General features: G+C 31.0%; 6 protein-coding genes and 1 long non-coding RNA gene across 12 annotated transcripts; 4 read left to right on the top strand and 3 right to left on the bottom strand.

The window, feature by feature from the left end:
- Positions 9,352-17,301, top strand: LOC109356860 (cullin-3A-like). 2 transcript variants are annotated; one of them, XM_019600453.1, is made up of 3 exons: positions 9,352-9,893; positions 11,824-12,666; positions 15,969-17,301. In XM_019600453.1, exons 1-3 carry the CDS (start codon positions 9,733-9,735, stop codon positions 17,161-17,163), a joined length of 2,199 nt encoding a protein of 732 aa, XP_019455998.1. In that variant the 5' UTR covers positions 9,352-9,732; the 3' UTR covers positions 17,164-17,301. The 2 variants fall into 2 exon arrangements, with proteins under 2 accessions (XP_019455998.1, XP_019455997.1); XM_019600452.1 differs by lacking the exon at positions 15,969-17,301 and having other exon boundaries at positions 11,824-13,999.
- LOC109356081 (origin of replication complex subunit 6-like) lies at positions 19,133-22,137 on the top strand. The gene is made up of 10 exons (XM_019599417.1): positions 19,133-19,414; positions 19,572-19,618; positions 19,785-19,889; positions 20,004-20,084; positions 20,379-20,490; positions 20,588-20,650; positions 20,768-20,855; positions 20,986-21,056; positions 21,808-21,904; positions 21,989-22,137. The coding sequence occupies exons 1-10, from the start codon at positions 19,295-19,297 to the stop codon at positions 21,997-21,999; spliced, it is 795 nt and encodes a 264-aa protein (XP_019454962.1). The 5' UTR covers positions 19,133-19,294; the 3' UTR covers positions 22,000-22,137.
- Positions 23,011-30,157, top strand: LOC109356668. Its single transcript, XR_002108769.1, has 3 exons — positions 23,011-23,025; positions 25,635-25,638; positions 29,763-30,157. It is a non-coding gene; the product is annotated as an uncharacterized LOC109356668 (long non-coding RNA).
- Positions 27,061-29,955, top strand: LOC109356666 (sphinganine C4-monooxygenase 1-like). Its single transcript, XM_019600116.1, has 2 exons — positions 27,061-27,540; positions 29,194-29,955. Exons 1-2 carry the CDS (start codon positions 27,316-27,318, stop codon positions 29,743-29,745), a joined length of 777 nt encoding a protein of 258 aa, XP_019455661.1. The 5' UTR covers positions 27,061-27,315; the 3' UTR covers positions 29,746-29,955.
- LOC109356665 (protein PHYTOCHROME KINASE SUBSTRATE 1-like) lies at positions 35,730-37,635 on the bottom strand. 3 transcript variants are annotated; one of them, XM_019600113.1, is made up of 2 exons: positions 37,158-37,635; positions 35,730-37,127 (listed from the first exon to the last, which is right to left on the bottom strand). In XM_019600113.1, exons 1-2 carry the CDS (start codon positions 37,318-37,320, stop codon positions 35,854-35,856), a joined length of 1,437 nt encoding a protein of 478 aa, XP_019455658.1. In that variant the 5' UTR covers positions 37,321-37,635; the 3' UTR covers positions 35,730-35,853. The 3 variants fall into 3 exon arrangements, with proteins under 3 accessions (XP_019455658.1, XP_019455660.1, XP_019455657.1); XM_019600115.1 differs by having other exon boundaries at positions 35,730-36,653; positions 36,687-37,635; XM_019600112.1 differs by having other exon boundaries at positions 35,730-37,635.
- LOC109356667 (60S ribosomal protein L34) lies at positions 44,007-45,536 on the bottom strand. Its single transcript, XM_019600117.1, has 4 exons — positions 45,399-45,536; positions 45,229-45,308; positions 44,430-44,539; positions 44,007-44,331 (listed from the first exon to the last, which is right to left on the bottom strand). The coding sequence occupies exons 1-4, from the start codon at positions 45,475-45,477 to the stop codon at positions 44,238-44,240; spliced, it is 363 nt and encodes a 120-aa protein (XP_019455662.1). The 5' UTR covers positions 45,478-45,536; the 3' UTR covers positions 44,007-44,237.
- Positions 47,197-52,101, bottom strand: LOC109356663 (putative DNA helicase INO80). Of its 3 annotated transcripts, XM_019600110.1 has the most exons (6): positions 51,750-52,100; positions 50,302-51,650; positions 49,954-50,271; positions 48,840-49,253; positions 48,084-48,307; positions 47,197-47,497 (listed from the first exon to the last, which is right to left on the bottom strand). In XM_019600110.1, the coding sequence occupies exons 1-6, from the start codon at positions 51,875-51,877 to the stop codon at positions 47,243-47,245; spliced, it is 2,688 nt and encodes an 895-aa protein (XP_019455655.1). In that variant the 5' UTR covers positions 51,878-52,100; the 3' UTR covers positions 47,197-47,242. The 3 variants fall into 3 exon arrangements, with proteins under 3 accessions (XP_019455655.1, XP_019455656.1, XP_019455654.1); XM_019600111.1 differs by having other exon boundaries at positions 49,954-51,650; positions 51,985-52,101; XM_019600109.1 differs by having other exon boundaries at positions 49,954-51,650.

Raw genomic sequence — 72,089 nt, forward strand, 5'->3', positions numbered from 1 at the left:
TCATTGTGAAGTATGTGATTTTCTTAGGTTTCTAGTTTTTGTGATCTTCTTGCATGACTCACTTTGGTGCATATTGGTTAGCATAGCCTTATTTCTTGATTTTGCCTAGGAGTGCAAAAGGTTAAGTGTTGGAGTATTTGATGAGCAATATATTACACACTTTTCATAACCTTAATGTAGAATGATTGATTATTCTTGGTGCCTAATTGACTTTTTTTCACATGGTTTAGTGTTTTAGACTTTATTGGACTAATATTCCTAAAATGAGTTAATTTGGGATTATTTGGCCTGATTAAATCTATTATCATTTTCATATCACATTTGGCACCAATCGCATTTTGGGCATTATGGAAAGTCGAGGATATGTGCTGAAGTGAAGATTATATTTTTATTTTAGGAGTTGTTTTTATTGTAATTTAGCTTTAGGCTCATTGTTTAGGCCCCATTCGGTTTTATGTGTGTTGGAGGGGTTAAATTCGGATTCCCTACTCCAAACACACACTTCTTCATTTTTTCCCTCATTTTGAAACACATATTTTTGTTTTCCCCTCTTTTTGCTCTACTAGGGTTTCACTTCTTCTTCATTTTTCATTTTCGGTTTGTTCTTCCATTGTCATGCAAGGCTAAATTTTTGGACTAAGTTCCTTTGATAATGTATCACGACTCTTGAGGTTTTGTTATTAATGCATTTTTAGTTTCTTTATTGTTTGTTTCTTCTATCTTATTTATGAATATGGTTTGCTTAATTCCATTGCTTAGAAAATGGTTGGTTGAGTTTATCTTCACTTATTTGATTTACTCTCTCTAGTGCATGAATGCTTAGTTCGTGTGAATTTGTTAACCGTTTCATACTTTTACTGATTTCGCTTAGTTTGATGTTTAGGTTCTGGAACTTTGAATTGATTATCGCTTAGTTAATTGATTCTCAAAAAATTCGGAAGTTAATGGTTGGAATATAAAAATAATCTTTTGAAACTGAGGATTGAGTTCTGAACAAACGAACCAAAGGGATTTAGCCGTATTATTACATTTATTGCTATTTATTGTTTATGAATTTGCTTATTGTTCATACTAATCCAACAACAACAAAAACTCTTTGTGTGTGAGTATAAGGTGTTTGAATCTTTGCTTGTAAGATAATCCTTGGGAAACAACCTAGGAGTCACTTCCTAGTACTACAGTTCTTAATTGTTATATTATTTGCATAAAGTACGGCCTCGATCATGGATATCGAATCTAGATCATCTTCCTTCATACATCATTGCTCTAAGAATGGACAATGATACATGAGTTGCTTTTACATGGAACTTAATGCTAGTTAATCTGTCAAATATCCAAGGAATTGGTATTTGAGTGATTATCTAAGGATTTTACACTCAAGAAATTGATGTAAATGATTTGAAGAAAATGTGCATCTGAATCAGTAACTTCACATATTACTTGGAATTGAATTCATGATGTCAATGGGAATGAACGATGCATTTCGATCCTAGTTTATTTTAAATCTTTTTAGTTCAATTTATGATTTTCCAAAATCATTTATAAAATTTCACAAACCAATTCTTGTAAATATATATTCAATTCATTGTTGTAGGAATTAGTGTAAATCCACTCTGCTCCTTGAGGACGATATCCCGGTATTTTGCCGGACTTTATTACTTGGATGATACGGTGCGTTTGTCGTTCCATAAATATCTAACACTGGACAATCTAGTACTGGATTATAAGGGAAAATATGAATTATAATTTATTTTATTAAAAAATTGTTAAAATCAAGATTTTTGAATTTTTTTTTGTCACATATCATAATCTCAGTGTTATGGTAATTTTAATCAAATGTTATCAATTTGATCCTCAGAAATAGAACTATATTAAATAGAGAAAGGTTGTCAAATTTTAGTTGGGCTGACAACACTGCACATTCACAAATGATTACATTAATTCTTCAAGAAAAAAAATAGACAAGGGACAATTCGAACCTCAAAGGCTGAAAAGTAGCATTTTCATGAGATTATGATACTCAAAACTACTTAACAATTTTTGGTTATTGACCACTTACTGAGCATGAGAGTATTACTCACGTCAGTGGTAGTTAAGTAAAGTCTTTTTTGGATTGGTGACTTCAAGAGTCAAATCCTAACACAAGTGAAGTTTGTGGATGAGGATTAAATGTCCTCATTCATATCTCACTTAGTGTATCAAACCAATCGCAAAGCTTCATTCATTTAAAAAGAAAAATTATAAAAACAGAAATTAATATTTTAATATTATTTTTTGATGTTTGATTGGTCTGGGACATGGAGACCGAAAAATTATGGGACAGGTGATCCTTATCCGAAGTTTGTTGGGATCATATTTAGTCCCCATCCAATCAAAAAATCTTATTTGATTAAAAATAAAAATTATAATAATATAAATTAATATTTATACTATGAAATTTGATTGGTTTAATTATTAACAAACATAGAAGGACTGTCTTAAAATGTACAACAAATTTGAGGCTTTGGTCCCTTGTTCTGCAGTCATAGTGCTTTCACTTCACTACTTCAGGAAGTAATGTATATGTCCCAAATTGTTGGATATAAAGAAGCATATAATAAATGTGAAACTAAAAGCATACATATCATAAACTGTAACAGTGACTTGGGGTGTGTAGAATTATTTATCAAACAGGGTGGCCAGACAGCACATGTCTTCCCGGTCTAAAAGTTAGAATATAGTATTTATACACTATTAGTCTAAGATTTATATACAATCAGTATATTATTCATTATTTATTAATATTATTTTTTTGAAGAGTTAATAATGATTGAAATAATTGATTGATAGTGTATCATATTTCACATATAAATCATTTTTCTTTAGTCAAGGTAATCATTTGTCTTTTTATTATTATTAGGTTGTTTCCATCCTGTTTTGCACCTTAAAAAACAAACTGTAATCCACCACCTCCAAAGAAGAAAAAGTCACTGTCCCACTGACATTTCTAAACATTATTTTTCCTGTTACTACTAGCTCACAACCCTACCATGTTATCATCATCTCTAAGTGCATGTGTGGAATGCCAGATATTTCAACACCTTTTTTTTACCAAAAGGTGAAAAAGCAAATGTAGCAAAACTCAAATATTGTGTTCTTAGATTATTGTTTCAAATTAATTTAATTGCTCCCATACAAACAATTTTATTCCAGACAAACAACTCTACCACTTTTTTTGTTAATTTACTATGTGACTGACTTTTTTTACACAATATCCAAAGGAAGAGTATCTTAAAATCACTTTTAAGAAAATATACCAAGAATTAATAATAAGGGAGGGATACATTTACTCGAAGAATAAGTTAAAAAAATCTATTACTTTACATTATAGTCATTCATTCTATGAAAATCTAATGATTTACGTGATTTAAATTAGTCATTAAATCTGAACCATTAAATTTATATTAAATACATAACTAAGAGGTGGAATATATTTTTTTGAGTTACTCATGAGGTGCTATGAATAAAGTACTAGTAAAATAAGCAGTTCTGGCTCAAAGAAAAACCTATGAGGGATCTACAGTGATCAAAATAGGAATACCACTGTATGTACTAAACTTCACCTAAAGAACAATGCATGAAGTCCAAATCCATTATAGCCAAGCATCATGTTGCTTCTAGCACAGCCAGCAGTGAGGGTGCCACATTAATGGGAGGGTACTGATTTTTTTTAAATGATATATATATAATCTTAATATTATAATTTATAAATTATTAATCATATGAATTTAAAAAAATATTACCTATGTAGGAAAAACTACCTAGAAAAACAAAGATTTATTCAAATTAGAAGTTGAAACTTTAAATAACACATAAATGTAGGAGTTTCTATTTTATACAGAGATCAATCCTTACTTTCAAACGTTGTTCTATTGTCCTCAAACATTGTTTCTAATTAACTAATTGGTTTTTTATATAGAGTTTTACTATTTTCCATTTCATTGTTACTATTATCTTTTTCATTTTTCCATCATCTGAATATTGTTTCCATTTCATTGTTTCTATTCATTACCTTCAAATAAAAACTATTTGATTTTTTATTTGTTTTATTACTTCTGTTTCGTTGTTTTCGTTATATGTTTAACATTTTTTTCATTTTAATGTTTTTATTCATTGCCTTCTAAGTTGTTTCATTCCCTTTATTCTTTGTTTGTTTCAATGTTTCTATTCTCTCTTTCAATCTTTATAATTTTATTATTTTTATTTTAGGTTTCTATTATATTCTACTTTATTTGCAATGATTTTGTTGCCACAATTATCATTGAAAGGAATTTTTAGCTATAATTTATATGCGGTGCATAATTTATTTGATTAACTATATTTAAATTTTGTAATTTTGATATTAATATTTTTATCTTTATATATAGTTATATTTATTTTTTAAATTTTTTATCATTGTTGCACACCCTGCTCTCAGGTCCTATATATATTATTTACAGTCAGGATCTTGCATAAAAAAAGACTCCGGTCATAAACCTTGAAGCTTGTGCAGCAGGAATAGCAGCACCAGCACCTGGTTGCTAGTGGTTGTGCCTTTTCACCATCAGTTATTGAGTTTCAATCTCCACCTAGTAGGACAAGACTTGATTATTATTTTTGTTGGTCGCATTTTATTATATATACAAGGAATTGAAACAGAGCCCAAATGCATGATAATTTAAGGAAGTGCTTATTGTCATGAGAAAGAAATGCTTTATATCAATGGGCTCACACACATATTACATATAAAGAACCCTCTTATAAAAGGGCCATAAGAAAGAGACATCATATTTATAGTATAGAACAAAACAAACTGATAGCTATTGATCAACAAGTACTACAAACACAGATATATACATATATTAACATCTGAAATGCAAACAGACAAATAACATTGAATTTAACTAGTACAAGAAAACCATTATAAGAATCAACTGCCCTACACATAAGAACAGAAATGTGTTCTTTTGCTTGGGTACCTTCAAGAAGAATGTCAGATGGATAATATCAATATTAATAAATAATGGACAAGAAGGTAGAGTAAGTCAAATAAATTTTGCAGACATAACAATTTATTTTCATTTCCTTCTCTTAGAGAATGCTGAACAGTAGTAAACAACAAGGCATGCAATGGATTGCCATATATAATTGGCAATCCAGTGAAGCATAAGAATAAAATATGAGCGATAAGTGACTCGCTTAGATGAGACAAGGATCTACTGTCCTAGACCTATCAAAGTTTCGGGACATGATTTAGGATATATTTTAGAACAATAGATTTTTTCCCGCTAAAACGACTTGGAAGTATCAAAGTCAAAACAAGAATATAAATTTTGCCATTTGGCGGACCTAGCTATCCTCTCTTATCAAACATCCTTTTCCCCAGTGCTGTGACATAATGCATGCTCACCAATAAAGAAATTAAAGTGGTGTTATACATCTTTTATATCAAATCACTCAAGAATTGTATACCAAAAAATAAAGAAACACTTGGGCATGGTTATACTAAGCTGAAAGGGGTAATGAGTTTACCATCAATGACAGCTAAATCTCCTAATACACATTGACACAAAGTTAAAGATCATAATACCCAACTACGGTAGACAAATCACAGCAAGTTAAACATTTAAATTAAGCCATGTGACTACTGCCATCACCCAAAAAACTTTTACATGGAAGCTTTCATAAAGAGAAAATATTATATTTATATCATTCCTTATTCATATTTGAACGACTTAAAAATAAAAAAAAGTAAGTAATACAAATGAATGATGAATGATGTAACGCTTAATGATCATGTATAAATCTTTATACTGACAACACATAAATATTATACTATAATAGAATGACAGTGCCCTTAATGTAACGACCAACCGAGCCACATAGGCACTTTTTGTTGGACTCAATAGTGAGTCAAATAATATTCAATATACATGCCTACTCTTAGTACCACCTAAACATCCAACTATCCAAGGAATATTCATTGCCCGAAGAACATAACAGAATACAGTTTCTACCAATGCCACAAATTAACCCTATAACTTAAGAAACTGAAATGAAACAATGATATACCACACATTCTTCAGCATCCTTCTCCCTGGCAAGGTCTTGAAGAAACCATGTTGCACTTCAATTATCAGCAACATCGGGCTTATATTCCGAAAGCTCAAAAAGATCAAGCTTTCAACGTTATTTAATAACTAACACCCAAAAATAAGTTATTAAAAGGATTAGAACACATAATAATCAATGAGAAAGTATGCGATAATGCTACTACCATTAATTCTAAAGTTTGCAAATTTCGGATATTAAATGTCTGCCACCTTGTATATATAGATTTGAAGAAAAAATGCTTATTTTTAAAGCAGAAGAATGCTTATTTTTTAAGTGGTAAATAAACTGCTTTAAAAATAAGCTTACTGTTAGGATGATTATGCTACTCTCCTATAGAATCAGCTAAAGAACTAGAATTTGCTAGGAGTGTAGTTACTTCAATTCCTCATACTCCATTTATTATTTGTGTCCTTAATAAAGTAAAAGTTCAAAAATGATAAATAATTTAGACGGCACATATGATAGATCTTATAATAACAATAATTGGAAAAAAAGAATAAATAATGCAAGTAACACTTACTTTTTAACATTTTGTAATTTATTTATTTTTTAACCATGGATAAAATTGTGATGAAGTAACGGCAGGTAATATCTGGGCATGTTTACTGATTTCCAGTGTTCCTGGTAAACCAGTTTTCTATTATTTATTAGATAGTCCCTTAGATTTTTAACTTTTCAAAATAACCCTCCTCTCAAGCCCAAGCCCAAGCCCAAGCCCATCCTGCGTGCAACCAGATAGCAGGAAAATGAAAAACAATAAACAAAAGAATAATAATTTTACTAGAAAAAGGGGGAAGACGTAGAAGGAGCATGTTGTATAACCCACTTAAAACAGGGGACCAAAAACCCAAAATAAAATATGGTGATTAAACTCTTACCAAAATATAGTGCAGGAACTAAGCAAGGATGGACCATTATTAAAAATATTAAACCATGGCCATGTGGGCATTTTAGCAAAATCTACCAAGTCTACAACATTTGTAAGGACCATTATTAAAAATAACACCATGTATATCTCTCTATGCGCTTAATTGAGCCAGCATCACTAGGTGATTTACCAAGCCAAATATTAATTTGTGCCAAACTTCTTGTCAGTTTAAAAGCATTTGCACTAAGATGATAACAAATTATTTCTTCATGAAAATATTTTAAAAAAAATTGTGTTATCATATCTTATATATTTTATTGTATATGGAAACAATTATGATGGTAAAATTCTAGACACACATGGGAAATAAGGAAAATTTGATGTAATTATTTTTTTTTTTACAGTTATTAAAAACAAATTCATTAATCCTTTTTTAGGTGCCATACTTTTTTTTTACTAATTTCAAATTTATGGTGATTTCAAAGTAAATGAGATTTTATGATTAGATATTTTGATTCATAAAAATCAATACTGAAATTAAATGATAATCTAAATTCATTATTGAAAGTTAAGACAATTTCGATTACATATGTGATATGTTGGAACAATGCTTTGAATTGATTAAAAGTATTGGACATTGTCAAGCTTTGGAAGTCGATAAGCATTAGATGTGATCAAGCTTTTGACTTAGCCAAACTTTGGATACGAACAATATTGGACATAGTGAAACTTTGGATGCAGTTAAGCTTTGGACGTGAAGAAGCATTGGACATAATCAAGCTTTAAACACATACATGTTTTGGATGTTAACGACATTGGACACAAATTCATTGGATGCGTCTGTAAAGATCTAATGACTTCAAATTTTGAATCAAGATTAATATCAAATAATCTATCTGATTTTCCACATAAGTCATAATTACATATCTCTTATTACTTTAAACTCCATTTTTTTCTAACACATGAGAAAGAGAATTATTTCCTCCCCTTCTATCATTGGTTATTCCTAGGCATGAACTTCATTCCCTACCATATAATGTGTCCTTTATATTTATCAAGTAACTAATCAACACAATTGATCTTTAAATTTGTAAGGGTTCGTTTGAGAGCTAAGTTTTAGATGTGAATTAATGAAAATGAAAGATTTCAAAGTTATATTTACTTATGTATTTCATGACTTTCAAAATTTTCTCTTATGTTCCAAAAGTTCAATTCACAATTAGATTTCAACGATCTTCGACTTGTCTAAAATAACTTAACTATTAGGCTTAGTGTATCTTCAAATTTGGGCTTACTAGCTCCAACCCATGTAGGAACAACTTCCATTGTCACATGCCCTTCATCTTTAATCCAAACCATTATTTTTGACGTAACCAATTATATTTAAGCTTCTTAGATCTTAGGTCATTTTCTTTTGGCCTTTATCTTAATATCAACTTTTCAGTATTATATTTGACATTAGATTTATTTAGCTGTTTTTCTCACTTAGTTTTTTTAATCTTCTTTGTAAATACACACTAAAAATACATTAAAAAAATCAAATGAACACGATATGGCGTCTGTATTTTAATTCATAACAAACTTTAAAAATGTTTGATTCCTTTTCAAATCCATTAAGGCAGAGAAAGTGTGTTAACACAAGCTGAAGATACCATACCTCAAATTGTGGGAATGTTATGATTTATCAATAGCAGGTTATCAAGAACCTCTTATCTTTGGTTTTCCTTTTGCTTTAATTTCTTTGATTTTTCTTTTCCCTATTAACTGAATTAATATGAGGGGGCTAAATCAAGAATTTAGTATCACTTTTAATTAATCCTTCAATTTGTTGTGGGATGATTATCTTATCATATTTATTAAAGTGTGATTTGTTTATCAATGCAGATATGCGATCAATAATGATTCTTCCATCAACTTGTATTATTTACCTTGTCTTATTACCAAAAAGTATCTGGTTTTATAATTATTAGTTGTTTATTCAATTATTTCAAAATAGCTTTTTTAAGCTATTATTTCAGTTTAATATCAATATCAACGGTAAAACATTTTACATAATTATTTATACAATAATTATTATTAACTTTTAAATAAAAATAATATTTATTATTGTTAACTTTTAAATAAAAAATAATATAAATAAGTTAATTATTGTTGACTTTTAAAATAAAGAATATATGTATTGGCAATATAAAAATTTATTATATCCTCATTGAATTATTTATAATTCATTTTTAATCATCATTAAATCTTGATTCTTAATAAAATTAATACAAATGAGTAATAAATAATAATTAGTATAAATTTTTACAATAGACTTATCTTTCTAATATATTATCCTAATGGTCCAATGATTGAATCTTGCATTGCAAACTAAACATAAAAATAGAGCGCTTAAAACATTCAACTGCGAAACGTGACAGAGAAAAAAACGGAGAGAAAGAAAGAAACGTTTCGCATAGTCTCATCATCTCCGTCTTCAAATGGAACTCGGAAACCAGACACTGCTCCTATCAAATCCCAACTGTTTTCATTTAAACCTTCGTTTTTCACTCAACCACTTCAAACCCCTCCAATAATTCATCACCCTTCACTTTTTCTGCAAAAAAAATTAAAATCCATCTTTTTCATTTTATTCCACTTTCCTTCAAATTGAAGAGGTTTTGGATTCTGGGTTAGAAGAAAGTTTGGTTTTTGGAATCTGGGTATTGGGGTTTAGGTGAAAAAGGTGAAATATGAGTAACCAAAGGAAGAGAAATTTTCAGATTGAGGCGTTCAAGCATCGAGTGGTGATGGATCCGAAGTATGCTGACAAGACATGGAACATTCTAGAACATGCGATTCATGAGATTTACAACCATAATGCTAGTGGTCTCAGCTTTGAAGAGCTTTACAGGTTCCACCCCTTTCCTTTCTCATGATTTTTATTGTTATCGGTTGTTGCTTGATGAAAAAATAACATTTTTTTTCTCACATGATATGCTTTTGTTTGATTTTGAGGTGTACAAATTGTATGTGTTATTTGTTTTGTTTGATAAGATATTGGTTTAGTGTTCATTGGATGTGGAGGGTTCGGAATGTTCAAATTTGAGCTTAGAAAAAGGCATAGGCTACCAGTTTTGGGGTCTGCTTACACACACATAAACGGAACATGCCGCCTTGACCTCTCGTCTTGAACCAAAACCTTAAGGCATTAGGTCTATGGGTCCATCCACTTATATGCTCTTTAACTCATCCATTTTTTCCCAATGTGAGACTTCTTCATTCACACTTGGAATACCCAACAATTACTCAGTATCTTAATAGTTTTAGATCTGTTTTTTGATTGAGCCAATCTTGTTTTATGCATAACTACATTTTAATTGTTCCACATAGATGTGGGATATTAGCATATTGTTGTTGAATTAAGGGTTTTCTCACTGGTTGGTGTTGCACATGTATGTGAGGCATGTTTGTTGATTTTATGATGGCGCTGTTATTGTGTTGGGGATCAGGTACAATGCATGATGTTGCATTTCTTGATTGTGGAACTAGTTCATGACTTATTTAAACCTCATATCTCTCATAAGTGTTTTATTTGTTTCTTATACTTCACTCTTTATGGACTTATTTGTTCTTCTATTGTCCATGTTGTTAGACTCATGCCGTTGTCTTCTTTTTCTTTGTGTTAGTATTCTCGTTATTATAGAATTGTACTTTGTGTTAGTATTCTCTTCTGTTGTCCATGTGATGGTTTGCTGAACATTTTTCTTGGATATTGTTGATGTTTGAGGTGTGTCACATGAATGGAATCTTGTTAGGATATAATGAGTTGTGTCATATAAATACTTGAGAAACAGTGAACATGTGTGTTTATGATACGTATATTGTTAATGTTTGGCATTGTATCCTACATTAAAGTGAATTAACTGGTTAGCTGCTTGGAGGGTTGGAGCTATCCCTATCCCTTTTGTAGTAAGTCATGTGGCTAAATGATGTTAACAGATCCTTGTGTGAAGTAAATTACATGGGCGGTTCTTGTTCTCTCCTGCATCTCTCTCGCTTGGCTGCCTGGTTCTGGTCCTTTTTTGGTATGATCATAAGTATCTTTTTGTAAATTGTGATCATCATGGTTAGGTAATATGAGAAATGATCAATGTATCCGTGTCATGTCGTACTAGGTGCCTAGACCGTATTGTATCTTGAATTTTTTTTGAAGTTCCTTGTATCCATGTCGTGCCGTACCAAGAGCCTGGGTTTGTTACGTGAACCTGAAAAACATATAATACTTCCTTTTTTTAAGTAATTATAAGGATTATTAGGATGATCACATAGGAGGATGTAGAATTGTTCATTAGAACTTACATCAATGTATGAAACTTACCCTTTGTACGTCATGGAATTTATCAGTGTTGAACAAGTTGCAAATTATGTGGTGCTTCCAGTTGTAAATGTAATGAATTAATGTCATAACATGCAGCTGCACGTAAATAAGGATGAAAGTAATAATAGAAATAACCTTGTGGAAGACAATAGTATTCAGCCAGTTCTTATATGCAATTTAATTTCCTGTTCTAGTGTTATCTATTCACACATTAGTAGATGCACAAGCTGTAGTTGAGCAAATAATCTAGTTGAAGTTTGTTGCCCATTATCCTTGACCGATTACTGTATACAGACTGAACCAATGAATTATTTTCGCATACTAGCTGAATTTGGCATGTGAATTTTGTGATGAGTATGTGTATATATCATAAGGATTTTGTTTCTTATTTATTTTTCCTTTACATGAGGGAAGAAGATTTAGTACTCCTAACATTTTTTGCCTTCGTTATGTGTGGATTTAGAAATGCATACAATATGGTTCTGCACAAATTTGGTGAGAAGCTGTACAAGGGGCTGGTTGCCACCATGACTGGACATCTCAAAGATATAGCTAGATCTGTTGAAGCCACTCAAGGAGGTTCCTTTCTGGAGGAGATGAACAGGAAATGGAATGATCATAATAAGGCATTACAAATGATTAGAGACATTCTTATGTACATGGATAGGACTTACGTCCCGAATGCCCAGAAGACCCCTGTTCATGAACTTGGCCTGAACCTGTGGAGAGAAAATGTTATTTATTCAAACCAGATAAGGACTCGGCTGTTGACTACACTTTTGGAATTAGTACAGGGCGAACGTGCTGGTGAAGTTGTTGACCGAGGACTGATGAGAAATATAACAAAGATGCTAATGGATTTAGGTCCTTCTGTTTATGGGCAAGAATTCGAAAGTCATTTTCTGCAGGTCTCTGCTGAGTTCTACAGTGTAGAATCCCAAAAGTTCATTGAGTGTTGTGATTGTGGCGATTATCTAAAGAAGGCTGAGAGGCGTCTGAATGAGGAAATGGATAGAGTGAGCCATTACTTGGATCCGAGGACTGAAAAGAAGATTACTAATGTGGTGGAGAAGGAGATGATTGAAAATCACATTCCTAGATTAATCCATATGGAGAATTCTGGATTAGTGAACATGCTTTGTGATGATAAATATGATGATTTGGGTAGAATGTTTAACTTGTTCGGTCGTGTTACTGATGGTCTCTCAAAAATACGTGAAGTGATGACGTCACACATCAGAGAGTCTGGTAAACAGCTTGTTACTGATCCTGAAAGGTTGAAGGATGCTGTTGAATTTGTTCAGAGGCTCTTAGATGAGAAAGATAAATATGACAAGATTATAAGCTTGGCATTTAACAATAACAAGTTGTTCCAGAATGCTTTGAATTCTTCATTTGAATACTTCATTAACCTGAACCCTCGTTCTCCAGAGTTCATTTCACTATTTGTAGATGATAAGCTTCGAAAAGGTCTGAAGGGAGTTAGTGAGGATGATGTAGAGATTACTCTTGACAAGGTGATGATGCTATTTCGATACTTGCAAGAAAAGGATGTGTTCGAGAAGTATTACAAACAGCATCTGGCAAAGCGGCTTTTGTCTGGAAAGACAGTTTCTGATGATGCTGAGAGAAGTCTCATAGTTAAGCTTAAGACAGAATGTGGTTACCAATTTACCTCTAAACTAGAGGGCATGTTTACGGACATGAAAACCTCTCTAGACACAATGCAGGGATTTTATGCCAGTCACCCTGAGCTCGGTGATGGTCCTACACTTACTGTGCAGGTTCTGACAACAGGGTCTTGGCCAACTCAATCTAGTGTAACATGCAACCTGCCAGCTGAAGTATCTGCACTTTGCGAGAAGTTTCGGTCATATTACCTTGGAACCCATACTGGCAGGAGATTGTCCTGGCAAACTAATATGGGCACAGCAGACTTAAAAGCTACATTTGGGAAAGGTCAGAAGCATGAGTTAAATGTTTCAACTTACCAAATGTGTGTCATCATGCTGTTTAATAATGCTGATAGGATAAGCTACAAGGAAATTGAGCAAGCAACTGAGATTCCGGCTTCAGATCTGAAGAGGTGTCTGCAATCGTTGGCTTTAGTTAAGGGAAGAAATGTCCTTAGGAAGGAGCCCATGAGTAAAGATGTTGGTGAGGATGACGCGTTCTTTGTTAATGACAAGTTCAGTAGCAAACTATACAAGGTGAAAATAGGAACCGTAGTTGCACAAAAGGAGACAGAACCTGAGAAACAGGAAACTCGACAGAGAGTGGAGGAGGACCGGAAGCCCCAGATTGAGGCAGCAATAGTGAGGATCATGAAATCACGGAAGCAACTTGATCATAACAATCTTATAGCAGAGGTCACCAAGCAGTTGCAGTCACGATTCCTCGCTAATCCAACTGAGGTAAAGAAACGGATCGAGTCTCTCATCGAGCGGGACTTTTTGGAGAGAGATGATAGCGACAGAAAATTGTATCGATATCTTGCCTAGAATTGGTAAACTTTTTATTCCAGTGATACAAATGTTGTGTGTTTATGAACTGGGTGAAGAACGACCGTTTTAATAGGTCAGTTGATTCTTAATGTACATCAATTTGTTCTTTCTATTGGTCATGCTATTTTATCTCATTATTAAGGAATCTATTGATCATGCATTCTTTGTCTTATACCATGTCTTTGCCTTCACCACACTCCATTCTACATATTAAGGAATTCAACATGTGTAGTTTTAATATAGGTTATGTGTGAAAGGTTTCACTTAAGTCTCATTGAATTCAAATAAAAAGCATGTTGTGCTTATACTTGATGGTTAAAATCATACAATTGAATGTAATGATTAATTGTTTAGTACTAGTAACTAGTAAGGCTTCAGTTAGATGAATTTCCTAAGTCAGAATGTAAATTACAGGTTTGCCTATATCAACTTCATTATTTTGATGATAGCATAAAGATGTAGTTTAACGCTCTTAGTATACATTACAGATAACATATTGTTGGAGAACCAGTGCAGGAAATAAAATAAAAAAATTATATAGGGGTGGTACATTTAATATATTGAAAATTTAAACACTTCAATATAAACTTTCCTAATGCTGAGATGCTCAAAATTTTCATATCATATTTTATTTAATGTATACTTGTTTTCCAAAGAAATGCCCTTTTCCACACCTCGTGTATTTGATGTGTGTATAAAATGGAAAAAAGTTCATCCGTTAAATTATACGCCTTTCCAAAACAAAAATTATATACCTTTTGCTAACAAACAACCCTCAACTACTCTTTTATCCCAAATAGTACTTAAACTCTGTTCATGAAATTAATTCTTCCATAAACTTTAACAAAGCTGAAAGCAACTAAAATGTTCATGTGGTTTCAATCACTTATCTTTGGCAACAAAAAAAACAGCCAAAGATTATACCGCTTTATTTTATTTTAAATTCAATATTTTAAAATTTAGTATTTTTTTATTGTTTAGTTTATCTTTTAAAGTTTGATTTGATTTAAATATATTTATTATTTTTACCTGTATATGACAATATTAACCAAACATTTAAAAAAGAGTAAATTACACTGACACCCCCTTGAGTTTTAGTGAAATTATACAAATCACCCATACTTTTCTACACCTACACAAACCCCCTATTTTTTATACTTTCATTATACTAATCACCCTACTGAGAAATAAGTGTAATTTTTTGAACAAAAAATGTGATAAATGCAATTAAGTTAAACAAAACATTGTATATTGTGGAAACAAGTCCAAATAATATATAAGCCGGTACGTCTTTATTATTTTTGGTTCGTTACGATATGTTATAAGAACGATTTAAACAATATCTCTTTATAATTATTGATGCATTTTGTAACAAAAAATAATAAAGATACTTGATTTGTATATTATTTAGATTTTTTCTCACAATAATAAAAACTATGGGAGGTTTGTGTAGGTGTAGAAAAATGATAGATGATTTGTGTAATTTCACTAGGTGTCAGTGTAATTAACTCTTTTAAAAATATATATTTCTTCTAGCTACATAAATTCTTAGAAAGAATTAACCGTAACACAAATAATTCTATACATAAGCAAATGTTATAGAATGAGAAGAAACCAGACCATGGAACCAGAAAAACAAAAAATAAAATAAATAGATGTCTTCTGTCCTGCAGGAAGCTTCAAATATTCTTCAAAAGTAACAACCATAATAAAAACAAATTTGCATATAAAAACAAAAAAAAAATGGACGGGACAAAAGGCAAGAACGGAATCTTTTACATTCTAAGAATTCTCTAAAAGGAAGATTATTACATACATGAGAATATTATTTATGAATAATTTATATATAGTATAGATATGTAAGTTCCCATAAAGTAATGAGATTGGGCTTATAAGCTCACAGAGCCCAATTAACCGAACTCTATCAATTTAACTCAATACAAATGTTTCACGAAACTGTTGGCGCCATAATCTTAAAACATGAAGAAGAAAAAAAGCATAAGTTCCTCTTCTTCCCGCCCATTTATCCCACCATATTTAATTCCCATTTTTATTCCCTTAATATCCAAATCTGAACTCAGGATGCTGTTGAATTTGTTCAGAGGCTCTTAGATGAGAAAGATAAATATGACAAGATTATAAGCTTGGCATTTAACAATAACAAGTTGTTCCAGAATGCTTTGAATTCTTCATTTGAATACTTCATTAACCTGAACCCTCGTTCTCCAGAGTTCATTTCACTATTTGTAGATGATAAGCTTCGAAAAGGTCTGAAGGGAGTTAGTGAGGATGATGTAGAGATTACTCTTGACAAGGTGATGATGCTATTTCGATACTTGCAAGAAAAGGATGTGTTCGAGAAGTATTACAAACAGCATCTGGCAAAGCGGCTTTTGTCTGGAAAGACAGTTTCTGATGATGCTGAGAGAAGTCTCATAGTTAAGCTTAAGACAGAATGTGGTTACCAATTTACCTCTAAACTAGAGGGCATGTTTACGGACATGAAAACCTCTCTAGACACAATGCAGGGATTTTATGCCAGTCACCCTGAGCTCGGTGATGGTCCTACACTTACTGTGCAGGTTCTGACAACAGGGTCTTGGCCAACTCAATCTAGTGTAACATGCAACCTGCCAGCTGAAGTATCTGCACTTTGCGAGAAGTTTCGGTCATATTACCTTGGAACCCATACTGGCAGGAGATTGTCCTGGCAAACTAATATGGGCACAGCAGACTTAAAAGCTACATTTGGGAAAGGTCAGAAGCATGAGTTAAATGTTTCAACTTACCAAATGTGTGTCATCATGCTGTTTAATAATGCTGATAGGATAAGCTACAAGGAAATTGAGCAAGCAACTGAGATTCCGGCTTCAGATCTGAAGAGGTGTCTGCAATCGTTGGCTTTAGTTAAGGGAAGAAATGTCCTTAGGAAGGAGCCCATGAGTAAAGATGTTGGTGAGGATGACGCGTTCTTTGTTAATGACAAGTTCAGTAGCAAACTATACAAGGTGAAAATAGGAACCGTAGTTGCACAAAAGGAGACAGAACCTGAGAAACAGGAAACTCGACAGAGAGTGGAGGAGGACCGGAAGCCCCAGATTGAGGCAGCAATAGTGAGGATCATGAAATCACGGAAGCAACTTGATCATAACAATCTTATAGCAGAGGTCACCAAGCAGTTGCAGTCACGATTCCTCGCTAATCCAACTGAGGTAAAGAAACGGATCGAGTCTCTCATCGAGCGGGACTTTTTGGAGAGAGATGATAGCGACAGAAAATTGTATCGATATCTTGCCTAGAATTGGTAAACTTTTTATTCCAGTGATACAAATGTTGTGTGTTTATGAACTGGGTGAAGAACGACCGTTTTAATAGGTCAGTTGATTCTTAATGTACATCAATTTGTTCTTTCTATTGGTCATGCTATTTTATCTCATTATTAAGGAATCTATTGATCATGCATTCTTTGTCTTATACCATGTCTTTGCCTTCACCACACTCCATTCTACATATTAAGGAATTCAACATGTGTAGTTTTAATATAGGTTATGTGTGAAAGGTTTCACTTAAGTCTCATTGAATTCAAATAAAAAGCATGTTGTGCTTATACTTGATGGTTAAAATCATACAATTGAATGTAATGATTAATTGTTTAGTACTAGTAACTAGTAAGGCTTCAGTTAGATGAATTTCCTAAGTCAGAATGTAAATTACAGGTTTGCCTATATCAACTTCATTATTTTGATGATAGCATAAAGATGTAGTTTAACGCTCTTAGTATACATTACAGATAACATATTGTTGGAGAACCAGTGCAGGAAATAAAATAAAAAAATTATATAGGGGTGGTACATTTAATATATTGAAAATTTAAACACTTCAATATAAACTTTCCTAATGCTGAGATGCTCAAAATTTTCATATCATATTTTATTTAATGTATACTTGTTTTCCAAAGAAATGCCCTTTTCCACACCTCGTGTATTTGATGTGTGTATAAAATGGAAAAAAGTTCATCCGTTAAATTATACGCCTTTCCAAAACAAAAATTATATACCTTTTGCTAACAAACAACCCTCAACTACTCTTTTATCCCAAATAGTACTTAAACTCTGTTCATGAAATTAATTCTTCCATAAACTTTAACAAAGCTGAAAGCAACTAAAATGTTCATGTGGTTTCAATCACTTATCTTTGGCAACAAAAAAAACAGCCAAAGATTATACCGCTTTATTTTATTTTAAATTCAATATTTTAAAATTTAGTATTTTTTTATTGTTTAGTTTATCTTTTAAAGTTTGATTTGATTTAAATATATTTATTATTTTTACCTGTATATGACAATATTAACCAAACATTTAAAAAAGAGTAAATTACACTGACACCCCCTTGAGTTTTAGTGAAATTATACAAATCACCCATACTTTTCTACACCTACACAAACCCCCTATTTTTTATACTTTCATTATACTAATCACCCTACTGAGAAATAAGTGTAATTTTTTGAACAAAAAATGTGATAAATGCAATTAAGTTAAACAAAACATTGTATATTGTGGAAACAAGTCCAAATAATATATAAGCCGGTACGTCTTTATTATTTTTGGTTCGTTACGATATGTTATAAGAACGATTTAAACAATATCTCTTTATAATTATTGATGCATTTTGTAACAAAAAATAATAAAGATACTTGATTTGTATATTATTTAGATTTTTTCTCACAATAATAAAAACTATGGGAGGTTTGTGTAGGTGTAGAAAAATGATAGATGATTTGTGTAATTTCACTAGGTGTCAGTGTAATTAACTCTTTTAAAAATATATATTTCTTCTAGCTACATAAATTCTTAGAAAGAATTAACCGTAACACAAATAATTCTATACATAAGCAAATGTTATAGAATGAGAAGAAACCAGACCATGGAACCAGAAAAACAAAAAATAAAATAAATAGATGTCTTCTGTCCTGCAGGAAGCTTCAAATATTCTTCAAAAGTAACAACCATAATAAAAACAAATTTGCATATAAAAACAAAAAAAAAATGGACGGGACAAAAGGCAAGAACGGAATCTTTTACATTCTAAGAATTCTCTAAAAGGAAGATTATTACATACATGAGAATATTATTTATGAATAATTTATATATAGTATAGATATGTAAGTTCCCATAAAGTAATGAGATTGGGCTTATAAGCTCACAGAGCCCAATTAACCGAACTCTATCAATTTAACTCAATACAAATGTTTCACGAAACTGTTGGCGCCATAATCTTAAAACATGAAGAAGAAAAAAAGCATAAGTTCCTCTTCTTCCCGCCCATTTATCCCACCATATTTAATTCCCATTTTTATTCCCTTAATATCCAAATCTGAACTCAGAACTCACATTTTTGGTACCAATTTCTGCAAACACAAATAATAATTGAATGGATCTCTCACAGATTGCCAAGAAGCTTGGACTCTCAGATTCCAAACTCATCATCCGTAAAGCCGCCGAACTCCGTCGCCTCTCTGATCTCCAGTTTGATTGTTCCGTCATCCGAGTTGTAAGTTTTATTCTACACAGTCGCACAGCCGGTATTCCAACCAAAAATCGGATCGCGATAGCTATTTTCAGTTGGAATACCGGCTGTGTGACTCACACCATTTTCTTCACACTACCGTATCCCAATTAATCCATTTTAATTTTTTATTTATTCACAGGGCGAAGTTGCCAAAGCTGTTATCTGTTTGGAAATTGCCGCCACAAGGTAGTTATAGTTACATAATTCTCCCATTTATATGCCTATTGCGTATTAGGTTTGTTATAAATAAAGTCTAATAAAATTAATTTAAAAAGTGATAAACCGAGTAGTGAATGAATCTGTTAAATTGACTTATGGGCTTCAATTATGTTTATTGTTTCACATTGTTTAGGCTTGTGGTAGTGTTTGATCGATCATGTGCTGTGAAACTAAGTGGAATGTCTGAAAGGGCTTATATCAGATCTTACAATTCTCTCAACAATGGCCTTGGAGTCAAGTGGGTTTTTCTTCTAATTTTTGCTTGCTATTATAAAAATATGCTCTTTCTTTAATTGGCTATTTTATATTTGTTTTTTAGTTAAATGGCAAGAGTTTTTGTTTTTTTATGTAGGGTGAAGCTTGATGTAAGAGAATTAGCTATTCAATTCGGCTGTGTTCGAATTATCCGTTTAGTTCGTGATGGTCTTAATCTGTAAGTCCTGAATTTCTGTCATGGTTATAGTATCTTCTATGTGTTTGATAGAATGCTTTTGAGATCGATAAACCGTAAGTTATCACCTTGTTAGCTTCTTCCTGGCAACTTTATATATCAAGATGAAACATATTGGTTAAGGTGGAACTAAGGAAAGCATACTAGAACATTTTATTTAATTTTGTTCCGTTTGTGCGCCGAATGCTGCTTTTCATTTATTTATAATTATTGCATCTATTTATGGTTTGATTTTGTGCATTCGTGCTGATGATATGTCTGTTCTTTTTTGCTCAGTTTTAAGGCTAGGTTTCTTTCTTCATTGCCAGCCTCTCGTCGCGCAAGTGCAGACTTTACTCGTCCTGTGTTTACTGCTGTTGCCTTTTATTTATGTGCAAAGAAACACAAGGTACATTTGAGATAATCTGTAAGAGAAGGTACTGTTATAAACTACTTCCGTTGAATTTAACTTGTCTTATTGCATGCTTTATCTGTTTGTTTTACAGCTCAAAGTGGACAAGATTAAGTTAATTGAACTCTGTGGTACATCCGAATCTGAATTCTCTAGTGTACGTGCTATGTCTATGTATTCTTTTTTCTGTAATCAATGTGTAATGTATGATGGCTTTATTAGTTTTGTGTCCAATGTGAATGGTTTCAAAATTGATTGTGAATGACTGCTGCAGGTTTCTACTACCATGAAAGACTTATGCCATGATGTGTTTGGGGTTGCTAAAGAAAAGAAAGATACTAGAGAAGTTAAGTCAAATCGAGGTATATTGTCATAGCAATTGAGTATGATGCATTGTTTAAAGTAGGGACATTTAACCTTTCTTTTTAATCCCCCAGAATATCCTTTTTGCATCAAGTCCTTTATTTTCTGCTTCTGTATCTTTTTGTGTAGATCTGCTAGATGTATTGCCATGTAAAAGGAAGACCGAGGGTGGTGGTTATTTGTCTGATGATGAACCAGAGGTAGTAATGACTTACAACCTACAAGAGTATTTCTTTTGGAGTCAATTTGTTATTCTCTTAAATTGATGCTGAAAGTTTAGAGATGTGTGTTTTATACAAATCTCAACTCTAAATTTTCCACTAAGGGGCACCAAACTGATTGTTATAGATAGCTTTCATCATTGTTTAATCAAAGTTCAATTGTGCATATTCATCATATCTCTATCAATAATTTTGGTAACTATGGATTCTTTATTGTATTGTTGGATTTAGTAATAGGAAGTTAGAAGCTGTCTAAAATTAAACTGACTTGCTAGTTTCTCTTTTGCATCTGATAATCTAATCACTGAACTTCTATTTCAAATGTAGATGCTAAGTCCTATTTTAGAAAGCTGATTATGTCGATTAATGATTATTTCTAAGGTTTCCCCTTTTGTCGGTTCAATCCAACATGCTAGTTTTCTTTAATCTTCTTCCAAGTCACTGTAAGTAGTAGATTCTTTTTTATATTACACTATCCGGGGAATTAAGTCAAGTGTGCCTTTGACATGGAGGATAAGTTAAATTTACCACTTAGTAGCCCACAAAACTAAATTCCCTATAGTTCAGTCCCCTCTTGCCTTTTTCCCACAAAACTAAATTCCCTACGTTTTGCATGGATATTATGCTGTAAAGTGACTTCAAATTTTTATGAATATAGAAGTCTTTCCATTAATGCTAGCTTAAATCTTGAGTATGGAATTCAACTAACATTTATTTATTGTATTTCCAGCTTTCAAGTAATAAAAAACGTAAACAAATGGAGAAGGGTGATTATGAGAACTACAAATCTTCTGTGCATGCATCCAATGAACAAAACACAAAGAAAGGTATTGGAACAGTTTTTGTATTTTCTTCTCATTCCATTACTGAGGTCAGAGATTTGACCTTATTTTTAATTCTCTATCTATCAGCTTGCAAGTGAACCACTCAGACTAGCTTTCATTTGTTCAAGGAAGCCTTCGAGACCAAGAAGTTGGAGGCTATTTGAGATGTTCTTGATTATTTATTGCCTCATTATTTTTTATACCAAAGATGGTTTTGGAGGAACTTCATTACAGTAGGCAAATTTTTTTAAAAGAAATAGAACTTGTTAAAAACTTAAAATGGTAGGAGCTTGAATAAAAAAGATAAGAAAAGCTTAAAGAGAGAAAGGAAACTCTAATGAATAATACTCTCATTATTAAATTACATTGTTTTTTTATTGTATTTTCAATTATAGAGAATAAGAGAATCACCATTTATATATTACATTATTTAATTAACCAATTAATTGATTAATTATATTGTTAATTGATTAGCAAATACATAATTACTTATGGAATTGATTAACATATAGTTAATCGATTACAGAATACACAACTATTTTATAATGGTTGATTTATCTTGAAGACTGGGGTTTTCAATTTTGTAAAACTTGTATTCTTTGGGAGTGCCAAAGCATTGTATAGCAAGAAAGAACTTTGTACAGACTGGCGTTCCTTTTAATATTCACTAGTATTTGGTTTCAGAAGGTGCTTACTTATAGATAAAGCATTTAGATGTATGAAGATAATTTAATTAGTATATACGTTTTTTCTTGTATATGTTCAATACCTTTTATTTTAAAATATTCAATTGGCTTTCTGTCTGTTTGAATTATTAATTGATATAACTCGATACATATAAGATAATGTTGATCAAGATGTATTGTTTCATTTATTATAGTTTTTTATTGATATCAAAATAGATGATTGTCTTGCTATCAATTTCTTACGCAAGCAAATAGTATACAAATATAAAGTCCACAACAATAATAATATGCAGATATATAAAATAGAAAATAAGTTCTGCTTCACAAACAACTGAAGTTTGATATGTAACAATAATTGATTTATAATTAAATAGTTTTTAAAATAAAATATTTAGAAGTGGGACAACAATCTTTCATCATGTAAACCTGTATTACTTTGTTGGGTTAACATTACAAAAATAAAAAATGGAATATTAGTGTCAGTGTCTAAGATTCTGCAAGGTCAGCTTGTGACAGACTTTGAACTTATATGTAAGTCGCATTAAGAATGATATCTTATCCAAAAGTGGAATGGATATTTTGCATTGGTGTCCCACATGAAGGTGGTTTGGACTTGCCGACTTGCCTATACGACCATTGTCCACTTGCTTCACTTTTCCCAAAACCATGTGCCATACCAAATGAAAAGAAAAGAAAAGAAAACAAGTGCATTTTGAATACATTTTGTTCTTTAACAATTCTTTTAAGCTATGTTTTATTTTCAATTTGGGTTTTCAATAAAAAGAAATATATTTTACATTTTTCTTATCCATTATTCCCCCTAAAATTCTTCCTTAAGAAGATGTCTTTTAGACGAATGTTATGATATCTGAGTCAAATGTTAAATTATAAGAGATCATGTATAGGTTTTTATTGGTTTAATTAGTTAAATCAGTCGGACCAAACAATATCATATATTATATAACTAGAATTACATGTAGATTCTAAGTTAATGGATGAGATGGTGTTATGGATGAAAGTTGAGATGAGATCATGTTTCATAGTTGATTTTAACGCATCTAACCCTTTTTTATTTTTTAATGTGAGCAAAATGGTCGGTTAGAGCGGTTTGATTGTGAGCTGACTAACTAGATAAATTTATAGTATGTAAGAAGTCGTTTCCTTATCCAGTATATAGTTGGATCAATTGGACCATTCAATCATGTCCAAACAACATTGTTTCAAACTATATAGCCAATGGTGATAAAAAATTATTAAAGTCACACTATAAGGTTAAGTTTGAGAGTCTTGTTTTGGAGGGGTGAAAAGAAAGAAATGACTTTGGAAAGAATATCTTATTTGAGAGTTGAGAGAAAGATAAAAAGAATTTATAAAGGTTTTTTGGAGTCTTCTAAAATCATCTTCGTGCTCATTTCCATGGGTCCCCCAATTTAAATTTTTTATGGAGATAAACACATTAAAGTGGGTAAATGTCTTCATTAAAAAATTAAAATTACATTCTCATCCATTGTTAATAAGATTTTTAAACGGAAAATAAACCAATATTTTTACATTATTAATAATTTAGTTTTATCTTGTCTAAATTCCACACTCCCAAATAAGGGAGATGTTTAAAGTGATTTCATTCCTCTCTTATTCCCATCTTTCCTTATTCCCTTGATCTCTTTTCTTTCCTTTTCCTCACAATTACCAAACATAACGAGATTTCAAATGCTTAACCTTATCAGTAAAATTCACCATCCAACACAATATACTTTACTGTGACCATTGACCAAAACATGTGCTTCCAAGTTTACAAGTGAGCTTTCGTTATTGTTAAGATAACCTCATTAGAAAATTTGACCATGAACTAAATAATGAAGTGCGGGCTCGTCTTCGTTAAAAAAGAGGAAAAATCTGTCATCTTAACCAATCTTCCTAACTACTAAAAGGGGAAAGTTTTAATGTTTGTCTATATTCCCAAAACAGTGGAGAATTTGTCAACTTATTTAAAATTTACCCACTAAAGTATTAGGAGGATCTAGGGATGCTAAAAAATAAGTGTAAAACGAATTCCACATACATTCAAAAAGTTTGTGTGATTATGAAATCATTAATAGCATCTTCATCCCTTAGCATACATGATATATTATCACATTATCAATGTCTTAATATTTAATTCAACACTCCAACCATCAATGTCTTAATATTTAATTCATAACTCCAACGAGTTTTGGATATTAGTTTTAAACATATTTTGGATATTAGTTTTATTTTATTTTTTAAATAGTAACTTCCCTTTTGCGGATAAAAGAATATGTTTTGCTTCAAATATACCTTAACTGGAGCAAAACATATTCTTTTCAAAGTGCTACAATGATAATATAAGTATTTATTCTATTGTTAATAAATAATGCGCTAACAGTATAAAAACTCTACACTGATAATACATAGATTTTAAACTCGTAATAGATTTAGGTAATGTGCTAATTAAGTTCATCATTAGTCAAGCATTTTAGATGACCTATATTAGACCCTTTTGAAATATTTTTTATATCCAAGCCAAAATAGTCGTTAGACAATGCAATGCACTTTTTTATAATTAAATTAATTTCTTTTTATTTTTTCAATATTTAATTTACCCATCTCACCATATTTATTGCAAAGGATGCTTGAATTTTTTTTATAAAATTTATATAATTTTTTATTTTCCCATATTAATTGTTATGGTTTACTGTTGTTATTTTCTAATGTGAAGAAATCTAGATATTAGAGAATGTGAGAATGATGGAAAGAGTGTATGAAAAAGACTTATTGAATAATTGTCTTAAATTTTAATGTTTTAGTTCAATATACGAATCTTGTTTGTAACTTTTCATTCTTCTATGTTCAGTAACAATGAAACTCCATATTAGTTAGATGTTTCTGATCGTAGACGAGTGAAACATTTAACATTATTAGAAGGTGTAAACGAATGAATTCAGATGTTTTATTCTTTAATACTACATTGTTTATAAATCACATTTATAATTGATTTTAAGATAATAACAAAAAAGTATTTGCGAGAGATGAGTGTTTCTTAAACAGATTAGTTTTGGAATAGAATTAATGATATTTGAAGAGAGAAAAATATTTGCGGCAGATTTGTATTTCCTTAAGTAGAATAAAGAGTTCGAAAATAACATCAATCCTATTCTCTGAAGAAAGAAACGATTTATGGTTGAGCAAATAATGATATTGCAAGCTACTACTTTCAACTTTCATATTCACATTTCAATATTAGTATTAATTGAATCAATTATAACTAGCGTGTTGGCAATTAGTTTTATTATAGAAAATTATAGAGATTGACCCTAAATTTCTGAGCAGCAACAAAAAACAGAAATTGATTTTATACAAAACTTACCAATAAGTTTCATTTCCTTCTCCACAATTATTCATATTTTGCACTAAAAAAAATAGATATAAAATTTGAGAGAAAAGAAATAAAGCAGATTGTCCAATTTAAGGTTAGAGATGGTTTTAACTTACAATTAATAATGAATAATATACTAACTATGTATAATCTTTTATCGATGAATATATATTATATTCAATAGATATTTCTAAAATATACATGTAAAAGTCAAATCTAAGCCTGATACATTTTTGTAAGGTACAAAAGCCTGAAAGTGTGGCCATAACCCTTATACTATCTCTTATCTTTTTAGTCTGAATTATAAATCATTTTATTAACATTTAACTATTATTTAATAGAACTTTATTTCAATCTTTTAATCATTATAAAGTTCTTTCCACATTTAATTTAATATCTTACCTTAAGTTCCATTCCTGTTTCCTAACACAAACAACAGTCAAATCCTTATTTGAAGTCTCACAAGTCCCCTACATAGAAGTTACCATGAAAGAAGCACTTCTTCCATCTGATTTTCATCATAATAAGAGCTTCCTTTGTTATGTTACCATTCATTAATTCAAGAGTTTAATATCTATTAACAATTTTTTTTTTCACAATCAATTTATTAGCCATGATTTATTTAAAGAAAACAAATATATATTTCATAAGAGATTTATACAAAATTAGTACATTATTCATCATTCATACTTAATTATTATTAACTCTTAAATAAAAGTAATATAAATAAATAAGTAATATATCAACTATATATAAATTTTTGCACACATAGTAATCATTTATGTTTAAACTCATAATTTAATACTAGTAACTAACTTTTCCTACTTTTCAATATCCATGGCAACAACCTGAGCTCTTTCCCATCCAATCATAACCGTTCCTCATCAATTTCGCTAAAAAGTAAAAACAATCTAACTAATATTCGAGGTACACGATAACATCGCACACCATCTCACACACGATCACATGATATTTCCTTGTATGCTGTCATTTTCCATCAAGAGTCCCGAACCTGCAAGCTATTGCAATTTTTTCAACACTTTCTTCTCTCTCCTCTTGTGATCCCTTTTTCGGAATCTTCCTTCACCAACTATATAATTGATTCGATTTTCTTCACTTGTTTATTCAGAGTTTGCTCGTAACATAAGTGGTTGGAGGAATAATAGGAATGGGAAGTTCAATTTTCAGTTTTTCTTAATCTTCCCATTAATGGTTAGGGTTTCCTCTTGTTCTTTATTTTTCTGGGTTGTTTAAATTTTATGCAAATCTTGGGTCTTGTGGGTGTTTTCTGAATCAATAACAAAAAAGTTTGGATTTTTATTTTGTGGGGTGTGATGGATTTGGGGATTTCTGATGAGTTGTTAGGAACTTTTGCTCCAATAGTAGTTTACTGGATTTATTCTGGGATTTATGTTGTTCTGGGTTTGTTTTCTGAGAACTATCGGTTGCACTCAAAGCAAGATGAAGATGAAAAGAATTTGGTATCTAAATTTTCTGTGGTTAAAGGAGTTCTTCTCCAACAAGTAGTTCAGGCTGTGGTTGCAACCCTCTTGTTTATGGTAAGTTTTTAAAGTGATAAAAAGTTTCTATTTTTGTTTCTAGCTTTCCTGTTTTATGTGTGTGATTAATCCCATGATGATTCATAATTGCGCCGTTTATATTGGCAAAACAGTTTTTTAGAGGTTTAAATGTCCAATATACCGTCTAATTTTAATGTCCTTTGAGGAAACTTAGACAACAACCAAAACATTTGATATTAGTACCCCCAAAAAAAAACCAAAGCATTTTCAACATATGAGTGTACCCTGCCTGGTTGTTTAGAATTTGGTGCAATCTATGTGTTGGTTGCTTTGATATTTTTAGGGTATTTAATGTTTGTATTCTAATTAGGTTTCGTTGTTATTTGGCATATGTCATTTCATCAATCAATCTCTAAGTTGCATGCATACCAGGGTTTGAACAAAGAGTGTAATACCTGATTTATACACAATCAATTCATCATCCACCATTCATTTATGATTGAGAATGAAGGATGAACTGATATAAAACCCTTACACATTGTTACTGCATACATTTTTTTTTTCTTTTTCTTTTTCTTTTTCTCTTGAAGAAACTTAAAGTATTTTGAGTATGCAAAACTATAAAAGAGCCATCATATTTGAAGGGTGCACATTATTTAATAGCAATTATAAAAGCTTAGAAACATAATTTGGTGTTTTGCGTGTGCTAACGAGTACCTAGTCATTTTCTGAGTATTAGGCAAGTATCCATTTGTACCCAGTAAGTACGGCTACTGAACGTGTACCCACTATGGGTATGTAAACATTTTGGAGTACCCATGGATGATAGCAATCCAGGTTGTGTAGTTGGGACACTTGTAGATGATTTTGGTTGTAGTCACTCCTTAATGGTTGCAAATATACTATGACACTCAAAACAAGTTCCTTCCCTTTAAAAGGAAAGAAGGGCACCGAACGGCATGGAGAAAGTTGTAGATTAAGTGTCCTTTGCTTCCCCTGACTAAACAGGACACTTGGGCTCTGTATTTTATCTTAATATTTATTTTGGGTTGCAGGGATGTCAAAAAATATGATTTGGTATATATTGTAATAGGGTTCTGTTCCCCTGATATAAAATGTCGTCCAAATAGAATATTTGAGACCTAGTTATTCAAGTGGCGGGGATTGGGAAAAGAAAGAAAATCATGCTTCAAATATATTGTGGAATGATTAACTTGTGACTTCTTATTTTTTTAGTCTCGAATAGTTTGTAATGGGAAACAGAGGGAGTTGACTATTTAAACAGAATTAAGAATGTTGCATACTTAGAATTAACGCTTGTGTTTTTTTTCTTTTAGTTTTTCAGTGTTTTGTTTTTTGTTTTTTATCTGGAAACTCGTAGAAAAGGCCATGTGATTTTACACTGAAGGGAAGCTAAGCACTAATCTTATCACAGATGATATATGTGCCATAGAAACATCGCTAAAAATACACTAGTTATTCTTTTTAGAGGTGAAGAATACAGTAGCTAGATGTGGTTGCTTATGAACATTGATTTCCTTGAACCAAGAGGTTTGCAATTCCTAACTATGGGGTGTTGTCAAGCTGAATCTAATGTTAGTTGTATGGTAGATTTCACCAATCTACTTATACGTTTGTGTTTAGTATTACAATATTCATAGAAATTGTCATTTGGTCTTTGTTACTGTGTAGGTGGCAGGAAATGATAGCCAAGATACAAATCAGAATGCTTCCCTTCTTGTTTCAGCGAGGCAATTTATTACTGGTATGCTGGTAATGGACACATGGCAATACTTTATGCATAGATACATGCACCACAACAAGTTCCTATACAAGCATATCCATTCTCGACATCACAGACTCATCGTGCCCTATTCATTTGGAGCTATGTACAATCACCCTGTGGAGGGGCTTCTTCTCGACACCATCGGTGGGGCTTTATCTTTCCTCATCTCCGGTATGAGTCCCCGAGCCTCAATCTTCTTCTTCTCCTTTGCCACCATGAAGACCGTGGACGATCACTGTGGCTTATGGCTCCCGGGAAACCTTTTCCACATATTTTTCAACAACAATTCTGCTTACCATGATATACACCATCAGCTTTACGGCAACAAATACAACTACTCGCAGCCGTTCTTCGTTATGTGGGACAGAATCTTGGGTACATACATGCCATACACATTGGATAAGAAAGCAGGTGGTGGTTTTGAAACTAGACCTTGTACAGATCAAAAAGATGATTAACCATTTTGCTTGGTGAGGCAACACTGGCTGAATGTTCATGTTTGTATATACACATATGAATATGATGTCCACTATTCCATTTTGGTATTTTTCTTTACCTATTGTCCATACTAGATAGTTACTCAATAAAGAATTTTGAGGAGTTATCTATTTAAGTGTTACTTTCACCTTTGTACTGCTGGTTGCTATTGTCATTACCCTTCATGTCTTACCTTGTTTAACTCTTGCAAGTTACAATGCAATTTTTGATATCCAAATACTTAAATTGTTTTATAGACTTCTGTGTGTTTGGTTTTATTTTTTTATAAAGGTCAAAATTTGACCAAACTACAGCTATGAGATGATGATTGTTGTATTTGTATATGGACATGTATCTAATCATGTGTTATATGGAGCCCATGAATATTTATTATATTGAATGAGATGGGTGCATGGATCTGTTAACTATTTGTATTCTTGTGCACTCTTTTGATTATTGTGAGGAATGTCTATTGTATGATAAAATATGCCAAAATTGCTGAGGCCATTTGCGTTCTTAACTGATTGAGTTCTCAGTCTCTGTTAGCACAAATAAATGAAGGGATTTGATATGTCCTTTTTCAATGATATATTCACAAGGATGTACTGCTTTTGAAAGTGAGACTTACAAGTTTTTCTTCTTCTCCTATCTATTTGAGTTGGATTTTGTAGAAGTAAGAGAAATTGAAGATTTGAGAGTTATAAAATATACTTATGAGATACTCTAAAATTTTTATTTTTCATTCATTCCTTTCTAAAACTCAACTCTCAAACTGTCAAATCAACCTTTATGAAATCGTTGTTTAAAATGAGATTGTCCTTAAAGCAAACACGCGTGTATCTACTTCTGATTTTGTTAGAAAATTTAATTCACTAAAGTAAGATTGAATACCTTCTGGATTTAGAGTCGAATTTGAAGAGTTTTTGTGTGAACATGTATATAGAATTTTTTTAGAAAATCGATTGAATCGAAAAAATTATGTTATTTACTGTAGTTTGTATTTAAATTAAGATATGAGGTTAAATATTAGTTTTTTTGTACTATCAATGATATTTTTTTTTTGACAAGAAACTAATCTATTTTAGAATCTAATGGAGTCTTACACCACTAGACCAATACATTGTTGGTAGATTAAATATTAATTAGTTACTAATTAATGGGAGATACTAGTAGTTTTACTAGCAGTATTTTTAAAAAGATGAATAGAAACATTTTGGTTGAAGGCAGTATTCAATCTCATGTTACAATAAATTGGGACTTTACTAGCCTAAGAGTTTAGTTAGTATATTTATTCAAAATTTTCACCTCACTCGATTGAATTATTTTATAAAACGATAATTGAAATAAATGTTTAACTTTTTTCTTTAATTGAGTATTCCATAAATTGAGATTAATCCTCCGGTGAGGTATAGTTAGATAAAGTTTGCACCTAATTTCATGTTTGGGTAAGAATCTTTTGGAGTTTGCTACTCTAAAGTATATATTGCATAAATTACATAAACTTAGATCATTGATATATAATATCAGAATTTTTTTCTGAATTTATCTCCACCATCTTCTTAGTAGAATTGACTCTTTTTGGTCATGGATCAAATAATGGTCACTTGATTTCTACACTACCATTGACAAAATAAAGGGAGACATCAATTTTATTTTGGTTTAGTTTATACTTATTCACAAAAAAATGGAGTCATATTATGAAAATGTATGTTTTAAAATTTAGGGTTAAATGTGTTTTTAGTCTCCACTCTAGTTAATTATTTTAATTTTAGTCCTCATCAATAATCCACTAATATTAGTATTGTTCACATCAACTATTAATATAAAATATGTCACGTATTTATATTAATCACATTATTATTATGAACTAAAGCCAAAAATTGAAAATATAAGGATTAAGTATAAAGTAAAAAGACTAAAACCACAACATATTTAAGCCTTCAAAAATAATTATTTGCACAAAGCAATGTGAATAGACTTTCAAGTAGAGGTGTCCTTATGTATGATTTGAACAAAATTTGAAATTTATTTTATGTATTCCCACCAGCCCAATTTTTTAATTTGGTATATGAATTCAAAACTATATTTTTTTAAGCCTTGAAAAGTAACTATTTGCATAATACAATGTGAGTAGACTTTTATGAAGTGTTGCACGTATAAAATTTGAAACATCTTAATATCTAGTATAATATCTATACATTGTCAGTATAAAAACTTATACACAATTACTATATTTACTATTTATTTATATTATTTTTTGAAGAGCCAATGATAATTAAATATAAATGATAAATAATATAATAAGAATATATAAAACTCAGTAACTCACAAACTGACTTTATATTTATATATATATATAATATATAATATGGAGTCCAAATAGTCAGCTCAGTTATTTAAGCTGTGGGACATATGGATTCAAAACTCTAATGTGCATGTAATCTGTTTATGAACTTAATTTGGACATGTGTACATTGAAGTGATCAAATAAGATAATTAAAATAGTTACCGATCATGAAACCATGTATGCAACGTGTTGGATTGCAAGCGTATAGGGCTAAGTCATATCTATTTTTTATTGGCAAAAATTAATTTTTTTATATTGCACAAAAATACAAAGTACATGTATAAAGAGATCAGTTATCTCCCCTGCCATGGAAATCATGACATGTGTCATGTTTTATTATTTTTTATAAAAAAAATATTTTTAAAAATAAAAAATAGTACATATGTCATATTTTTACTGGCTAGAGAAGATAAGGAGATACATTATTCTCATAACTATATTGATATTTTAATTTTAAATATTTAAATTAGATTTACTAGCTAAGATTTCTTTCTCTCAATCTTTCCATAAAAGTGTTCTCACTTGACAATTGATGTATTACATAAAAGTAAATATGAATATAAAAAATATAAATTAAAAGTCAATTGCAAAAAGATCACAAAACCAAAGATGAAGTGTATTTTTCATCCTTAAGCTATCTAAAAACTTCCTCTCCTTCTTAATCATAATCTTTTGAAAAAGATAGTTTCTAATTTTTGGTTCATCTTACATGCCATCTTAATTCTCTTTAAACAAAATGAATAAAAGGTGTTCACTTTGGTTCCATTGACAGCATGGTTTTCCAAGTTGCTTAAGGGCAACTTTTTGAACTGAAGTATAGGCATGAACTAGTCATTAATAAGTTTTTACCAAACCTACTTTATCACTTTCATAAAAAGAAATCAGACAAGTATTACTTAAGGTGTTTAACTCAAATTGAGTATCAATTAAGTGTCGAAGTTGTATCAGATAAAAAAATATTATTAAATTAGATATATAGGAGATGTGACTGATATATGTTAGGAAGATATCGTCTGATATTAAAGATATATTTGTGTTTAAATTCGAGCTCTATGAATGAGATGCTTGACAAAGTGAGAGTGGACCTAGTGTTATTGTCTCTCGTAATTATCTTGCTAAACACAACACATATCAACTCCTATTGCAACTTCTTTAGAAGAGACTATTGATGTTACCCTTTCTCTGCTATTATTTGGCAAGAAGCCAACATGTTCTACCATCCATCAAAATCAACAACTTGAAACCCTTATTATTAACTCCATAGAAATATTTTTGGCTACACTTTTAATACAGCTATATTAATTCCTATTCTTCTTATACCTTATTTATTTTCTTGTATTATGAAAAATAAGACACTATAATTTGGCCTCTAGACACATTTTTTCCAGGCATCTTTCAAGTTCAATAGCTTAGAAGCTCTTTCTAGCTCCACGTAAATGCTTCTGGGGTCAAATCAGAGATATTAAATACCATAATATATATATGTTTAGTGGTCCATTCAGATTCAGTGGTCACAGAGTTCATCTTTAGTCAATACAATTAAGTCTATTAAAAATAATGCATAGATAGTAAAAATGACAATTGCTTAATATTCTGATTGCTATAGTGAACCATTAATCAGTTAATTTGCACCACATACAAGGTTGCTTAAACAATAAAGTTGGCATGATAACAATTGACTATATTTTTGTATATGGCAAATGTTGCAGCACTGGTTAATGAATTAACACAGAAATTCTTTTGTCGGAAAAAGGATACTTTGAATGTTCAATATATAAGTACACTATTTTTAGATTAAACTTTCTATCTTTGATTCATTATCTAGTGCTAGTTTTATCGAATATCTCGAATTTAATAAGCTATCTGCACAGTTGCAAGCTTGCTTCTAGCTACTTTCACAGCTACAAGCTAATTTTCCGGAACAGAACTCTTATACATTTTCTCTTTTTGCTGCATTAATATCTTATCTGCATTTGCTTTCTCAATAATAAATAGCCTCATGACCACAACATCACATGGCTTCATGCTCAGCCATATCTACAAAGGTCTCAGTGGGAGCTTCATTAACTTCTGATTCATCCTCTTTATAGGAAATGGACCTTTCTTCAAAGAGCAACCCTTAAACTTAAGTGATCCAAATTATGAAGTTCATTTATTTGAATCACTATATAGCTTCTACCTTCAGTTCATCAGAAACAAATTGCAAAGGGTTTCTAGCATGTTATTTTATCTGCTAGATTTTTAGACTTTTGATCATGACATAAGAAAGATGATTAGCTTGATGGACCGAATAATTTATGAGGTAGTTTAAGAATTGAATGTTGCTAGCTTCATTCCTTGGTCCTCATTTAAGAGTCACTTTTGGTAGTTGCATGTTGCTTTAGGAACATTCTATCCTTGAGATTTAAAGGTTATCTGTTATACAGTTGTGTGATAAATTTGTCTCTCTTTATGGATATTCTTTTTGTTATCACATGATTAAAATGATTTCTTATCATAAATTTTGTGTCAGTTGCATAAGAAAAAGTAGAAATTGGTAGCACATAATTGTCCAACATTGCAGCAGATAATGAAGTTCTTTAAAAAGGAAAATGCATAGTGCCTTTAGTTGTTCCATGTAAATTCTGGAGCAAGATGTTCTGTCTCAAACTTTGTATCATTCTACATACTCTTTGTGTTTTTTAGTGGTCTGAAAAGTAAAACATGAATTAAATATATATAAATTTTATATTTTTTGACCAATGAAAAACAAATGGTACATAGAGTGATACAAAGTTTGGGATAAAAGACATGTCCTGGAAATTTCATAGTGTTTAAGGATGATAAGTTATAAATTTCCCCTCTTTGTCGGTTGGGTGCAGTAATAACCAACAATATAGGAAGGTACATTTCCCTTTTCTTTGTTTTTTTTGTGGTTCTCTAAAGAGATATCATGAAAAGTGAAAAGAAAAAAAACTGTTGAAAATCTATGTTCAAGCTTTCTAAATGGCTAAGGTACACAAGATCATACCCAAAAATGCATGAAAACAAAAAGCTATGCAACAATAAGGCTCTTGATGAGAGAGAGCAATTGATGAGGCACTTTCTAATACCTGACAATACAAGATCACCTTTCACATTCATATTTCTTTATGAGACCAAATGCAAGGTATCCATTCTCATTAAGTTTTCAACCAGAAACTGTAAAAAAACTGAATGGAAGTATATATAAAAACAAACAGAAGAATACATAAAGATCGGGAAAATGCTTCTCTAAGGGTCTGTTAATGAGTTGAATTTTAGACGAAAAGGAAGGGAAAATGAAGACTTCAGAGCAATCTCATCGGTGTATTTTATGGCTCTTAAGCCTTCCCTTTCTATTTGTTCCCCTATAAAACTCAACTCTAGTGAGACCCTAAAGTGATTTTGTCACTAAAACTCAATGCATGTTATTGAATCAAACATGATTACACCTTTATTTTCTCATTTTAGAGAAGACTTATCTGAAAAGTGGTAAGAGGAAGACACAAGAAACTTCTCACTTGAGGTGGGATTTCATGCTCATGAGATGCTCCATTTGCCTTTTAGATTAGACTAAAAGCATAGCTGCTTCTGCTATCATTATTTTTAAAACACATAAGCCAATAACATAAAGACTATCACACTAAGTCAAGATACATAACTGAACATATTCCAAATCCAAAAAAAGATATACATATATTCAAGCTACTGCTAAATATAGAGGTCTTGTGAAGAATTTTAGTTAGTGTGAGCGCTGAAGCGGAGGTGCAGCATAAGCATAAGCATGTTGTCCATGTCTTGCACCAAAATTTGCCTTCTTAGTCTCTTCCTGGAACCTTGTCACCTGAGAGAAGGTGTCTGACCTGCGTCGAAATTGTGAGTTGGATCTTGGTTTCTCAGATGTTTTGAAGGCATTATCAGCAACTCCCACAGCTTTATGGCTCTTGCAACCCAACAGCATGCCCGGACGCTGCTTCGGCATCTCTCTGCTCGCTTTAGGTTTACCATTTGAGGAAGTATAGGATGTCCTTATTGGACTTCTTATGGTTGCTACTGACCTTTGATCCTCATAATCAGACATGGCTGAGTACTCTACAGCACTAGCAGTGACCACACTCCATTCTATGCTTGCCTCACTTGGTGCATAAAAACTCGGGCTGCCACAGCCTGAAGCAACATTCGAAGTTGGTCTACAAAGGAAAGTATTGTTGGAATTTCCTGTGAGGCTCTCAATCTCAAATAAGTCTGAACTTGCATCACTCTCAGCATCATCATCATTGTATTTTCCACCAGAATTAGCAGAGAAGTTAAATTCTTCCATTTTATTAGTACCTTCCCAAGAGGGCATTGCCAATTTTTTATCAAAGGTCAAGGACTTGCCCCTTCTATCCAATATTGGTGAGCCAAACACTTGCAATGATTTCCTTGGTGTTTCTGCTTCTTCAAGTTGCATTTTGATAAGTTGATTTCCTAAGCTAGAATTAACAGTTGAGAATTCTGCTATACTGTTCTCTTGCTTTTGGAAGTAAACACCCTTATTGATCAAAAGTTCTGCATGAGGCTTACTTATTTTAACAGAATGATTAGCATCAAGATCAGCATTGAAGAGCTTTTTTGGTGTTGTTTTTCCATGAGCTACACCATAAGTAGGAGTTTTATTAAAACTAATTTCACCTGCATGGTCACTGACATCAACAGAATTCTTATCAGAACAAGAACATTTGCAACCAAGACCTGCTAGAAAACTCTTCTTCTTAACCTTATTTTTCCTGTTCCTTATAGAACTTTGTAATAGTGCACTTTGGCTGTTCCAACTTGATTCGGAACGGACACTCGGAGTTCCATGCTGAATTGTGTACTCCATAGTTTCTAGAGCTGTTTGTTCATCTTTCTGGTACTTGTACTTCTTACCATCCACTTTAGCAACTTTTGTGCTATCCACCTCTTCTCCATTGAAATACTTTTCAGCCTCAAACACTTCAATTTCTCCATCTTCTTCCTTCTTTACACCCTCGATAACCGAATCCTTATTGTTGCTGATAAAGGGATCAAGATTTTGGCTTGACTCAGCAAAGGTTTTTTCATGGATGTTCAAGTATGAAGAAAACGAAGCATCACGAAGGTGATTGTTGCTGTTGTTATTCTGAGAGTTAAAAGTCTGCAACTGATGGATGCTGCTGTTACTAGAAGTGGATGCTATGATAACCATAGTAACAGGTTTGTAGAGAGAAATTAAATATGAAATATTTACAAAAATGGCACAAAGAGAGACTTAAAAAAGAACAAGCAAGAGAAGCAATATAAGAGTAAATAATAAAGACAAAGGTACTGAAATACTATGATGTAAGAAGATTAATTTTATGGAAATTTTATAGTACAAAAGGGTCAGCAGAATATGGAAAAGTGCTGAATGAAGCAAAGTTGAAGGAAAACTTAGTTTTACTTCAAGGTAAGGCTAAGGCTAGATTAAAAGAATTGGATACAAGAGAGAATTAAAAATGAAGAGTTGAATGGCTGCATGACATATCTAGGAGTGGCTCTATAAGTAGGCTAGTGGAATATGCTTAATGTCAAGTTGGTAGGACCATGTGCTTGTATCCTAATTGACACTTCAATAGTTTTATAGGAAATTTCTTTATTTCAGACTGATAACAGATTTTATTACTAGTTTGCCTAATAACATGTATATTAGCACAAATTAGATCTAAAATATGGATAGAAAGTTTATCTGCCTAAATTAACAGTTGTATATTCCTTATATAGGAAAATCCCTATGATTTGTCTCCTTCCAGGAAGAAGGAGTGACAAGTACTAGAGAGAAACATGTTCCTATATCTACTTTAATTGCATAACCTGTAGTCCCATCATTTTAAAAGTATTATGTCATTTCCCCTTTTCACTGAGGGATATAACTGAATAGTCTATTCCAGTTTTTTATAACCAAAGGGAATTCCATCATGGGTTAGGAATTAATCCTTTTGAGATAAAATTGTATTGTTGTAGGGAATCAAATGATGTTTCTTTTTTTCTTTTGTATTAGGAGAATGGGTTGTGTAAGAGACTAACCTTCTAAGATACAATAAAACACTAAAGTGGGGAACCCCTCCTAGCAGCATTCTTTCCATATGCATAGATTCAGTTATTGAATTTAGGATCACATGCTTAAATGACCTGAACCTAGGGATATAACCGTGTTTTGATTTGTTCGATCATAGTTCCAGGACACGTCATGACCGACCAAATATGCACATGTTATTGCCAAATATTAGACAAGTAAGATCTGACTTATATAACTGTCGATTACAACATAGACCTCTATTATAGAGGTGAACACGTCGTTTGTACTCTGTGTACCATTCTCTACCATATGCCAATGAGATCCTAATATACGACTATGACAGTTATGACAAGCGACAAAAACGACTCACCCTAGATAAAATTTTGTACTAGCTAGGGTACAAGCATGTCAGGGCCGTCCAACACGAATAAAGTAGTCCATGCTTGTCTGGGACAGGCCTAACAGGACATGATGGTTCTCCATGACCATTTCATCCATAAATAGAGGAGGTCTCTCATAAAGAAGTTAACACATAATTCTCTCTCTGATACTCTCGCATCTTATTCTCTCTACACAGCTCTTCATATACTAGCTTTACATCAGAATATCTTTTCAGTACCCATCCAGACACTTTTAGAACTCATCTTGCTCGGATTCCACAGTTCAACTTGGCCTCTTCCACACCAAAGATCATGATGGTAATGGTTTCTTGGTTACATTTTGGAAGGAGTTTTGTTATACCCTTAATATTCCCCAACTACTAAATAAAGAATGCATTAAGTGAAAAAATAAAAGCTTCTATCCAATGTGGTGGAAATATATAAAAAAATCAAAAACTTCTTTATTCAATAATAAAGGGATTTGGAGGAATAAACAATCATCAAGGTTCATATGCTTGGATTGCTAATACCGCAAAATCAATTTATTACCATGACTTTCTCTGCATGGGAGAATAACCAACCAGCAAAAACTTGTTTATCTGATTCTAGAATATGCTGTCCACACAATTGACAGTAGTCACAAGCATGCATATTTATAACCAGGGGCATTAATTAGCCTATCATATCAACCGAATAAGTCTAAATCAGACATAAAATATTGACAAGATTTCACGCTGGTTTTCATATTATATACCACACTTTAAGCAGAAATCAAATAATAATGCATATTGGATAGGAAATAACTAGCATCCCAGGACCCCAGTTAGGGGGTGGCTTTAATGTAGACAAGGGAGGTGGACCTTCAAATTAAGGGAAATTGTTTACATATTAGACTATGATGTTAATGTTGAACTGATTAATTAATTACAACCGTTTAATCAAGTTATATAACTGGTTAACTATCCACTACATATCTACATAAGTGATCCATTTCTTCTTAATTCTCATTTTTACAAAATTTTACAAAATTTTGTGTCAGTCAAGACTAATAGATTCCTCACTACTCACTTCTAGGAGTTTCCTTTCAAAATTTATTTTTTGTATGGATTATAAGTGCTGGGAGGCAATCGTACTCGAGCCAGATAAATCTATCATGAGTAGCATCCCATCACAAAAAAAAAATATAGTTACATACTAAAACTCGAACTCGAACTCAAACTTGAACTTGAACTTGAGATCAAAAGTTAATCCGGATCAACTCCATACCAATAGATCCACACACTTGATGGTTTCCTTTCAATTAATTGAAGCCAACCTTCTTGCTAAGTCAATTTTTGTGTAGCATGAATTTGCAAGCAGGGAGGGCCCCCATGAACTAGTCTTGGAATCACAGCATTGCATTGAATTTGTATGATGTCTAAAATTGACAGGTGAACTAGCATGTCTACCCTGGTGAACTATCACAGTGGAAGGATTCAACACGTGACCTTAATTAGAAACAATGTAGGTATTGAAAATTTTAAGATAGACTAGTCTTTTCTTGTGGTTGTGGCTACCATGGCTCTGATAGAGTTATCAAGAGTATTCTCTAAGTAAGGAACTAATTGATAAACGGTTGAGTTAGCAATATACCACATTATTTTGATCTTCAACTTATTATGCTAACATAATTTACATTTTAATAGCAGTTATTTTACACCCAAATAATGGGGTATCAGCAATTATGGCTCAGCAAATGAATCTGAAATACTATGAAGAATATTCACTTGTATGATTTTTGTAACTGTCCATTGTCCAACAAACTAACCTTCTTACTCTTAGCTTTAAGGTTAGATGGGTGGATGAATGGAAAATTGTACATCTTAGAAGTTAAAGGGAAAATTTTATTGCACACTATAAATCTAACAATGTTTTACAATAGTAAATGTTTGATGATAAAAGTGCTAACAAGAGATTAACCTAATTGTTGCAGAAATGTTAATGTTGCATTCCACACATGATTATACAAGAAAGGATAAATGAATATAAAAAGACAATGTTACTTCTAATAAAGTTTTTAGGGAGTTTTAAAATATACTCAACCTTATCCCCCGCTAGTGGCATGCTCTTAAACAAGAAAATATAAAATTAAAAAATGAATACCTTACATCATTATTGGTTACAAAATGTAGGAGGTAATAGAAAGCCTTCAACATTAAATTATGATAAGAATAAGTGTTGAGACTCTATGAAACAATCCAAAAAAGGAGCAATAAGATGTTGTCTGACTTTATAGACCGTATAGCATTCATTGCTAGGAAAAGGGAATCAATAAAAACAATCTACTTCCACAATTTATCACGTTTTGATGGTATATTATTAATGAAAATTTATCTACTAATTCAAAGTACACGTTTAAACCCCTAATAAGGAATAATAGGTTATATGAGTTCTCACTCTATCGTGATAAGAAGATACTCATTCATATAAGGGGAAGTGTAGCTAAAAGCCAACGTTTGCTTAACTTTTGTGTAATATCCTATAACAAGATAATTTAGTTGATGAAAAAAAGGCAAATACAATAAACCTTAACCATATAGCTTCATAGATTTGTCTTTGACTAAATTGGAGCCACATCTTCTATATCTCAAATTTTGTACTATTTCATGTACCCTTTCATTCTCATTTGTCAGAAAATATAAACTTAATATATATTAGTATCTCATCTCATTCCTCCAACTACTTCATCTCGGAATATCACAGCGCCTTCTGGTCGCAAAATCCAGTCCATCTCCAGAAGAATATTACATCTGCATTTAATTATAACAACACAAGGCTTTTGAGGAACAATAGTGAATTCAACTTCTGAAAATGGAAACAGAAACAAAACCAAATGGTTCTGCTAGTGCTAACAATGGACGCTAAATCAGCATGCACATGTTATAAGCTCCAAGTTGACTCTGAACATGATTTAGTGAACAGCCATCAAAGGATCAACACTTTCAGAAAATGATCAGAGCCTGAAATACACATAATCAAGCACAACTCGGAAGTTTTTTTTTCTTTGGTCTAACCAATTTGATTAAACAATTTTGGAGTGTGGATAATAAATTTTAATGATTAGTGATCTTCCCCACCCTTTGTCATCCGAGAGCACATCTTTTATCCCACATTTTATGTCATTTCATGTGTTATAAATTATGATTGCTTAAAAAAATATTCAAGTTAAAAAATTTAATTATTAAATATTTTTTTGACCAATCACATCTCATGGTATATGAAGTGACGTAATATTGTGGGGGCAGAAGATCGTCTCTTTTCATCCTTAAATACAAGATAGTAGATGTCTAGCAAAGATTTATGAAATTTATTTCCTTACTATTACGTTTGCTTCCTTTAATGGCCACATAAAATATCTCTTGTTTTTACTCTTGGTCATGTTATCTCATGTGAAAAAGAGACAAAAGTTTAAGAGTAAAGTATATTGACACTCATTGAGTTTTAGTGAAATTATACAAATCATTCCTCACTTTTCTACCTCTACACAAACCTCCCCTAGTTTTTATACTTTCATTACGTTGATCACCCTGCATTGCATAAGAAATAAGTGTAATCTTTTAAACAAAAAAATGTGATAAATTCAATTAAGTTAAAAAAAATGATATATTGTGTAGAGAAGTCTAAATAATATACAAATCAATGTATCTATTATTTTTTGTTACAAAATGCATCAACAATTCTAAAGAAATATTGTTTAAATCGCTCTTATAATATAGTGTAATGAACCAAAAATAATAAAGAAATATTGACTCATATATTATTTGGACGTGTCTCCACAATATATCATGTTTTGTTTAGCTTAATTGCATTTATCACATTTTCAGTGTAATGAAAGTATAAAAAATCAGGGGAGATTTGTATAAGTGTAAAAAAGTGAGAAGTAATTTATGTAATTTTACTAAAACTCTAAATTAATTTACTCAAAGTTTAATAGTATGTGTTGAGTTAAATCTTGAAAACAATCTTGTAAAGTCGTGTAACTTCGAGTCGAGATTCACCATCTAATTCCAATACAATTATGCAAAAATAAATGATTGGTTGGAACTCCTATTTATATCTGTCTCGTGGACTCCTGGTGGATATTTGATATGGGGTATGGAAATAATTTCCTTGCTTTTCCTAAATTTCTGAATAAAAGTTTAGATAAATATTTTTGCTTTGAGTTTGAATATCCCCGAACATTCTCTAAAAGAAATCCGAACATTCTATTATTAGATCAGAGTTTTCATCTTGTTATTGTTAGATTACCTTCACTGTTGAATCTTTAAAATGTGCCTCAAATGCAAATTAAGCTTGAAAAATAGCTAAGTTTTCCTTTTTGCTCCCAAAAAATATTGTGAACGGCTTGTTTAAGGATATTCTAATTTCAAACGAATGACACCTTTTCATGTATTTATAAAGTGATGTTTGAGAGTATTCTTGTTTTTTCCCGATGAGTATTGTATCAAGCTCTTTGAAACGGTGAGTGGCGAGCAATGTAGAAATTTCAACTCTTCCACATCATTTCTGCGTTATTTTTTCAACCACATTTTGGCGTTATATTAGCTCCTGCACATTCTGCTTTATTTGAAATTTAACAACGTACCTTTCATATCGGATTGGCATATTTATCAACCAATATTTATAAACAAATAAATAGTCAATTTTCTTAAGCTTTAAGACTTTTCCAGCAAGTAACACTAATGTCTTGTTGTAAATATTATCCTTATTTTAAAATATGCAAATGGATTACCAATTACTGAAGAAAAAAATGTTACAGAGATGCTTATAAAACCACAAAAGGGAGAATAGCCATCAAATAAAACCTACAAATAGGTGAAAGGTTCTATAAACCGGGTCAGGGCATTACTGAGTCACTCATAATTATTGAGTACATTGGTGAAATTTGGGACGTTGGTCCATAAATAGTTGCAAGAAGATAATATGGAAATATGGATTGGAACCGTATGCTACTAAATAAAATGCAACTTTGGTTTTTCACGTGTTGATCAATGCAGTATTAGAACATCTATTTTGTGTTGTGATAACAAATAAAAGATCCCCGTTATTATATCCATTCCCAATATCATAGACACTATTTATGGAATGATCTTAAGAAAGAAACAAGCCAACAAAATTACAAAAACTATATACTCAATGTTCATATCAGTAGTAGCACGGTTTGAAAATACAGTATAATGAACAACAACCTTCCACAAAGCTTTTCATGTTAACTGAAGAAATATAGTTCATAAGTTGTGAAGGGATGAAATAAAAAATTCCAACATAGAAAAACAATTTAGACGCAAAATACTAAAATACATACTTTCATGCTTTAAATGAATTTTTCAGATTTGTCCTGTAAATTTTTGTAAAAAATTCCTCATGAAACTTCAAAAGTTAGATAATGTCTATTACTTCCATCTCTAAATCCACTAGTGACATGATGAAAATAACATCATAAAATATTAAAACACAATGAAACCAATACCATAACAAGAAAGTAGAGACAAACAAAATTGTATCATAATCGGATTGTCCACAGCATTAACAAGTGCACTAGAATGGGTTCAACTTGCTAAAGAAGTACATTTGGCACACAAAAAACTCGAATAGATTTGTAATTTTACCTAAAATGCCCCCAAATGATCATTTTCTCGCTGTTTATATTCAGTTCTTTGAGGCCTGCTTTTCTTTTGCCTTTTGGATCTTCAAGACCTTTTTAACAATCTTTTGCTCTTCAACAAGAAAAGCTCGAATAATCCTATTTAACCAAAGACAAATACAAAGATGTTAGCCCTCCAGTTTATTTAATAAAGACTTACAATAGCTCTTACAGAGCTAGAGTTCAGCAAAACAAACCTTTCCCGGACAGCACCTCCAGATAAAACTCCTCCATACGCACGGTTCACAGTCCTACGGTTCCTAGACAATCTTGATCTCTTATATTCAGCAGGCCTTAAGTGTGGAATCTGCAATTGTCAATCATAAATTACCACAATAACCTTACAAGTTAAAACAATTATTTAAAGACATTTGCATCATATTTGATGCAATTAAAAAAATAACAATACAACATATTGTGCGAACACATCCAATGCATCAAACATATATTATGAAACGGACCATAATGATACGTATATATTCAACAGATCAAGTGGACACCAAGCAATGAATCATTCTGCATACATGACTATTAAAAATAAATTTTGAAATAACAAAGATAAAAAAAAGTATTAAACACAAATTCGACATGGGCAAACTTTCAAAACCATGTTTTACTAGCATGGAAGTGGACAGAACATATCATAGTATCATACTTTAAGGGTCATTGGGTTGTAAAATTCATTCCAATTTAACAACACACTTCCCAAAATACTAACGAATAGCAGTTAATCTAATCAATTTACAATACATGAAATTGCAAAAGTTCACAGCTTCTACTAAATACATAAACACTCTTTTTTACCTATGTCACATGCAGTTCCCATTGCAAAACACTACATAGTATTTGACTAAAATCATCCTTACACACAAGGAATTTGTAAAGTTGTAACCATCATAGCCAAATGCAATTAATATATGCAATAAAAATCACACAATATTGCAACCTAAACACAACAAACAAATCTTTTTTTTGAAAGAGGAGTGAAAAGATTACTCCTTGAATCCTCTTTCCAGTGACAGGACATTTGGGTCCACTAGCCCTCTTCTTAGTGGTTTGATAAACGAGCTTTCCACCTTCATTTCACAAACAACAAAAACAAAAATTCGTTAGATTTGAATATTGTGTTGAATTTATTGAAATCGAGAATGAAATGAATGAGTCACCAGGGGTCTTGACAATTCTGTGTTGGTTGGATTTGGTGGCATAGCTATGTCGCTTCCGATAGGTTAGACGCTGCACCATTTTCGATCAAGCTCTTCGGCTGAGTTTTGCGCCACTAGGGTTTCAGAAGAAGTGATATTTGTGCACGAAGGAAGGTATAAAAGGGTGATTTGTGACCTAGATCTAACGGTTCTCATGACTTCTTGATCTGTGCTAGTTGCTGACCGTTCGATGGCTGGAGATACACATGCATCTTTTAAATTTGAGAGAAGTGAAGACATATGTATATGGACACTGTCAATCAAATTTTAACAATATATCATATATTTAATTTTAATTAAAATTTAATAATAAATAATAGTATAAAAACAAAAGTACATTTGTTTCTAATATATATTAATATTATATTTTTGTAAAACATTAATTTGATATATATTAATATTATATTTCTTGACTAATGAGATGAGAGAAAATATGATGATAATGCTAAATGATATGAGATGTTAAAAAACACTGTATAATATAAAATATAGATGAAAATAATAATTTAAAAACAATAATGATCTTTACCACAAACTATTTTTTTCATCAACCTTTACATTTATAGCTCCATTTGGATAGTTAATTTTAAGAACAATAATAATGATTCTTTTTATAGTTAAAGATTAATCCATTTGGAAGTGTAGAAATGATAGAAATGAACTTTACATTTATCAACAAATTCTTTTTATAAACATGGTAGAGATCAAACTTCTTAGGCCATGCTAAAAAAACTCAATTATTTGGTAATTTGTTGGACTCTGTTGGTTAGTTATTTATATTATTTAATTTTTAAGTATTTGATAAATATAAGACTATTAAGCTAAAATGTTTTATGTTAAAACCATAGTCTTAGCTTATTTATTTAGATAGGCTATTTAAAACGTGTAAGTCTAATTTATTTATTAAATAGGTCAAACTTATGCAAATCATAAGGGTGATAGATTAAACCTTGAAATAAAAAATACATTTCCCATTATGATATATTAAAATTTGATGCAAGAGACTTTCATCCGGATGAATTTAAAGATGGTAGAGTGTTACTTGAGAGATTATTTTCTATGGTCTCTTGTCATCGGATAATAATTTTGTTGGGACTACCAAGAATATATTCTTATCTTATGGTTAAAGAACCAATTAATTTCAAGGTTTGTGGTTGTCCCTCCTAACAAATATCGTTCATACGAATCAAACTCATAACTTTTGATCATCCTAATGATTTACCAATGTTTTACCTAATGCGAAACAATAATCTTATCATTGTATATGGGCTGAGGATGTAATTATAATACAGTAAATAAATAAAAAACAGCAAACTACTCTCTAAGTAGAAAATATCTAACAAGTCTAAATTTAGAAAATGATATTTTTGAAGTATGAAATGTAAACCAACATATTATGGTGCTCTAATGGCCACATCCTTTTTTTTGTAACAGAGAATTGCGCTAAAGTAAAATTTGAGTAAAATAACGCAATACTTTACATACTATAGTAGGAATCAAGATTATCTTGAATTGACCAAACTTTAAGTTAATTTCAACGGTGCAATAATGACTAAAGGAATGAAGAGTATCTTGAAAAGTTAGATTAAATATAAATGATAAATAATATAATGATGGTATATAAACCTTATATATTTTCGGTAGATACATATTTTTTCTTATTAGATAATCATGATGTAAAAATAAAAGCTTATATATGTACACTGAGATTTTTTGATCAAATGAGACCAATTTCCGAGTAATCTAGAATATCATAATCTGTGGAAAAGTATCTATATATGTGAGAATAAATACTCGTGCCTAATTCAACATGGAAAAAGCAAAAAAGAAGGTTCCACCTGAACGATTTTCCTAGTCAAAAACTTGATTCTGTGTAACTTTTCATGACACCATATTACTTGTTCTTTTCTCAATGTTGACATGTTCAACACCCTTGAAATTAATTTTAACCCAACTTGTGCAATCATTTGCTCATGATCAAGTTGATCCTCATGGTGCTTTTGGAATTTCCTTACTATGCAATTCCCACTTCTAACTATGTCCTTCAGCTTTCTCTCCTTCTGCAACATGCAACTAAAGATTGTAAGCAACTGAATGAATGAACCAGAAATTATATAGTGTTTGTTTATTCAGAAAAATGCATTTATAATAACAGTACATCGTTTACTGTTGAGATTTGATCTCCATTGACTTATAAATATAAGTAATACAAATGAATATTGATAAAAAAAAAGTAATACAAATGAATGATCAAGGTTTTACTATTCGTATATAAATCTTTACATCGAGAATGGATGAATATTACAATCTTGTTATTTAGTTACAAAAATGTTAAACATGTTTTGAATTTAATTTTTATGATGGTATAGAGGCTCCAATTTGTCTACTTAGATTTCTTATTAAACAATGATAACTCTGTACAATAACCTAAGATAATGATTGGTTAATACATAATATGAATAAGCAAAATTTCAGTATTAGTACAACCTTCTTTTCTATTTCCAAACTTTTTCTGGGAAAATGATAGAATTAACATTTTTCTATGTTTACCATTTCTTTCACAGAAAGTATAATGAAAAACATATTTATAGCTTTTAGCAAAAATATTTAAAACATAATCAAATCTTGTCACTTTAGAAATCACACCTTGTGTAGTTGGGTTCTAATATCCACTAGAAGACCTGAAATTGCAGGGTCAATTCCAATCTGCTGAGAAACTTTAGGGATCACATTCCCATAATCTTTATCAGCTTTGACAAATTCCCAAAACACACTCATTGATTCCTTGATTATATCTGCCAACCTTCCACTTGCAATAGCATCATCATCTTCATCACCTTTAGTTATATTCTTATCCTTCATACTATCATCTGAAACCATTCACAGCAAAAATTAGGATCTTACTTAAGGTTGCATATAGGGCTACCAAAGAATCGAATCAAACTCGTTCCAAACTCAATTTCTTATTTACTTCAATAAACTTAGTTCATGAACCAAATGAGCCGAACTTAAGCTGAAAATTGAACTTATTAAATAAATGAGCCGAACTTGAGTTGGACACAGTTAGACTCATTATATTCATGAGCTAACTCGATATATGTATAACTGATATATATAACATTTCTGCAATATTTTCTAAAAATGATTTAATTATGTGTCCAAATGAATCAATTTGAGAATCAAACAGTTAGCTCATGAGTTGTCCAAATGATTTAATTTGTGAACTTTAATTGAGTCGAACTCGAGCTAAAAAAGTAACTCATATCGATGACAAGTCGAGTTTTGATATGAACAAATTCTTATCGAGCTGAACCGAAGTGAACTCTGGTTCAACTCGGTTCTGCTGGTATCCACCCTAGTCGCATATGTAAGAGAATTAAATTATGATTCTACTATGTTTACCTTTAATATCTGGTACTTGAAGCAGATTGCGAATCACGCAACGGTTCTTGACATAATTTAGAATCCTAGTACCTTGTTGAAATGGCTCATTCTCTATGAATCTGTTCATGAGAACTTGAAAAAGTTGGAACTCACCAGCAACATGATTATACCTACACCCTTGTGTATCATATGGTTGCAAATCATGAGCTTTCTTGTGTTGCCAACATAGGATTTCCCAAGAGAGACAAACCTGTCCAACATAGACCAATTCCAAGTCTCTTTGTAATTCTTGAACAATCTTAAGCAGTGGATCGGATGCATTTTTCGATGCTTTTCGTCGCCACAAGTTCTGAGTGATTACAGGCTTAGCAACTTGGATGGTGGATTTTGGTATTGAGATTAATTTAAGAGGATCTTTTAGTTGAAGAAGACCTATAGTTGATAGCAAAGTAGGTGAGTAAGTAAAAGACAAAGCTTAAGTATGATTTTGCTAAATAAACAAGTTTTCTTTGCTTAGAGTATACTATTAGAAACAAATCCCATTCATTACTGAAAAGTAATGTATTTGAAGGTTCCTTCAACTTTATTGAAAGCTATCAATCATGCTCTAGAAAGGAGAAGCAATCTTAGTCATTGATGTCTTAATGTTTAAAGTAGAAATATGATATGAAAGGAAAATGTTGTTAGATAATGGATTTATCTTTAATAAAAGGAATTGAAAATCAATGATGTAGACTAATCACTATCTTTAGAGTTATCATTGGAAAACAAACAAGATATGAATAGCTTTATGTGGACATAACTACCAAAATATGATAGGTGAGAGATAGAAAATGGCCCACCACATAAAGATAAATGAATTCAAGAATAATCTTAAAAAATATCTCCAACATGATTGTATGTGACAAATTTCAGGAGAAAAAAGATTATATGTGGAATAAGAAAGATAATCAAATTAGACCAACAAAAAACTTGAATATGCAGTTTTGGAAGTATGATACATAGAACTTCACATTTTGATCTTTAAGCAATATGCTAAATTTTTTACCAACAACATTGAAATTGTCAAAATCCAAAATGTTCTAATGCAAGAGTTAAACATTGAAATGAAAAATTCATTTTTGATTCTCACCTACTGCATGCATAGTCTTGTAATTCAAGATATCCAGTTTCCTCATCTTCTCTGCATAGCTCTTGTAAACATTTCCAATTTCATCAATTTGATCCTTGTACTGAAGCTTCTCTTCAATTTTCAGTGGCTTTAGATCTTCAACCACTTTTGAGGACTCTGCTTCCATATCCTCCTTCTCTTCCTCCTCGTCCTCGCCGTCTTCTTCTATAATCGTGTCGAGCCCTCCTTGTCTTGCATTTTTCAATTCCATTTTCAGTTGTTCCACTAAATCATCATGCTCCCATTCAAAGTCATTTTCTTCATCAGATCCTGATTCACACAATCCTTCTTCCCACCTAGTTTCTTCACTTTTCACATTCCTGCATGCCTTTTCTTCATGGTATGAACCTTTTTTATCTTTGTAACCAAAACTATAAGCATTCAAGGACTTCAAATCTTTCACACCAGCTTCCATTTCTATATATGTATCTTCAGCTGAACTTTTTCCACCATGTGAAAATTGTTTTTCCTCCTCAGCATCAACTCTTTCCTCTTTCATCATGAGCTTAAAAAGTTCTGATTCAAATCCTTCATTACTAACCAGAAACTGATATGCAAGTGAATCCTCAACTTTGTTACTATTACCCCATATTAGACCACTTGAGGTAGATGATTCTGAATCAGAATCATACTCAACTGAGTTCTCATTGAAAGGGAAGTTATCTTCATCCGACGAATCAGTTCCACCGAAGGCCTCGAACTCAAATTGAACAAGTTTCTCTTTTCCTTCTACAGGGTCCTTCTCTTTATCAAGCTCTGAAGATACCTTGTTTTCAATAATAACATTGCTGACACATGAATTATTAGAAATTGGTGAAACATTTGGACTCATGAAGTACTCTCTAAAGCTGAAACTCATGGCTGCTGGTTCTTCTATGAATTCACTTATGACATCTTTTTCCGACATGTTTTGGTACATTCTAATGATTGTTGCAGTGTCTGTCTCCAAATAAATTTGCCTATTTTCTTTTTCTTCCTTAATTTTCTTATTTTCTTTATTCACATCAAAGTTACCCTGTACAAAAACAGAGTTCTCTATTTCACCCTCTTCTATATTTTTACTATCTTCATAAAAAGTAGATTCACTCACAATAAAAAATGGTTCATCTATTTTTTCTTCTTGTTGTTCTTGTTCTCTACTGATGATATTATCATGTTCAGCATCAGAGTCATTCCCAATGGAAGCAGAGCTCTCTGTTTCTTCTTCATCAATTCTTTTAGCATCTTGACGAAAATCGGAGTTAGTCTCATTGAAAAGAAAACCTTCAGTTTCTACTCCAATTTTCTCACCATCTTCATGAACTACAGAATTATCAGATTCACAATCCATGAAAACAGATTCATCTTCTTCGATTCTTTCCATACCATCTTCATGACTATTCTCCTTTGAAATAGAGCATTTCGGCAGTATCTCTGTGTTCTCGTTATCTTCATGAACACCCGAGTGAATATCTTCAAAAATAAAGCACCCTTTTTCTCCTAGTTCCTCACCATCTCCATGAACTATTCCTTCTCCAACATCATCATTATCCCCATTCCAAAACAAGAAATTTGCTAGTTCTTCTTTGAATCCATAAATCTCATAGTTTCTCTCAGTTTTATCAGCTTGTAATTGTGGTTTATGTAGCTCCTTTTCTGAATCTCCCACCTTAAGAAACCTGAAAACAAATCAAATAAACAAAACACAACAAAACATTAATCATTTTTCCATGCACTAAAAAAACACCAATAAAACCATATAAACAAATTCACAAAACCTGAATAAATATGTGAGTATCAACCCTAATGAATAAAGCACATAGTTGCGTATGAAAACACCTAAAGAATCAAATGCCCACAACATGTTAACGTAAACAAAATCATTAACAAGCCTCTTGCTACCCATCAATGATCACCAACACATTTAGAAGGTGAAGAAGTTCTTAAGTGGCACGAAAATTTCCACAATATGAAACATTCATTGTGGGAAAGTGAACTCTAATATCACCCAACTTGCACTGAGAGCGAAATCAGTGGAAAATTTTGATCCTTGTTTGGTAACAGAAGTCTAAGGCGAAAGAAAAACGTTAGTGTTTTTGGATCATTGATGAGAAATTTGGTTTGAGTTGGTTTCATGTCAATTAATAGTTGTGATGTTAGTAGATTATAATATCTATACATTGTTGATATAAATATCTATACATAATCATTATATTATTTATCATTCATTTGAATTACTTGTTTGAAGAATACTAATGATTAAACATATAAATGATGAATAAATACTAACTATTTATAAAACTTATACACCATCATTAATGTATACCAGTTTTTTCTCATTAATAATTGTGATGTTATTATAGTACGTTTTATACGTTTCATTACCATTATATGTTTTTTTGGAGGAATAGTCCAAATCAGTCTTATTCATTGATTTTTTAAAACATTATGTGTCATCAATGTTTTTTATGAGAATTTTGTTACTACTATTTTAGTCATGAATGATATAATAATTTCTTTAGAAATGGATCTATTCTCTGAGTGGAATATTTAGTGGATCGTCTTTGAATTCAGTGATCAATATTTTAGCTCAATATCTTAATTATTGTGTCATGTTTTATAGATTATTTGATGAGAAGAATGGGCGTTTTTTCCCTAATAAGCCCATGTGGGGAAAAATCTGCTCCGCTTACCACTGATTTATGGTCAAGAAACCAAACCCATTTGAGAAGGAAATGAATGATGAATCATTCTAAGAGGAAAGATCTTGCATAGTAGACATGACAAAACGGGCATTGCCCATAGGTGTGTCCGTATAGCCCGCATTTTTTGTAGGTAGGGCATATAAATTTTGTTCATTTGACTGTTTTGCTCGGCCCGTTTTCTCCGCTTAGTTTGTGGGCATTTCCGTTGGGCATTCGGGCGACCCAGAAATATAATTTAAAGAAAAAATAAGAAAATTTTAAATAAGTTATGATGTAATGTGATTTTTAATCCCTAAAAAAAATTGTAATATAATATGATTTGTTAAACTTCATATAAAATATAAAAAAAATTGTTAATTTTTTATCTTCAACTACTTTATTTAATTTCATTTCATGAATTTTTTATTTTTTTAATTATTCAACAATGTGTGTGTGCTGTCTACAAGTCTGTTAGCCCATTTTAAAACGGGCAGAACATTGAATTTTGTCCGTTAAACCAATGCGGGCATGCCCGCTTTCGCTAAAATTTTGTGGCCATTTGCGGGTGCAGGCTAAACGAGTTGGGCGGCCCATTTTGCCATCTCTACTAGATAGTAGGGGTGAGCATGGTTCAGGTTGGGATGAGTTTAGGCTTGTCTGTATCCGACTCTAAATATTGGTCGGATCACTTTTTTGAAACCGAACCCGACCCTAAATAGTGATTATGTCAGCCTTTAAACCTGACCCGACCCTAGACCTGACTAAATACAATGTATACACATTTTAGATAAAGACTTCTCAATATTATTTATTAGTATGAATATATAGTTTGATATATAAAATGATATATGTATATATATTATTAATTATGTATATATTATGGAAAAATGAAAGAATAAATGATACTTTCGACCAAAAGGGTATCATTACTCTATACACATTTGATTAGAAACACATACGAACATGATGAGCGAGTGACCATGGGATGAGACGGGTCAGATCATGCTTGATCCCTACCCGGCCATAAATATTGATCGAGTCAATTTTTGAACCTGCCCCGACCCTAAACCAGATCAGACCCGATCCTATTCGGACCCGATCATAATCGGGTCGTGCCGGGTGAACGGGTAGGGCTGAGTCCAGCTCACCCCTACTAGATAGTATGAGCCCTTGTGCACCAGTAACATCCAATATTGGATAGATCACTTGAATTATGATACATATAAAAATCTAAGTGTATATATCTATTGAGTTTTAAATTAAATAGTATAAAGATTTAAAAAAAATCCCATACAATCCAATCCTAGAGGGCACACCCCCTTCTCCACATAATTAAAAATGTTAACTCCTAAGCTCATAATTAATATTATTTATTTTAAAGCTTTAAGTTTTGAAAAACATTGAACACTATAATTATTAGGGGTGTAGGCGATTATGGTTTAAACCGTGAAATCGGTGGAACCGAACCGAATTAAGCTGCAAAATGTGGTTCAGTTTCGCGGTTCGGTTATTTTTTTAAGGAACCATTTATGTTCGATTCGGTTTATGGTTTTCGAAATTTAGGAACCGTTGGAATCAAACCGAACCGTATATTAAAGAAAGAGATAATAAAAATGATGTTTTATTGTTGTTTAAATTATTCAACTAAATTTATGGCTTACATTATCAATTTTGTGTAAATTGTAGTATTATATATTTTAATAAATTATTATCATGTTTGTATTATATAAGTTAAAACATGACACAATAATATATCTAATTACTTATAAGCTAAAAAAGAACAACGTCATACCCAATGGAGTGCAGACCCCTTTATCCCCTTTACTTTCTCACTTAAAATGTATACTTATAAATATTGTTTTGAGTATTAGAGTCAATTTTAAATACTCACCCAAGGCAGTCGAATGTCGACAAGTATTAGGATTTAGCAAGACGATTGAAGTTCTTACCACCCCTACAACATACAAGAACAAATATATCTAATTACTTATAAAAATAATAATACTAATACTATTGATAATATTTGTTATTTCATGCTACACAAATTGTCTAATAAAAAAGATGGATGTAGTATTCATTATCATATATTCATATTGATCAGCTAAAAACCGGATAGTATGAAAGTTTGGTGTTTAGTGGCACGTCTACAAATAGAAAAGGACTGCTTCGAAATTTGATAAAAAAAGACGGGCTATGATGTTTTATTTGTTATCCGAATCACCGAGACTTTAGAACAATAGTTTGGTATTGGTATTTCTCATACATATAGATGCAATATTTTACTATTCTAGAAGAAGGGGGAAATTAGTTCATCGTCTCTTTATCGCTGATGTGTCACTCCTTGATATAAAGCTCCTTGATATTATTTACTATTAATAAGAATTACTTTTTGAAGAGTCTGTTAAAAGGAGTTCATTAAAGAAATCTTCTTAATTAATCTAGAAGTATATGAAAGAAAGCTTAAAGAAAGAAGAATGAGAAATAAACATTGTCAAAATTGAATAACACTTCTCATTATTGAATTGATTTCTCATTACAAAATTGAATGAATTACAAAGAGTAGGGAAACACCCCTTTATATACAACAATTACTAAAACAGAAAACATAATTTGTTACTCAGTTAACCGATTGACTATAATGTTAATCGATTAACTTTTACACATTTAATCAATTAACTATAGTGTTAATTGATTAACTCTTACACTATTAATCAATTAAATACAGTTTTAATTTATTAACTTACAAAATCTCACTTATTCTAACTAATATCTCCACAAGATGGAATGTATCAAGCATTCCAAGCTTAAAATAATTGTATTGAGCACCACACATACTCTAATACATTCTCTTGTTGGTGAGTGAATCTTCATATCTTAGTCTTCAAATCTAAATGTGAGGCAATACTGACGCTTAACCACCATAGGCAGAAGCAACTTCATTCGAAACTTAACCATCTATCTTGATAGAAGCTTAACCAATCAATGTTTAACTATCTTCTTGATAGAAGCAAACCAACCATAATGGATGAAAGGGAAAAAATGGATCTGAATCTTGATCCTAATATGATGTTTCAATGAGGAAAAATACATAATATAATGTTGTGTGTTTAATGAGAGAGGAGATAAATAAAAATAGAGTAGAAAATAAAAGAGATAATTAGGGGTAAATAATAAAGAATCAGAAAAGAAAGTATACCTTCATTGACTGAAAAAGAATCGATTGAATGAATGATTGTATTCTTTAGCAAGATCAAGAAAGTCTTCCATTTCTTGAACTTTGAGACCTTTTGTTCAACTTCATCTTGCAGAGCCATGTAGAACTTTTCTTTATATAGAGTTTCCAACCAAGCAGGCTTTTGGTATCCCATGATAGTAGATGGAAATTAAGACTTGCAAGCTTAGAGAATCTATTTGAGTAATCAATCTCCTGATGTCATGAATTCACCACTAATGACATCATAAAATGAAAACTTCAGCACTTCCTATGTGCTAAGACCTGATCAACTGATGTTTTTGGACATTGAATAGCGACATAGGGGTACATGCCACTCCTTTGAGGCCATTGGATGATGCATACTTGATTATACATATGATTGTAAGGCATGATTGAAAATGAGAATGAAATTTTTAAATAAAATGGTGGCATTTTCAAATCTTGGATTGACCCAACAATTATAAAGGGATCGAATCTTGAAGTAAAAGAGAATCTTGAAGAAGATTCTTGATATCCATCGTGTTACTGTTGTTTTGTTTGGAAAACTTGAATCTTGTGTCACTCGTTCTCTGCGTAAGACTCCTACGATATTTTCAGCAAGAAGATCATATGTTGAATATCGTCATAGACTATCCTAACACTTTCAGAAGCAAAGAGCAAGCAAAGAAGAAATTATGAGGATGAGAAAATAATATTTCCCTTATAAGCAAAGAAAGCACAAGAAGAGAGGTTAATGGATAAACAACGAAAGAAGTAATTACATCACTTTGATACCATGTTAAAATGATATGAGCTATTAAAGAAATCTTTTTGATGAATCAAGAAGTATATGAAAGAAAGCTAAAATAAGCTTAAAAAAGAAGAATGAGACACAAAGAGTGCCAAAACTAAATAACACTTCTCATTATTGAATTGATTTCTCATTGCAAAATTGAATAACTTACAAAGGTTAGAGAAACACTCCTTTATATACAACAATTACTAAATCAGAAAACATAGTATGTTAACCAGATAATCGATTAACTCTTTTGATTAATCAATTATCGTACAAAGTTCACCTTAAAAACTGAAATAACTACCAAGTTAATCGATTGACTATAATGTTAATAGATTAACTCTTACATAGTTAATTAATTTATTATAGTGTTAATTGATTAACTCTTACACTATTAATCAATTAATTAATGTATGAATTGATTAACTCTTACAAAATCTCATTTATTCTAATAGAGTCAATAATAATTAGATATGAATGATAAATGATAAAGTGACGGTGTATAAAATTCATATACTATACATATATATTTTTTTAAGAAAGAAATATAGCGTATTGTAACTTTATAAAAAATCTATGCTACCTGCATTCAATGCACACACTTCAACTATAAATAATGCATCTCTTTTTCTAGTGTTTTATTGCCAATTTTGAAGGAAAACTTTATTTGAGAGGCTCTTAGTTATAGATTCTTCTTTGCTTTATGTGAATGTGGTGATACAAAAGGAGCCACTCGAAACTTTTTTTAAGGTTCATGGGTCAATTTTATGGCGTGAATCATTTTCCATTCATGCATGCTTTTGTCATCTTCTAGAGTTTGGAATTATTTGTGAGTGCATCAAAAGTCATAACTTAATGGCTTTAACAGTCATTTAATTATTTGTCAAATACGACTATTACGGTAAAGTAAGATATAAGAGAAAAATATATGTAAACACTAATAATATAGGAGTTTTTACACTGTTATGTATTATTTATTATTCATATTTAATCAAAAATTAATTTCTAAATAAAAGTAATACAAATGAATAGTAGATGATATGTTGATTATGTATAAATATTTCAAAAAGTGAATAATAATCTAACCTATTTAATCACAGAAATAATAATTTTATCCATGAAAAACGTGACTTAGTGGTTAGAAAATCTATTATGGCATGGGAAGAAAGTGGAAAAGAATTATATATAATTAATTAAGATGTTAAGTTCAATTTATTATTAGAATAAGTTTTCCGTTTATAACATTCCTATCAAAAGTCTCACTTGTTATATGTCCAAAGAAAAAGTCTCACTTGTTTATCACACGTTACATCCTTCTTACCTTAACATGACCCTATGACATTTTTCAATGAAAAATACCTTTGTTCAACAATCTTAAAAGGATCCCTTATTTCTTCCCCTCACCCCTGATGCCAAAAAAGAAGAAAAAATGAACAAATTTGTGAGGTTATTGACCGAAATTCATTGAAACAATAAATTTTGTCAACAATATTCTAAACCCACAAAAGGTTAAGACTTTTCTTCACTCTTAGCTCATACAATCTTGGGTAATCTTTGGTGGTAGATATTTTTTTTTTTTGTGTATTACCAAGAGTATTTTTTCACCTTTTTAGTAAGGAATTAATCTCTTTTAAAGTTTGTTATGTTCTTCCCAACAAGTGATATACTCATAAATTGAACATTAAAGTTTAAAAATCCAATGATATCTTACACTAATAGATCAACGTTTTATTAATCTTTCATATGCTACATGGTACAGAGAGATTGTTTTTTCATTAAAAATATAAAAAAAATAACAAAATTAATTTTGAACATTTCAAATCGAGTATGTCATAAATGTTAACTCAGACTTTCTCATTACATAACCCCGCGTTCAATCCCTTTCATATTTCTGACATAATTTCATAAAAACCATATTATATCTAGAGCCGGATTATGAAAATATAAATAAATAATCAAGATATATATGATATTTATATAAGTAATTAATCACACCTTTGAATGTATAAGTATGTGATTTTTTAAGAGGAAAAAATATATGTATTGACAATGTATGAATTTTATATATTGTTGTTATATTATTTATCATTTATATTTTGTTATTATTAACTCTTCAAAAAAAAAATATAAATAAATAATGAATAATATACTGATCTTTTATTTTGATAATGTACGAATATACATAATCTTTTTTTAATGCTTTTTTATATTGTCATCGTAGCGGGGTCTTTGTTATTATTTACAAATTAACTTCATTAAAAATGTATAAGTTGCCAAAATTAGGAGACAAATGCTGCAGACTCTACTGGTAACCGCGGCGCAATTAGTTGAGATCTCAACTTGTTTTAACTTTTAAGGAAGTTCATGATTCACATGTAGTCCATGGAAGAATAGATGCACTTTCCTTACAACTACAAGGTTTGGCTGAATATAATCACTACAAGAAATTTACCATATACCTACACACGAAAAATCATAGGTAAAAGATGAAAAATTGTAGGTATATATATCACAAGAAATTTTTACCTACGAATATTTTTGTCCGTCGTATTTATGGATTTTCACTGTCACTATAGGTTTTAGTGACGACTGTCAAGAGCGTGAGTATAAACGTTAATCTATACCTTCGGATTTTATCCGCCGCTGAAGGTATTTATACATACGACTTTTCCCTGTCACAATATGTTTTAGTGATGCCAGTCATTATCGTAAGTATAAGGTTAAAACTTATACCTTCAGTTTTTGTCCATCACTATAAATTAATATGATTTTCTTATACCTACGGTCTTATTCCATTAGTATTGGTGATATTAAAAGAGTCATGCATATATCCACAGTTCCATTTCAATCTATTTTAGTGACGGATCTTAATATGAAATAATAAAATGAATTTATAATGTACAAATAAATATATGAGCACATTATTATTTTTAAAATTAAAAAAGTCATACAATCCGATGAATTACACGTGTTAAATATGCCGATCTAAAAATAACATAACTACACATATCATAGATATAAAAATTCTTATAATCCTAAAAATTACACAATTTGGATGTCCATATAAAAATAGATACAAATTGTGTTTCCAAAACAAAAATTACAATGGTTTATTCCTAGTTTGTTGCATAAAAAAGAATTCACTTGCCAACCTTCACCTGCAAAGAATAAAAAAAAAACATCAATAAATGAATAAAATAACCGAATGAAAAACATTATTAATGAAAAATTGTTATACCATTTTCAATATCTTCATTACAATCTAAATTTTGAGAATCAAAAGAAGTTGGGGGTAGTAGAAGAATCTTGAACCTATTGAAAACGAAAGCAAAAAAATACAAGTTAGTGAACTATTTTAGTGCGATATGTTTTGTCCTTAACTCAAAATACCATGTATAGTTATATACTCACATAATCAACTCAATAACAAATATCCAATGCATATAAATCATAATAGTCAACCAAATAACAATTACCCAACACATATATATGAGCATGGGTTATATATTCATTATCTCTCCCCCTTACATGGGTTATATAATTTGAAGGGAAAAAACAAAACGATTGAGACCCTCTTAATAAACATTAATAACTTTTTGCTTTCTTAGATGCTTATCAATTCATGTTGCCGTGCTTTGACTTTCCTATTATATGCTCTTATGATTTTCATTCTTTTTGTTGATACAAGCTTCCAACCCTGCTTGCTCTACCCTTTAGCTGTAAGTGGAAACTGTGGTTGTTTCTTTTGTTAGTCCTTAATTCCTTATATTCAAACCATTTTGGAAGCTAAATTCTAAAGGGGTTCTACTAGTTCACTCACTATATTTCTTTTGTTAGTCCTTAATTCCCATTTAGTGTTGCTATTTCAAACCTTCTATAACTACTAGAGTTTTCAATGTATATACAATTCTTTTGTAGTCAGAAGTCATTACACTATCTACTCCTACCATCTTATCTTTGTTTTAGTACTTAGTATTGAGGGTGAAATGCCTTGACTCTAATGTTTATTGGCTAACCATGTGTTTGTTTAGTTCTACATATTTTACCTAATATACGCATGAATTGGAAAATGTTAATGACATTTATTTCCTAAGAAGATGCATGTGGTGCATTGTCTATCTATCCTCACATTTTGTAATCATTTACTTTCATCATGAATTTCTTAATCTTTTTGGTAAGCAAAAGGGTTTCAATAAGAAAGCACAAGGAGTGCTACCCATTACAAACCAAAAATAGTACCAAATGTAACTACAAGATAGAACATGGAAAAATAAGGCTGCACTAGCAAAACCAACAAATCAAAACAGTAAAAAGCTACACTAATAGGTAGTGACTAGTCACTAGTCAGAGAATAGAAACAAGATAACATCACAAATTCAACTATTTGGCATTCATCCATCCAAAAATAAATAAATTTAATAAAAAACTCATGACATTAATGTTTTAAACAGTGACTACACTTTACATATGGAAGTGACTACACTTTACCTATGGAGTGACACAAACTTCAACAAGTTTGGTTTCGTAAAAGTAGGAGAACATTATGTCTCAACTTTCTACCAAAGTATAAATATTGGTAAAAAATAAATAATTTAATTGAAACTTCATATTGTAGTACTTCGTATAGCCCGCATTTTTTGTAGGTAGGGCATATAAATTTTGTTCATTTGACTGTTTTGCTCGGCCCGTTTTCTCCGCTTAGTTTGTGGGCATTTCCGTTGGGCATTCGGGCGACCCAGAAATATAATTTAAAGAAAAAATAAGAAAATTTTAAATAAGTTATGATGTAATGTGATTTTTAATCCCTAAAAAAAATTGTAATATAATATGATTTGTTAAACTTCATATAAAATATAAAAAAAATTGTTAATTTTTTATCTTCAACTACTTTATTTAATTTCATTTCATGAATTTTTTATTTTTTTAATTATTCAACAATGTGTGTGTGCTGTCTACAAGTCTGTTAGCCCATTTTAAAACGGGCAGAACATTGAATTTTGTCCGTTAAACCAATGCGGGCATGCCCGCTTTCGCTAAAATTTTGTGGCCATTTGCGGGTGCAGGCTAAACGAGTTGGGCGGCCCATTTTGCCATCTCTACTAGATAGTAGGGGTGAGCATGGTTCAGGTTGGGATGAGTTTAGGCTTGTCTGTATCCGACTCTAAATATTGGTCGGATCACTTTTTTGAAACCGAACCCGACCCTAAATAGTGATTATGTCAGCCTTTAAACCTGACCCGACCCTAGACCTGACTAAATACAATGTATACACATTTTAGATAAAGACTTCTCAATATTATTTATTAGTATGAATATATAGTTTGATATATAAAATGATATATGTATATATATTATTAATTATGTATATATTATGGAAAAATGAAAGAATAAATGATACTTTCGACCAAAAGGGTATCATTACTCTATACACATTTGATTAGAAACACATACGAACATGATGAGCGAGTGACCATGGGATGAGACGGGTCAGATCATGCTTGATCCCTACCCGGCCATAAATATTGATCGAGTCAATTTTTGAACCTGCCCCGACCCTAAACCAGATCAGACCCGATCCTATTCGGACCCGATCATAATCGGGTCGTGCCGGGTGAACGGGTAGGGCTGAGTCCAGCTCACCCCTACTAGATAGTATGAGCCCTTGTGCACCAGTAACATCCAATATTGGATAGATCACTTGAATTATGATACATATAAAAATCTAAGTGTATATATCTATTGAGTTTTAAATTAAATAGTATAAAGATTTAAAAAAAATCCCATACAATCCAATCCTAGAGGGCACACCCCCTTCTCCACATAATTAAAAATGTTAACTCCTAAGCTCATAATTAATATTATTTATTTTAAAGCTTTAAGTTTTGAAAAACATTGAACACTATAATTATTAGGGGTGTAGGCGATTATGGTTTAAACCGTGAAATCGGTGGAACCGAACCGAATTAAGCTGCAAAATGTGGTTCAGTTTCGCGGTTCGGTTATTTTTTTAAGGAACCATTTATGTTCGATTCGGTTTATGGTTTTCGAAATTTAGGAACCGTTGGAATCAAACCGAACCGTATATTAAAGAAAGAGATAATAAAAATGATGTTTTATTGTTGTTTAAATTATTCAACTAAATTTATGGCTTACATTATCAATTTTGTGTAAATTGTAGTATTATATATTTTAATAAATTATTATCATGTTTGTATTATATAAGTTAAAACATGACACAATAATATATCTAATTACTTATAAGCTAAAAAAGAACAACGTCATACCCAATGGAGTGCAGACCCCTTTATCCCCTTTACTTTCTCACTTAAAATGTATACTTATAAATATTGTTTTGAGTATTAGAGTCAATTTTAAATACTCACCCAAGGCAGTCGAATGTCGACAAGTATTAGGATTTAGCAAGACGATTGAAGTTCTTACCACCCCTACAACATACAAGAACAAATATATCTAATTACTTATAAAAATAATAATACTAATACTATTGATAATATTTGTTATTTCATGCTACACAAATTGTCTAATAAAAAAGATGGATGTAGTATTCATTATCATATATTCATATTGATCAGCTAAAAACCGGATAGTATGAAAGTTTGGTGTTTAGTGGCACGTCTACAAATAGAAAAGGACTGCTTCGAAATTTGATAAAAAAAGACGGGCTATGATGTTTTATTTGTTATCCGAATCACCGAGACTTTAGAACAATAGTTTGGTATTGGTATTTCTCATACATATAGATGCAATATTTTACTATTCTAGAAGAAGGGGGAAATTAGTTCATCGTCTCTTTATCGCTGATGTGTCACTCCTTGATATAAAGCTCCTTGATATTATTTACTATTAATAAGAATTACTTTTTGAAGAGTCTGTTAAAAGGAGTTCATTAAAGAAATCTTCTTAATTAATCTAGAAGTATATGAAAGAAAGCTTAAAGAAAGAAGAATGAGAAATAAACATTGTCAAAATTGAATAACACTTCTCATTATTGAATTGATTTCTCATTACAAAATTGAATGAATTACAAAGAGTAGGGAAACACCCCTTTATATACAACAATTACTAAAACAGAAAACATAATTTGTTACTCAGTTAACCGATTGACTATAATGTTAATCGATTAACTTTTACACATTTAATCAATTAACTATAGTGTTAATTGATTAACTCTTACACTATTAATCAATTAAATACAGTTTTAATTTATTAACTTACAAAATCTCACTTATTCTAACTAATATCTCCACAAGATGGAATGTATCAAGCATTCCAAGCTTAAAATAATTGTATTGAGCACCACACATACTCTAATACATTCTCTTGTTGGTGAGTGAATCTTCATATCTTAGTCTTCAAATCTAAATGTGAGGCAATACTGACGCTTAACCACCATAGGCAGAAGCAACTTCATTCGAAACTTAACCATCTATCTTGATAGAAGCTTAACCAATCAATGTTTAACTATCTTCTTGATAGAAGCAAACCAACCATAATGGATGAAAGGGAAAAAATGGATCTGAATCTTGATCCTAATATGATGTTTCAATGAGGAAAAATACATAATATAATGTTGTGTGTTTAATGAGAGAGGAGATAAATAAAAATAGAGTAGAAAATAAAAGAGATAATTAGGGGTAAATAATAAAGAATCAGAAAAGAAAGTATACCTTCATTGACTGAAAAAGAATCGATTGAATGAATGATTGTATTCTTTAGCAAGATCAAGAAAGTCTTCCATTTCTTGAACTTTGAGACCTTTTGTTCAACTTCATCTTGCAGAGCCATGTAGAACTTTTCTTTATATAGAGTTTCCAACCAAGCAGGCTTTTGGTATCCCATGATAGTAGATGGAAATTAAGACTTGCAAGCTTAGAGAATCTATTTGAGTAATCAATCTCCTGATGTCATGAATTCACCACTAATGACATCATAAAATGAAAACTTCAGCACTTCCTATGTGCTAAGACCTGATCAACTGATGTTTTTGGACATTGAATAGCGACATAGGGGTACATGCCACTCCTTTGAGGCCATTGGATGATGCATACTTGATTATACATATGATTGTAAGGCATGATTGAAAATGAGAATGAAATTTTTAAATAAAATGGTGGCATTTTCAAATCTTGGATTGACCCAACAATTATAAAGGGATCGAATCTTGAAGTAAAAGAGAATCTTGAAGAAGATTCTTGATATCCATCGTGTTACTGTTGTTTTGTTTGGAAAACTTGAATCTTGTGTCACTCGTTCTCTGCGTAAGACTCCTACGATATTTTCAGCAAGAAGATCATATGTTGAATATCGTCATAGACTATCCTAACACTTTCAGAAGCAAAGAGCAAGCAAAGAAGAAATTATGAGGATGAGAAAATAATATTTCCCTTATAAGCAAAGAAAGCACAAGAAGAGAGGTTAATGGATAAACAACGAAAGAAGTAATTACATCACTTTGATACCATGTTAAAATGATATGAGCTATTAAAGAAATCTTTTTGATGAATCAAGAAGTATATGAAAGAAAGCTAAAATAAGCTTAAAAAAGAAGAATGAGACACAAAGAGTGCCAAAACTAAATAACACTTCTCATTATTGAATTGATTTCTCATTGCAAAATTGAATAACTTACAAAGGTTAGAGAAACACTCCTTTATATACAACAATTACTAAATCAGAAAACATAGTATGTTAACCAGATAATCGATTAACTCTTTTGATTAATCAATTATCGTACAAAGTTCACCTTAAAAACTGAAATAACTACCAAGTTAATCGATTGACTATAATGTTAATAGATTAACTCTTACATAGTTAATTAATTTATTATAGTGTTAATTGATTAACTCTTACACTATTAATCAATTAATTAATGTATGAATTGATTAACTCTTACAAAATCTCATTTATTCTAATAGAGTCAATAATAATTAGATATGAATGATAAATGATAAAGTGACGGTGTATAAAATTCATATACTATACATATATATTTTTTTAAGAAAGAAATATAGCGTATTGTAACTTTATAAAAAATCTATGCTACCTGCATTCAATGCACACACTTCAACTATAAATAATGCATCTCTTTTTCTAGTGTTTTATTGCCAATTTTGAAGGAAAACTTTATTTGAGAGGCTCTTAGTTATAGATTCTTCTTTGCTTTATGTGAATGTGGTGATACAAAAGGAGCCACTCGAAACTTTTTTTAAGGTTCATGGGTCAATTTTATGGCGTGAATCATTTTCCATTCATGCATGCTTTTGTCATCTTCTAGAGTTTGGAATTATTTGTGAGTGCATCAAAAGTCATAACTTAATGGCTTTAACAGTCATTTAATTATTTGTCAAATACGACTATTACGGTAAAGTAAGATATAAGAGAAAAATATATGTAAACACTAATAATATAGGAGTTTTTACACTGTTATGTATTATTTATTATTCATATTTAATCAAAAATTAATTTCTAAATAAAAGTAATACAAATGAATAGTAGATGATATGTTGATTATGTATAAATATTTCAAAAAGTGAATAATAATCTAACCTATTTAATCACAGAAATAATAATTTTATCCATGAAAAACGTGACTTAGTGGTTAGAAAATCTATTATGGCATGGGAAGAAAGTGGAAAAGAATTATATATAATTAATTAAGATGTTAAGTTCAATTTATTATTAGAATAAGTTTTCCGTTTATAACATTCCTATCAAAAGTCTCACTTGTTATATGTCCAAAGAAAAAGTCTCACTTGTTTATCACACGTTACATCCTTCTTACCTTAACATGACCCTATGACATTTTTCAATGAAAAATACCTTTGTTCAACAATCTTAAAAGGATCCCTTATTTCTTCCCCTCACCCCTGATGCCAAAAAAGAAGAAAAAATGAACAAATTTGTGAGGTTATTGACCGAAATTCATTGAAACAATAAATTTTGTCAACAATATTCTAAACCCACAAAAGGTTAAGACTTTTCTTCACTCTTAGCTCATACAATCTTGGGTAATCTTTGGTGGTAGATATTTTTTTTTTTTGTGTATTACCAAGAGTATTTTTTCACCTTTTTAGTAAGGAATTAATCTCTTTTAAAGTTTGTTATGTTCTTCCCAACAAGTGATATACTCATAAATTGAACATTAAAGTTTAAAAATCCAATGATATCTTACACTAATAGATCAACGTTTTATTAATCTTTCATATGCTACATGGTACAGAGAGATTGTTTTTTCATTAAAAATATAAAAAAAATAACAAAATTAATTTTGAACATTTCAAATCGAGTATGTCATAAATGTTAACTCAGACTTTCTCATTACATAACCCCGCGTTCAATCCCTTTCATATTTCTGACATAATTTCATAAAAACCATATTATATCTAGAGCCGGATTATGAAAATATAAATAAATAATCAAGATATATATGATATTTATATAAGTAATTAATCACACCTTTGAATGTATAAGTATGTGATTTTTTAAGAGGAAAAAATATATGTATTGACAATGTATGAATTTTATATATTGTTGTTATATTATTTATCATTTATATTTTGTTATTATTAACTCTTCAAAAAAAAAATATAAATAAATAATGAATAATATACTGATCTTTTATTTTGATAATGTACGAATATACATAATCTTTTTTTAATGCTTTTTTATATTGTCATCGTAGCGGGGTCTTTGTTATTATTTACAAATTAACTTCATTAAAAATGTATAAGTTGCCAAAATTAGGAGACAAATGCTGCAGACTCTACTGGTAACCGCGGCGCAATTAGTTGAGATCTCAACTTGTTTTAACTTTTAAGGAAGTTCATGATTCACATGTAGTCCATGGAAGAATAGATGCACTTTCCTTACAACTACAAGGTTTGGCTGAATATAATCACTACAAGAAATTTACCATATACCTACACACGAAAAATCATAGGTAAAAGATGAAAAATTGTAGGTATATATATCACAAGAAATTTTTACCTACGAATATTTTTGTCCGTCGTATTTATGGATTTTCACTGTCACTATAGGTTTTAGTGACGACTGTCAAGAGCGTGAGTATAAACGTTAATCTATACCTTCGGATTTTATCCGCCGCTGAAGGTATTTATACATACGACTTTTCCCTGTCACAATATGTTTTAGTGATGCCAGTCATTATCGTAAGTATAAGGTTAAAACTTATACCTTCAGTTTTTGTCCATCACTATAAATTAATATGATTTTCTTATACCTACGGTCTTATTCCATTAGTATTGGTGATATTAAAAGAGTCATGCATATATCCACAGTTCCATTTCAATCTATTTTAGTGACGGATCTTAATATGAAATAATAAAATGAATTTATAATGTACAAATAAATATATGAGCACATTATTATTTTTAAAATTAAAAAAGTCATACAATCCGATGAATTACACGTGTTAAATATGCCGATCTAAAAATAACATAACTACACATATCATAGATATAAAAATTCTTATAATCCTAAAAATTACACAATTTGGATGTCCATATAAAAATAGATACAAATTGTGTTTCCAAAACAAAAATTACAATGGTTTATTCCTAGTTTGTTGCATAAAAAAGAATTCACTTGCCAACCTTCACCTGCAAAGAATAAAAAAAAAACATCAATAAATGAATAAAATAACCGAATGAAAAACATTATTAATGAAAAATTGTTATACCATTTTCAATATCTTCATTACAATCTAAATTTTGAGAATCAAAAGAAGTTGGGGGTAGTAGAAGAATCTTGAACCTATTGAAAACGAAAGCAAAAAAATACAAGTTAGTGAACTATTTTAGTGCGATATGTTTTGTCCTTAACTCAAAATACCATGTATAGTTATATACTCACATAATCAACTCAATAACAAATATCCAATGCATATAAATCATAATAGTCAACCAAATAACAATTACCCAACACATATATATGAGCATGGGTTATATATTCATTATCTCTCCCCCTTACATGGGTTATATAATTTGAAGGGAAAAAACAAAACGATTGAGACCCTCTTAATAAACATTAATAACTTTTTGCTTTCTTAGATGCTTATCAATTCATGTTGCCGTGCTTTGACTTTCCTATTATATGCTCTTATGATTTTCATTCTTTTTGTTGATACAAGCTTCCAACCCTGCTTGCTCTACCCTTTAGCTGTAAGTGGAAACTGTGGTTGTTTCTTTTGTTAGTCCTTAATTCCTTATATTCAAACCATTTTGGAAGCTAAATTCTAAAGGGGTTCTACTAGTTCACTCACTATATTTCTTTTGTTAGTCCTTAATTCCCATTTAGTGTTGCTATTTCAAACCTTCTATAACTACTAGAGTTTTCAATGTATATACAATTCTTTTGTAGTCAGAAGTCATTACACTATCTACTCCTACCATCTTATCTTTGTTTTAGTACTTAGTATTGAGGGTGAAATGCCTTGACTCTAATGTTTATTGGCTAACCATGTGTTTGTTTAGTTCTACATATTTTACCTAATATACGCATGAATTGGAAAATGTTAATGACATTTATTTCCTAAGAAGATGCATGTGGTGCATTGTCTATCTATCCTCACATTTTGTAATCATTTACTTTCATCATGAATTTCTTAATCTTTTTGGTAAGCAAAAGGGTTTCAATAAGAAAGCACAAGGAGTGCTACCCATTACAAACCAAAAATAGTACCAAATGTAACTACAAGATAGAACATGGAAAAATAAGGCTGCACTAGCAAAACCAACAAATCAAAACAGTAAAAAGCTACACTAATAGGTAGTGACTAGTCACTAGTCAGAGAATAGAAACAAGATAACATCACAAATTCAACTATTTGGCATTCATCCATCCAAAAATAAATAAATTTAATAAAAAACTCATGACATTAATGTTTTAAACAGTGACTACACTTTACATATGGAAGTGACTACACTTTACCTATGGAGTGACACAAACTTCAACAAGTTTGGTTTCGTAAAAGTAGGAGAACATTATGTCTCAACTTTCTACCAAAGTATAAATATTGGTAAAAAATAAATAATTTAATTGAAACTTCATATTGTAGTACTTTACATAGACTTACCAAATTATATGATCACTTATAAAATATAATCATAATTTTACAGCAAAGGTTACCCCTGATGATTTAAAATCTACGACTCAAGCTCTAAATGTACTTATTAAGTTGAACTTGTTTCTTTTATTATTCATTCTTCATCATCCCTCATTGTCATTCACCTTCAACACCTCTCCTCCTTCTTTTCCCTTTACTAATCTCCTTCTCAATTCACCCCTTCTTGATCTCCAAGGAACCCAACTCCACCTCTTTGCATTGGTTGAACTACTCGCCCAAACTATGGAAGATGAAGAGGATGAACTACTAGCAACCAATTGGTGGTGTTGGTTAATTGGTAGGATGTGCCACATTTTATTTGCTTTAGTTTACTGTGTAGAATTTAGTGCTACAATGTTCTATTTTATTGAGATTTAAATTACCCACTTAAATCCAATTAAATAAACAACCAAATATACAAGAGAATAGGAATATTGTTAAAGTAGTGTAAGAATATTGTTATGCAAAATACAAGGCCGCAAACTACAAACCAGAATAGCAAACGAAACAATGAGTCTAACAAGAATTAACCTAAAACAACATCAAATTTAAACCACAAAATGCAATATGAAATAAACATTAGGGTCTATAAAGATAAAGTGAATAAGATTTATATCCATGATGAATTTACATAAAAGATGAAATTATAAATGAAAAAGAAATGGTTGATTGGTTTGTATATACCATTGTGGAGTTTGATGAGCAACTTCTTGGGAGGATGAGGAAGAGTGATTTTCTTGTGGGACAAATTGGAAATAGGGGCACCACAAAGGTTAGAGGAAGAGGTTTTCAAATGGGAGTGGAAACTGAACTAGTAGCTTGTTGTTGCAAGAGTTTTTCAGAAGTTGGAGGGGTTTCTTCACTATAATCAAATGTTGTCTTTTCACTTCCTCAATAACATTGTTACCGAATTCATATAAACTAATAGAGATAATATAAAAAAAATTGTTAGTAGATATTTAGTCATTAATAAGAGAATATGGACTCTGGATAGTGTAACTAAGTGATTAGTGATTAGGAACTAGAAAGACAAAATGTTTAATTTGGGAACAATGTTTTAAAAAAAAGTTATATATACTTACAGTTTTGAAAGTAGGCATATGTAGGTATTTGCAATCTATATCTACAGTTTCAAAAGTACACATTTGTAGGTATATGTAATTTTTACCTACAGTTTTGAAGTCATTGTTAAAGCATACAATTATGGACAATACTTTCTGTAGGTATAAGGCATCTATACCTACAGAATATATTATGTCACTAATACTTATAGTTACGAATTTAGACATTTGTAGCTATATTTTACTTACACCTACGCTTTATTGTACGTCCATAGGTATATTATGTCTATACCAATAGTTATATTAGCTGTCACTATAAGCGTCCGTAGGTATATGACAAATTTCTTGTAGTGCATCTATGAGTTCTGAACTTCAAAGGCACCACCATGATTTGGATCCAACTGTTATCATTGTACATCTTAAGAAGATGTATGGTGGTTAAAGTATGATTACAAGATATCAGTTATCCAAACAATTGTTTAGGTCCTTAATGCATGCAAAGAAACAAGTTAGACCCAATGTGTTGAAGATGATTGATCTCATTGAACAACTTGAGAAGTTCAATTGCAAACTTAAAAAAAAAGGTTTCTCAAGATTTGATTCTTCAATGAGTTCCTGAAACATTTTTTCATAATTCATTGTTAATTTCAATATGAAAAGAAAATGAATTGTGATTTTCATGAGATATTCAATTGTTGATTGATTATTGGAACAATCATGGTGGTTGGAAACTCCTCTAAAAGGAAGGGCAAGACAAATTTCAAACCAAAGAAAAGGCTTGCTCCTAGGGATGTTGTGACCAAACCTTATAAAAGAGGTCGAACTGGCCAAATCAATATTGAGTGTTTCTTCTATAAGAAGAAAGCTAGAAGAGAAACTGCAAGAACTATCTTGATTCTCTAAAACATGAGAAGTAAGTGAGTACAAATCATTAGATGGTTGAAGAAAGGATAAGTTAGTCTCCAAGTTGGGAATGGAGAAATTGTTGTTGCCTTAGCCGTATGATCACTTTCTCTAAAAATATCAACTGGAAAAGTTCTAGTAATGGATTGTCGTTATTATGTTCAGAAATTTGTTCCAAATATAATTAAATTTCAATGTTGGACAAATGAAACTTTCATATTGTTTTAAATAACAACTTTTTCTCTATTTATCATAATGGTGATTTATATGTGAATGTGTATCTCCAACATGACATTTATGTCTTACCAAATGTGAACATCAATCAACCTATGCATGT

The sequence above is a fragment of the Lupinus angustifolius genome, chromosome LG09, assembly GCF_001865875.1.
Source record: "Lupinus angustifolius cultivar Tanjil chromosome LG09, LupAngTanjil_v1.0, whole genome shotgun sequence".
NCBI lineage: Eukaryota > Viridiplantae > Streptophyta > Magnoliopsida > Fabales > Fabaceae > Lupinus > Lupinus angustifolius.

Excerpts from the sequence above, each read along its gene's own strand:
- LOC109356860 (XM_019600453.1), top strand. The coding sequence starts at position 9,733 with ATGAGTAACCAAAGGAAGAGAAATTTTCAGATTGAGGCGTTCAAGCAT. Across the intron at positions 9,894-11,823 it reads AGCTTTGAAGAGCTTTACAG|AAATGCATACAATATGGTTC; the intron begins GTTCCACCCCTT and ends GTGTGGATTTAG. Across the intron at positions 12,667-15,968 it reads GCTGTTGAATTTGTTCAGAG|GCTCTTAGATGAGAAAGATA; the intron begins GCTCTTAGATGA and ends ATTTGTTCAGAG.
- LOC109356081 (XM_019599417.1), top strand. The coding sequence starts at position 19,295 with ATGGATCTCTCACAGATTGCCAAGAAGCTTGGACTCTCAGATTCCAAA. Across the intron at positions 20,085-20,378 it reads GTTCGTGATGGTCTTAATCT|TTTTAAGGCTAGGTTTCTTT; the intron begins GTAAGTCCTGAA and ends TTTTTTGCTCAG. Across the intron at positions 20,856-20,985 it reads AGAAGTTAAGTCAAATCGAG|ATCTGCTAGATGTATTGCCA; the intron begins GTATATTGTCAT and ends CTTTTTGTGTAG.
- LOC109356666 (XM_019600116.1), top strand. The coding sequence starts at position 27,316 with ATGGATTTGGGGATTTCTGATGAGTTGTTAGGAACTTTTGCTCCAATA. Across the intron at positions 27,541-29,193 it reads TTGCAACCCTCTTGTTTATG|GTGGCAGGAAATGATAGCCA; the intron begins GTAAGTTTTTAA and ends GTTACTGTGTAG.
- LOC109356665 (XM_019600112.1), bottom strand. The coding sequence starts at position 37,320 with ATGGTTATCATAGCATCCACTTCTAGTAACAGCAGCATCCATCAGTTG.
- LOC109356667 (XM_019600117.1), bottom strand. The coding sequence starts at position 45,477 with ATGGTGCAGCGTCTAACCTATCGGAAGCGACATAGCTATGCCACCAAA. Across the intron at positions 44,540-45,228 it reads CTGGAAAGAGGATTCAAGGA|ATTCCACACTTAAGGCCTGC; the intron begins GTAATCTTTTCA and ends TGACAATTGCAG. Across the intron at positions 44,332-44,429 it reads GGAGGTGCTGTCCGGGAAAG|GATTATTCGAGCTTTTCTTG; the intron begins GTTTGTTTTGCT and ends TTGGTTAAATAG.
- LOC109356663 (XM_019600109.1), bottom strand. The coding sequence starts at position 51,877 with ATGGGTAGCAAGAGGCTTGTTAATGATTTTGTTTACGTTAACATGTTG. Across the intron at positions 48,308-48,839 it reads TCAAGTACCAGATATTAAAG|ATGATAGTATGAAGGATAAG; the intron begins GTAAACATAGTA and ends GAATGGTTTCAG. Across the intron at positions 47,498-48,083 it reads TTAGAACCCAACTACACAAG|AAGGAGAGAAAGCTGAAGGA; the intron begins GTGTGATTTCTA and ends TGCATGTTGCAG.